The sequence below is a fragment of the Juglans microcarpa x Juglans regia genome, chromosome 5S (genome assembly GCF_004785595.1).
Source record: "Juglans microcarpa x Juglans regia isolate MS1-56 chromosome 5S, Jm3101_v1.0, whole genome shotgun sequence".
Lineage (NCBI taxonomy): Eukaryota > Viridiplantae > Streptophyta > Magnoliopsida > Fagales > Juglandaceae > Juglans > Juglans microcarpa x Juglans regia.
The window spans coordinates 2,395,956-2,463,636 of NC_054603.1; the positions used below are offsets into that span (position 1 = coordinate 2,395,956).

Below are 67,681 nucleotides of genomic sequence, written 5' to 3' on the forward strand. Positions count from 1 at the left end.
TTTTTTATACTTGTTTTGGGTTTTTTTTTGAATATTTGTAACCCCTAGTATTGTCTTGTTTTTGCTTGGTTTAGTTTTTTTGAGTCTGGATTTTGATCTTTCTTAGATATTTGTAACTCCTAGGTTCCTAGTTGTAACCACCGTTATCATCCGCCATAAGTAAAGATTATCAATAAAATTGAAGTATCATCCTATTCTTAAAAAGAAACTTAATTGTGCATTCCTGTAGGAAAACGTGCTTAAGAAGTAATTAGATTCGTCGCAAATTTCTTAGTTGTATGGGCAGTGATATCTTTGGAACAAGGATCCTATTACGTGCACTGGAAATCAGACCGAGATTTTATAGTATACTGAAAAGTTTATTTTTATTTCTATTTTTTTAAAATATTTTTTAAACTCTCTTAAACATTTAAAAAAATCATAACTTCATTAAAAACATAACTATTGTTTATTAAGTAAAAAAAAAAAAAAAAAACAATCGGTACATTAATAATCCTCGATAGATTTGTACATAGGTGGAAATAAATTAATATCATTTCCCTTTGCACAATGCATGATACCTAACTCAATATTAATTGCCTTTGCCCTCAATTAATGTAAGTACATTGATATAATTTTTAAGATATATTTATGTATAGATAGCCAGTTAAAAGAAGAGAAAACCTTCCTGCAGGTCCCAACCGATATTCCCCTATTAACAACAGCGAATGGTAGGTTGCTATGTAGACCTCACATGAATCCAATGGTAGATCGCACTGTATAGGAAATAAATATTTTTTCTCAAATTTCACTCCGTCCTTCCCTCTCTTTCTCTCTCTCTCCTAGGCAAGCAAACCTTCGAGAGCAGAACCACCGTCGTAGCTCTGTAAGTCACTCTCTCTCTGAGCCAGGCTTTTAGATCTCTTCTGTAAGTCACCCTCCCTCCTCCATGAAACCCACTAGACGGTAACCCTCCCTCCCTTGACTCATGAGCAGAAGCTCAACATATTTGACAGTGAAATTTTTGTTGGCATAATAAATGTGATCCAAAACCCTTGATGTTTCTCTCAATATTTATAGAGATTATGAAGGTTGATCAGAGAAGGTACTAAATGCAGACCCTCTGCTCATAGGTACATTTAAATCGTCATTTTTGTGTGCTTCCAAAAAAAATAATTACGAATTATCCAAAAATATCATGAGTTGGTCAAGAGAGCAATTTCGCGCACACAAACACGTGCAAAATTGTACTAATAGAATCTCAAAGAGATGAAGTCAACATGCTTCAAGGAGTTCAAAAAATCCAAAGACAGGAAAAAAAAAAAAAAACAAAATTAAAACACTGGCTAGTGTTGGTTTTCCTTCCTTCATTTTGGCAGAGACAATTATTTCAAGGAAATCAGCTTTAGGATTTTAAGTTTTATCCACTAACTAGTCTATTTTTCTTGAATATACTTGGGCTATATATGCCTACCGGTCTGATTTGGAGCTACTTCACTGGATCGGAGTCGTACGCCTGCAGCGGCATACGTTTGAATCATGTGGACGATCTGGTTTGATGGTTGTAAGGAGAAAAGAATACAACGATGGTGTCAAGGTCCTTGCTTTTTTATTTGCTATGGTGCAAAGCAGTCCAAAATGAGAATGTGTGCTTAGGTAACGTCTCAGCTCCCTATTGGCTTCCAGTAAACTCATATTATCGGATATACCGTTCCAAAGAGAACCGTAAAAAGAAACAATAATGCTTGCTTAATTAGTTGACCAATGCGTGCTCAATTTAATTAAAAGTCAACAAGAATGAATGGAATATATATTGCAGTAATAGATAGTGCAAAATAATTAATACAAAATTGTTTGTTCAGGAAGCAGTGGTCAATTCATTGAATCTGATCATGATCATCTAATTAGTATATATTCAATCATCACCATTTAGGTTGTCATGTACTGTTGCTTAATTAAGATGTATGTGAGGAATAATTATAAGAATCCTAATTAACTATGGAGAAAGAACATACATAACAAGAAGACCATGAAATGAAGAATATTGAGAAAAAAAAAATGAAAGAAGAAAGGCACCTTGTCTTCTTTTATGATATATGGCATATTCAAATTAACTCATACACTATCTATCTATATATATATATATATATAATATACGTACATTTTCTAACTTGTATATATAAGCCATGCAATATGCTACTTCCATTTTAATTGATAAATGCTCATATATATATCTATTATATATATATACATATAAATGGTATTATAAAACACTCCATAAACCTAATATTCGAGTGCACAAATTAACATATTATAGTCTCAATGTCAACTTATTATCATATTACATATATGAAAAATAGAGGGCCGCGTATAAATTAGGACAAAACATGCTTGGAATTAGAGTCAATGGCATATATATATATATATATATATATATATATATATATATATATATATATATACGTGCATGTCAAATTATGTTTTACATATAAGCTGATCAATTGCACATGAAAAATTATAAGGTTCAAACACTGAGCAAATCACGGACATCTTTAATAATAGGAATTATTGTACATTGGGGATTAAATAATCATGTCGTTTTCGGGTTGGAAATGTCGACTCGGCAAGTTGGAGTTGGTGGAAACCCTAGCTACTTGAATGCGTTAAGCAGACCAATAATAATCTCATTATAAAATTAGTTTACTTTGAGACGCGATCTCATATATATACCTAATCCATTTTTATAATTTACACACACACACACACACACATATATATATATATATATATAATATATATATATATATATATATCATGAATTAATTGCCTCTCTCCCTCTCTCTCTCTCTCCCTCTCTCTCTTTTTTAAACGTCATGAATTGCAGCCTCTGATCTGAAGCTAGCGAAAAGTACGGTAAATATAAAGGAATACAAGCATGTACGTTATACGTAGGAATATTATTAATTATTTCCATAGTACTCTTCTTTAATTTTCAGTATTCAGCCAAATTAATAATATTTTTTTTTTAAATTACACTGACATGTGGAGGATCACACATTGCGGTAGGACGAAATCATGATCTCTAGCTCTCTTAATTAATAAAACCCTAATGATCCTACTTCTGCCATGATCAAGAAAATTGAGCGTGTTTCTTCTTCTAATCGATCTTCTTCTTCTTGATCTCCCTCCCACCGGCCGTCCCCGCCGTCCCCCCTCTCTCTCCACGAAATGCTATTAATCGGCCAGTGTGCATGTGGCTATCATGTATATAAGACTTTTTTATCCCTAACTAGATATTTTTAAATGCATCTATGTTTGATGTATGTTGCTAGCTAGCTAAGTATAAGGCATGAGGTTATACGCAATATTGTGTATGTGTGTCATGTGTATATATAAATATATATATATATATATATATTATGCTTGATATATAACATAATGCTTTGGTCAATGGAAAGCTAGCTATATGTTTATATTTAATTAAAGGGCATGCAGTGAGTTAATTTTATGGAGGTTTTTCTACCAAAAACTTATAGTCAACGAATTTTTGTTGAACTTCTGATCTATTAATGGATAATATATATATATATATATATATATATATATATAAAATAACAGGCCCGTGTGGTGGTTATGAAACATATTATTTATATATATATAAGTTTATAATTTAAGATAAATTTGCTACTAGATTGCAAGTGTGCACCTTCTTTTATTTCATGTACTGCTCAATATTAATTCATCAATTACAGTGCACCTTTGGGAGATGACAGGTTATAAACAGTTCAATCAAACAAATTACTTTTTAATTTCTAGATCATTAATCAGGCTTCTTCATTTAAGCAATATTTCATGGAATTAATACGTACGTACAGATCATCATCTAGAGCCATGCATTTTGGAGATAATTTATGATATATGTTGCATCTGATCATGATCCGATCCATCGGAGGGATGGAATTGCATGGTGATGATGAGCAGTTATTTAAAGAAAGAGCAATTGACTTTTTGAGTCTCGAGTCCAAGTGCCAGCTACGCTTGCTTCGTCTCCTTCATTGATCTTTCCTTCAACCTGATCAGGCCCCGTCAGCCATGCACGCACCCCACAATGCAGCTAAAAGAACAGGGACCGTAATGACTTGAGTTGGTGGGTGATCAGACGGCTAGAACTGGTTGTAGTGATCATGATGGCCAGGTGCGGCCAGGTGCTTGGTTATAATTTGAGGTTCAAAGTATATTTATCCCTATTATATAATATATGAGTAATGCTAGTACATGAGTTATGAGTTGAATAAACGTCACATATTAATTTTGAAAAACGAGTAAATTTATTGTTAAAAAATTAATTTTTTATATGAATTTCAAATTTATTTTATTTTCTTCACGCGACACTCGAAGACTTGACACTCAAGGCAGCATGAAGCTGGGCGATGGATTCGAGTACTTCCCCTATATTCCAACTCCAACATATAGGACCAAAGGTATTATAAATCGGGCGAATTAGGAGTGCCGGAAGAAATTAATTACTCCCAACAATTACATGTATATATTACCTATAAAAGAGTGGAATTGCTCATTGATAACTTTATGATGCATATCTTTATTTATAAATTATTATTTCCGATGTGATGTGGTGGTAGAAGTTTCTTGCGTGTTAACTGGATCCGTTAACGGTGAAATATTATAATTAATAGAAATTAAGGCCAAAAGAGTGACTTTGTCACACTTCCGAAGTACAAATATTATTATTATATATATAAAATTGAATTGTTAGGCATAAAGATAAATTTTGCACATTTAATGAAGAAGTATGGGTTTAGGCCTAATCCAGCTAGCATTGGTTTCAAGCTGTTAAGTTTCTCAAATTGGAAAAACCCTCCAAAGAACGAAACTATTTGTAATGTACTCAAATTAGTGCTATTTTCATCTTTTAGAGACGTTGATCATGTTCATGTACGTGTTGCTGGAACTTGAATATCCTGGTTTCAATCACGGCCAATGACTTGCTGATTTATTTACATAATTATATAAGTTAATTAATTAATACCGTGTCTCATCATGTTGTGTGATCTCTATATATTGCGTGTCATTTACAATAACCTCCTTATGGTTCTTATTTCGGTCTTTTTCCCGTAATATCTTTGGTATTGTATTTTTTTTTTTTTTGAAAAAAAATGTTTATTGCATAAAGACATCTCAAAAAATTAAAGTTACAATCAATATTTAATTTAAGAGTTATTATATTTTCAAATGGATGTGTTAAATACACTATCCACATCACTTAAATAGTAAGATTTGATTTGTAAGATTTCAAATTAATGATATGTGGTATAGATGCCTTAGAATAACAATAGTCTTAATATAATTAGTTTTTTTTTAAGGTAAACTGTCATCATTCATTCACAAGAGAAACTAATTACATCCATGACCGGATACATTATGAGATGTTCTTATATCAAACATGACATCATAAATCAAAATAATACATTTGGAGCTTTACTAGTACACTATTTCCTTTTGTGACCGGCCTAGTCTTTATTATTACTGATACTCTCTACAGACAAACGTCCAAAAGACAACACTCTCTGCCTAAACAGGGACTCAAACCTCACCCTTCATAAAAAGAGATGACTCAACCTCTAGAAATAAATGTCCAAGAGACGAACTCTTTTTTTATTTTAATTAACAATAAGGAAACCAAAAGGGAAAGTAGTAAGATAGTGTGAAAAAAGATGGATTACAGTTTGGATCAACTCCAGTAGACTTCAAAACTTGTGACAGTCCGTGAAGGCAACACAATTGTCTCTTTTTAGCCACAAATGTCAAATTTGAAAGGTTTGGTTGTGGCGAGTCCACTGATCTGGCTCATGTATCGAGAAGAACTGCAGGAAGGGGTGGTGCATGAGGACCACACGCAGATGTGGGTAGCATGTGAGAACCAAGCACGGTGATTTTGGCAAAACCACCACTTTTTTCCGAACGATTTTAGACTTATAAATCTGCTTATACCACGTATGTCTTTCGGGAGTCGTTAAAAAGTTGTAGATCTGTCTTTTTCGATCTTGAAAAAAGTAAAATAAAATTAAACAAAAAAATATTGATATACAAGGTGGGTAAATAGAGAAATGAATGAAGGAGAGGGAGGTGGGCGATTAATCTCAATCATTACTTCTTCAATCAATATTTAGCATATAATTATTCAAAAAAAGTATTTAGTATATAAAACTTATTTTCTTTATTATGTCATTTCCATAAAATTGTTGATATATAGAATATTTGTGTAACAAATAAATCATACCAACTATATTAACTGATTTAATGGTCAGACATTAGGAAGTGCCACGTATACTTTTATGTATAGTCTTTTCTATAAAAGAAAAAATAACTTTTATATGTAATTTAAACATCATGTATCATTTTCTTTGCAGTTAGCAAGACGGTCCTTATTATTTTTAGGGGTAGTTAGAAACCCGGGAGTAAAAAAATGGCGGAAAAGGTGGGGCCGGTCTCGGTGGGTCCCTTCCTGGACCAGACTTTGAGGTCGACCTCTCAGCCGTTCGATCCTTTTTCACATTTTGCTCGATCGGTGGGTCCCACTCCTCAACCTCCCAATACCAAAACGGAACTCTAAAATGACACGTGTTCCATAGTCAACGGTCCTACATGCGTCACCTGGTAAACAGCTGCCTCTAATAATTATTATTACGAAATGTGAAGGAGAAAAATGAAAGAAAAAAAAAGGGTAATTAATGATAATACTGCCCTCGAAGAATATGAAACGCTGTTGAAACCAGCAAGGCTTGCCCTTCCTTAGGGAGCGCTGAATTTTTTTAGACCATAATACCATGATATTCTTCTGTTTCTTAATTCCAATGTGGTACCTCTTTTTGGTTTTTATTTTTTTATTTTTGTGTGGATAGTTAATAATTATACTATTTTAATATTCTTACTAATTATGTTCAAATATTTTTCTTCCATCTGATTTTTGTTGGACAATGTAGTTGAATTCAAAACATGTTGCACCCAAATTGTAGTGGAACAGCTCCTAATAATCTCACAAATCTGACGTGATTTTATTTGATTTGTTAGATCTATTTTATAATAAAAGTAATTTTATAATTTGACGAATCACATCAACCCACATCAGTTTGTAAGATTATTTTTATATAATTTTTTTGTGACTGAAATATTTTCCTATATATATCTATTCTCTGGGATAGAAGGTGACCCAAACTTTTATATGCAACACATATGGGAAATTAAGAAGTAAGTTGTCAATAGTAAAAATGCAACCTAGTTTACCCAAATTTAAGGATATTTGTTGTAATATTCATTGTTGAATATGAATTCTCTTGATTGGGCCATCAACTTATTCTCCTAGCGGATATCGATCGAGATATGGGCAAGTATAAGCAGGAAAATTGTTTTCCGCTTATATGTATATAAAAAAAAAAAAAAAAAAACACCTCCAACCCGATATGATTTGACATTTTAATTGGGATATATGAAGGTACCATATATGGTAGAAATATGAATGGCATCTTACCTAAGTTGTTTTGGGAGAGGTTTTTGTATGCTATTTTGTCTCAATTTTTTACATATTACATACAGTTTTAATGTCTGTAAGTCATACATATATATATATATATATTTTAAATAATTTATTTTATTATTTAAAAATTATTTTTTTTTATATAAATCTCATAATTATCTAATTTTTTAAAGAGAATATACGTGAGTTACACCCTGAGTAGTGTAACTATCATTCTCAATTAAGAGCTGGAAAAAGAAAACATTAAATAAAAATATAAAAGAAAGAAAAGAAAATAGAGAGAAGCGGCTAAGCGATTATGTTCTTGTATCGATCTAGACAGGGGAGCCGCCTGAGCCACCTACGTGTAAGTTTGCATGAAAACGTCAATGGTAAAAACTGAAACCAAGAAAGGGTTTTTTGTCATTTCAAATTCTTAGAATATAACTAAGAGGCCTGGACAAGATAGCCTTTGGCCGTTTCCAACATACCACCCGAGATGGTTTTTCCTTAATTGAAAAGGGTTGTTCCTCCCAGGTCTTCTGTGGTTTCTCTTAAGATAGAGAGACAGATAAGAGAGTTCAATGCTATATCTTATTCTTATGAACCGCTTTATCTGAAGATTTTTGGTTTTCAGAAAGTCGTCTGCTTCTTATGAGAGATATAGAATAGAGAGAGACAGAGAGAGCTGAAATTAAAAAGCTTTCATCTTTTGTTTGTTTGCATTCAATTCATTTTCCTCTTTTCTTCTTCTTTCTTTTTTTTCTCTCTCTCTTCCTGCATCTTCTTACCGAGCTCCCTCCACTAACCATAACCGACTACTCTCTCCTCCTCTCTTTCGATTTAATTGCTCTTTTCGCTACTCCTTAATTCGGGTTGCTATAGGAGAGAAAATAATGGTAGCAGGAGGAAAAAGTAGGTGGCGGTTTGACCTTTAATGGGATTTTCAGGAACGCTTAAAGTTGGAGAAGAAGATAAAAAAAACCAAGCTTTAAAGGGCTCCTTTCATGGCTTCCAATATTAAGGCCACCAGCCAGTCAACCCAAGTACAACAACAGCAGCTGCAGCAGCAACAATATCAACAGCAGCACCAGCATCAAATACAAGATCATCACCATCATCAGATTCCTTATGGAATGATGCAATCATCTTCATCATCTTCCGTCCCTGGCAACTTCATGTAATTTAATTTACTCTAAGAACGAAAGAAAAGACTAGAATTTATCCCTTTTTATCTTCATTCTCTTTCATTGATCACAGCCTATATAGACCGAGTTGTACACGTTTTAGCTCTTCCTATTATAATTTTCCTTCATTTTTTCCCATTAAATTTTGGTGTCAGCAGAAGCAAAGATACTGGAGCTTATGATTTGGGAGAATTAGATCAAGCCCTTTTTCTCTACCTTGATGGACAAGACCCTAATACTCTCCATGACCAAAGACGTGAGCTCTCTCTCTCTCTCTCTCTCTCTCTCTCTCTCTCTCTCTCTCTCTCTCTCTCTCTCCTTTTTTCTCCGTCTCTGTTTGTCCTTTCAAATTATGAGGTTTTTTCCCTCTTGTTTTTGTTTTCTGTTGGGAGATTCTTTTGTGGAATTATGGCTGTTTGGCTCACAGGAAAAGCATGTCCAACAGTAGTACTGTTGAAATCCCTTCCCCAGTACTTTCTTTGACCGAATCCTCTCAGAAAGCAGTAATAATAATAATTTCAGTTTTGAAAATATCTCTCTCTCTCTCTCTCTCTCTGATTTTCTTTGTTTCTTGCTGTATGGAGCTTGGACCATGACCTGCAACAACCCGCTGATCATGCATTCGTTAATTTCTAATCCCGCATGTACTGAATAAGGGTATCAAAAGTTGGGTTCGGTTTTCTGCCCCTTTTTCAATTTCTTTCCTCCTTTTCTTATTTGGATGGCAATGAGCCACAAATGCATGACGATCCCAAAGACTAATTAATTTCATAGCTCTATCATTCAGTGCCTCGTCGTCTCCCTTTCCCCTCACTTGGGTCCTCCAAATTTAATCATTTTTCCTCTTAGAAATTTGTTCTCTTCTCTCTGACGATAATAAATGGTTGACAGGTTATTTTTCTGCAGAGAGCCAAGGAATGAGGCCTCCGACTCTGAACATTTTCCCATCTCAGCCTATGCACGTAGAGCCATCATCAACAAAAGTATCTTTAGTCTAACTCTTATTACACTATTAGTTTATTGACGTTCATAATTAACCATATTTTTCAAATCATTTGACATGTTAGATTAGTACGGGATTGGTTTCTCCCTCAACAAGTGGTTCTAAGAGACCATCAGAGCCATCGATGGAGTTGGCCAACGGACGCAATGATGCTTCCTCGGGGCCTGAACCTGCCAAATCGATCAAGGTAGTGCAGTTGTTTAATGTAATTAAGAAGGAAGTATAACAACAACTAAACCAGAAATAATATATGTGCAGTAGCCTACTGACAACTGAGATTCTGGAGTATACTTTTGTACTTTATTGCTTTGATTTTGTTATCTTTTTAATATTGTTGTGGCAGCGTGAAGGTAGCCGCAAAGGTCCCACGTCGAGTTCAGAGCAGGAAGGACCCAAAACGCCAGACCCTAAGGTACTTATTTGGTTCCGGTCTTCGCTTGAATTAACTAATTCGAACTCTCGTTTGATTGTCGGACAATGTTCAACGTGAGGTTTATGATTATTTCTAAGCAGACACTGAGAAGACTTGCTCAAAATAGAGAGGCAGCTCGGAAAAGCAGGCTTAGAAAAAAGGTAAACTCGCATAAAATTATCATTTTTTTGGTTGTATTATTTGAGACAGAATCTTAATTTTATTCGTTCTAAAGCATTTTTTGTTGCACTACAGGCATATGTTCAACAGTTAGAATCAAGTAGGATCAAGCTTACGCAGCTGGAACAAGAGCTGCAAAGAGCTAGATCTCAAGTAAGGACTCTTTCTTCTTTGAGCCATTGTTGCTGCTAGATTATATATGTACGAAGTACTTACTAATCAAGATCACCGGCTTTCGCCCAGGGCATATTTCTAGGGGAGGATCTCTTTTAGGAGGAGAACAAGGACTTCCAGTTGCTGTGAGCAACATTAGCTCAGGTATATCTATATATATATATATATTTCCAACCCATCCATTAAAAAAAAAAAAAAAAAAACTCATGCATGTTTATTAATGCTTTTGGTTGTTACTTTTGTTTTCTCGACTACCTCAAGTTAAGTTTTGTCATTTTCGTTTCATGCTCGAACCATTTTATTTTGTTTTTCAGATGCTGCTGTCTTCGACATGGAGTATGCGAGGTGGCTGGAGGAACATCATCGGATCACGTGTGAGCTCCGAGCAGCAGTACAGGAGCATTTGCCAGAGAACGAGCTTCGGCTTTTTGTTGAAAATTGTTTAGTACACTATGACGAGGCGATGAACCTTAAAAGCATGGTGGCCAAAACCGACGTGTTCCATCTTGTTTCAGGCATGTGGAAGACTCCAGCCGAGCGATGCTTTATGTGGATGGGTGGATTCAAGCCTTCTGAACTCATCAAGGTACTCCGGACCATTGCTGTTTTCAGAATAACATAGATAATGATAACTTCTTCGTCTAATCTCTTTCAAGTTTCAAAAACTTAGCAAAAATACGTGGGAAAGGAAATCAAACGCTGATCAAGATCAATATGATAAAATGCATGAAAAAAGCAATTTCCATAAAAATCCTTATGCATGAATTAGGTGATCAATAGCTAACACAAGTAGAATTATTAGATAAAATCCCTTTATATATATATATATAGTGTTAGTGTAATTGGAAAATGATGATGATGATCAGACATGCAGTAGTACCACTACTTCGGCACGAGGGTATATAAACGACGATAAATGCAGTGTCGAACTTGTCGGTGCCACTTGTAAGGAAGATATCGTATAATGAATAAAAATCAATGAATGACGAAAGGAATCGTGAGGGTTTCTCATATTGGGTGGATGTAGATGTCATTCCTATAAAGCGATGAATGCGTACTACAATTTCTGGTTTGAGACAGAACTAGCTAGATCGAAGAGAGCTGCCCACCCGGGTCTCTTTATTCATTAATGAAAACAAATATCTCAACACCATGTCCATCCCTCCTTTTTGTTTATAGTAAATAAATCACCACCACGTAAACTAAATTCTGGCGATCGAAGAAAAGAATATTCTGCATCTGTGATGAAAAAGAATTGCATATGATCTGGTAATACTAGAGATATCTAAAGTCTTGTGTTTTGTTGTATGTGTGTTTTGTGCTAGATTATATTGAATCAAATTGAGCCATTAACGGAGCAACAGATATTGGGTATATGTGGGTTACAACAATCTACACAGGAGGCTGAAGAGGCTCTTTCTCAAGGTCTTGATGCTCTAAACCAGTCACTGGTAGATACCATAACCGCAGATTCATTGAGCTGCCCTCCCAACATGGCCAGCTATATGGGGCAGATGGCCATGGCCATGAACAAGCTCTCCACCCTTGAAGGCTTTGTTAGACAGGTACGCCAATAACTACAACGCCAAGCTGTTATATATATATATATATATATAACACTCTCTCTCACTCTCTTTCGATGGGATATTTCATCACTGTCTAAATCATGATAATACTGTTCAGCCACAAGGGTGTTTTTGATTACTACATGCATGCATGTGGGCCATGGGGCCGGAACCGAACCATATCATGTTCTTGTTTGGGTTAGGAAACCTACCCCAGGACATAACTTCTCCATGTCTCACTCTGGTGAGGTGGATGGCGTTTGCTGCATGCAATCTACTACACCAGTAGATGTACTTATAGATATGTCTGCCTCACGTAAAATGTTTGCAAGTAGGTAATTATTTGCTTGAAAGGCGCTACTTTAGGCATTATTTTAATTACCCTACTCCTATTGTATGCGTTAATGCATTGTGTGTTTTAGAAGTAACGCATATAGTAATTTAGAAGTACTAAATTAATAAATACAATCACATCTATGGTCAGGTCTAGACTAATTTCTATTTGGCTGAAAACATATATAAGACAAAAAAAAAATAAAATGAACCTAATGTTTCCATAAAATTGATAAGAAATGTTCAGAATATGCTGTTTAAAACAATATAAAAATTACCAAAACCTAATCGTAAATCAAAGTCAAGCCATCTCTAAAACGATTTTAATTCGTGACTCGAACAATAATTCTCTGCTAAAAGTTAAGGTCGCTACGTACGTACAAAATCACTAGCTAGGATGAGTGTCCCCACGTGGATGATGGCTTCCAAGCATCAAGTACACGTGTACCCACTGCTTAAAAGGTTGTTTCTTTTATACAGAAATAGGTACCCATACCCGGCAGATCTGGTAATTAGTAACCCCATGTCTGCGTGATGTCATGGTCGTAACCGTTTGACTAACACCACCATATAAGTAGGCCCATATATATATAACACTATAAAAATGATAGGGTTATTATTTTTCTGTTATTTATTTATAATTTATTTTTTTAATTTTTGATTTTACTTAATAATTAAGTAAGTGATTATTAATAAAATTATATATTTTTTTAATAATTAAGGATGCTAAAAAAGTACTTGAAAGAAAATAATAAAAATAAATATTTTAAATATAATATAAATAGTATAAGAGTAGTGAACCGGATGCATGGTATCGTCACCCATAAAACTACTCTTTTTTAAATAACAACTTCATAAATATTAATATTGATAATAATATTATAAATATCTCCCTCGCTAGATCGGTTCAAAACGTACGTTTACACATGAATTGTTGAATATCATATATGTTAGATTATCGAGGAGTGGGTGGGCCTGAGGGTAGAAAGAATGCAGGATTAAACCCTTGAAAATTGTCACCCTGAATTTGAAAGCACGACACGAGCTTGGATCAATTTGATCCTTAGCTACCCAGAAACATGAATATATGACTATATACGTTGGGATTGTGGTCAAGGTCTTGACCAATCAAACTGTGGAAAGTGAAGATAAATTCGTCCCCCCCCCCCCCCCCCCCCCCCCCCCCCCCCCCCCAATCATGATTATTAGCAATATTTAGTTGATCAATCTTCTAAACAAGACCTTATATATATATATATATATATATATATAAATATATAAATATATTTAGTCTTGTGTTTGACCATTTAATATTGGCCACAAGTTGACTTGTAGAACTACAATTCCATGTTTTAGTCCAAAAGCTATCATTGATCTCAATGTCTCATCTTTACTGTTCCCATTTGAAATGTGAGACATGAATTAGCAGATCATGAGAGATCAGTCAATAATCCTGCCTTTAAACTTTGGAAAATTAAGAATCCTTCATATAAAACCAAAAACAAAAGCATTCTGATTAATTAATAGTAGATCTTGAGTTATTTTCACAAAATAGTCCATGTGTAATATTTCTTCTAGTCAAATCTCTAGAAAAATGCATCGATACTTATGACACCTATACTTAACCAAGACTAAAATACCAATTCCACATGATTTTCCGTTCTCAAAAGTCACAGTGAAGCCTATAATTTCTTTAGCCGTCCTGACAAGCAATCAAACCAAATATATATAGATAAATTAATACTTTAGTCGTAACAAAATTATACAAAAGTAAATCTAGATATGACACAGGTAGTCCTCGTTGTTTTGTTAAAGTCATGTTAAGAAACTTCTTCATTTTCTTTTTTTGACATTTTCTATGAAATATTTATGGAAAATAAATATGATACTTACAGGCAGATAATCTGAGGCACCAGACCATTCATCGGCTGCACCAAATTCTGACGATCCGCCAAGCTGCAAGGTGTTTTCTGGCAATTGCAGAGTACTTCCATCGTCTCCGAGCTCTTAGTTCTCTCTGGCTAGCACGACCTCGACAGGAATGATAAAAAAAAAAAAAAAAAAAACCTAAGACTCACATGATATATTTTCTATGATCTTTTCCTTAATACATATAACAATTGATGATCGATCATGTCTTCAATTCCTTGATCTCCATTTTCTCATAATTTCCATAGGATTGTATAGAACCATAGATAGACAATTTGGAAATCTGAACCAGTACTAGAAATATCTCTTCTTCTTTTTTCTTTATGGGATAAGGAATTTTTAGAGTAGAGTAAATGATTTCGGCAGCCATTTTTTACTGAGAAATAGATAGGTGAGAAAGAAGGAGGAGGAGAAGAAAAATGAGGAGAAGGTTTGATTTGGTGTTTGCTAATAATTAAAGTATGTCAAAGTAAAAGAAGACGGAATTCTTTGGCTTTAGAAGGAAAACCAAAGCCGGGTGTCGAAAGTTGAAACCGAAACGTCCATTAGGCCTTTCAAATTGCTGCATGCATCTTCATAGCCGTCTTTTTAAACTGACAAATATTCATCTACAAATATGCATGGGCCTCTTTCAGTTCTCCCAAAACTGGGCTCAGACAGTTTGCAGTCCAGAAAATAACCAAAAAATAAAAAATAAGGGAGGTATTCCCCAATTTTCAACTTGAAATGACCGTATTATATTTATATATATATATATATATATATATTTATATATAAATGTACAGTTCTCAAATAGAGATTGTAATGAAAGTTTAGACTATTTTAACTTTAAAATTTTTTAAAATTACAAAACTATCCCTCATAAAATGATATTTTATCTCATTTAATAATATGCCTGCACGTACAGTTTTCAAGTGAGAACTGCAAATAGAATTTCTCATATATATATATAGAGAGAGAGAGCAGTACTATAGTCACCGAAATTATGTCCCGAATAGAATCATCGAATAGTACATTTCATTTTTTCATTTTTCTTTTCTTTTTTTTCATGTATTTTTTAAATCATCATAAACATTTTAAAAAAAATAAAAAATTCACAGCATCATTAAAAAATATTTTCTTAATCATTATGTACAAAAAAAAAACTCATTTGGGACACTATTTGGGTCCCGAATTGCATTTATGATATATATATATGATTGAGAAATAATATTTATATTTTTAGCAGTGTAAATTATGCGCATTCTTTTTTAAATAGAAGATAAAATTGATACACATTAAAAAAATTAATTTTTGAACGATGAAATTTTTTTTTTTTAGAATGGAGTGCGTGAGATTTGCACATTCTATAACTATATATAGCATTATTTTTTTTAACAAGACAGTCACATTTTAGAAACAAGGCTAGCTGCTCAAATGAAGGAGATAATTGAAGGAACATGCAAGGCCGTAGAAGTGGACCAAGATTGACCATTACATGTTAATCGATCTCTAGCATTTTCCTTAGCATAAATCTACTCGCGAAAGGAGTCTATATTCCTTAGATGTCAAGTTGAGATTGTTTTGCACAAATAATAATATGGCAGAAATAATTCTGCGTGTCACAATCTAAACCTGGGAGTGAGAATGAAGATAATTTCGTGTATACGGAGATTTGTCACATTTTTATTGATTTCTCGGTAAAATATTTTCAAATTCTTAAGTATGTTTGAATTTAATGCTATAAGCTCGCCATAATCAAATTAGACACCTACAATATTATTAAAAATAAATCACCTCTAGATTTGTAATTAATAGTTGCGAATTGTGTCGGGGCAAATTAGTATTGAAAAATGCTAAAGCTACCGATGGAATCCACCGATCGATTTCACCGATGTGTTTTTTTAAAAAAAAATTATTTCTTATTTTTACTTAATATTTAAGAAAGTATTTTTTTAATAATATTATAATTTTTTTTAAATATTAAAAGGTATAAAATAAAATATAAAATAAAAAGAAAAGAGTGGGGCTACTATGCCGCTTCACTCTTACCGCTGGACGTAGCGCCAGCATTTTTTTTCTTTTTTTTTTTCACTTTTTTTTAATATATTTAAATATATATATTTTTTTAAAAAATACATCAATACACTTAAAATCATTTTATTAATCACTAAATAAAAAAAAAAATTATTTTACCAAGCGATGAAATAGAGCAGTAAAAATGAGGCAGCATAGTAGTGTTTCTCAAAAGAAAAAGACTATTCCACCTTATCGGTAGCACCCATCTGTAGAATTCACCTGTGGGTATGTAACATTACTTATTAGTATTTTCCTTTTAAAATAGAGTGGGATTATTATGCCGTCCCATTCTTACCGTTGGGCTTACCACCCAGCGTTATTTTTTTCTTTTTTTTTCACATTTTTTTAATATATTTAAATACTTTTAAAAAATAAAAAAATACACCAATATACTTAAAATTACTTTCTTAATCACTAATTAAAAAAAAAGTGCAAGCAATCAACTTGGGCGATAAGAGTGGGGCGGCAGACTATTATTTCTCTTAAAAATATGATATGAAATATTAAATTATAATTGATTTATAGATTTATTTTTATAAAGAGTAATATTATATTTTCTTTTAAAAGAACGAAGTTTGTTAATAAAAAATTATTATTTTTATATATATTCCATATTTATTCAATTATTTTTTTAAAAAGAATATACTCAAATATCATTTCTTTTTACAAGATGTTCCGGTAGCTTTATTATTTATAATGATTTACTCAAATTAAAAGACTGGCTAATCATTTTAAAGCGCAGAATCAGATGTAGTTCTCACGAAAGTTTTCGTTGCGCCGCTTGCGCAGTCCAGTGGTGACGAGGGTGAGAGGGTTGGAAGAAGTCTGAACCCAGGTCCGGTTCGCGGCGCGGGCAAGTACTCGAGATCAAAGACGCACAACAAGCACGGCCTCAGGGCCATCATGGCCAATAACGGCGGCGTCTTCCCCCTCCACCATCCCAAGCTGGCGGCTTCCGTTTTTCATTTTGTTGAGTACGTCTCCTTCGCTATTAAAAGCTTTTCCTCTGACTAACAAACTGGAGAAAATGGAAGACAACTGGAGCTGAGTGTGGGATAGTCTCTAAGAATGTATGTACTCGCACTAGTTTTTATCGTTTTCTAGGAATGTTCAGTATTGCTGAATTTATGACATGATAGGGCCATTCAAGATCAGTGGCATTCCCTCAAGACATGTGAACCAATCTTATATGATTGCAACTTCCACCAAGGTCGACATTTCTGGGGTCAATTTATAAATGTTTGATGACAATTACTTGGCAAAAGGTGTAGAAAGGAGAAAAATAAAGGAAAAGGAGTGAACTTTGAGGCAGAGAAGAAGGTTTGTTTACCAGTTTTTTTATTTTGTACATTTATCTTCTTCAGAATTAAAAATTGCAGTTGTTTTCGATTATTCACTTCGCATGTTTATAATACAGCATGATCCAGCAAGCATGTACATGTGATTAGCATTGCCGGAATACTTGATATGCACTTGCACTTGCGCATTTTACGGCAATTAATCTATATTTTTTACTGAAGTTTTAGTACTTTTCTTCCATTTCTTCTGTTTTTCCGCTTCAAGATTTTCTTTTTCCACATTGAAAACAGCCATTCCCGTATGACCTCATCCATATGCTCTATTTATGTCTATTTTTGCTTCATGCATATGATCTTTAATAATGGGAAAAATGATTTTAAGAATTCGGAGTATTGTCATCTCCCATACAATGTCTACTTCTTTGAACAATCATAGTTACTAATTAGGTTTTTCTTGACAAATTGTATGAAAAGAAGGCACTCCCGTTAGAGAAGAAAAATGATCAAAAGCTGGTTGATGCCGCATTGATAAAGTTAATTTAAGTTTGTCCCAGACTTGAGCTATCTGGCTACGAGGTTTCTATTCAAGTTAGGAATGAATCCTCTTGAGATAGTGTCTTAGAGAAAATACTTCAGTTGTTCTCATGATAATTTTCTACTGGAGGTTGTTTGACTAGATCATAGGTGTTCGTTGAAATTTTACTAGCAGAACCGAACTTTTGTGTTGGACAGTTTTTGCCTTAAGATAAAATTTCTTTTTGGGTATTTTGTTATCTAGTAATGCAACTTATCAAACGTGTGTGTGGCAGTGCGTGTGTCCTAATTCAACAGATCCACCCTTCTTCTCCTTCTGGTGCTACATAAGGATATTAGTGCTGCCTGTTATGTATCTTGATTAGCGCTCATTTTATTTTCACTCTCGGGTATTACAGGTCAAAAGGGTTATTAAAAATATAGGAAAAGTTAACCTTCTATCTTCTCTGCTGGAGTTACACTTCAACTTGGATATATGTACATTCATGCACGAATTTCATTGTGAACATAGGAAATCGAAGATCATCTTTTGTCAAGTCGCAAGCTTACATGGTTCCAATTAGCTAAAACACATGTTGAATACTGATAAGCTCATGACCTGATTTGGGGTTTTGGATGTTTTTATTTTTATTTTTTGAGCACCTGAGCTTTTGGATGTTAAGATAGAGAGAAGATACTCAGCAGAACTTTGTGGAAAAATTTTGGAATAACATATTTTTCCTAGAGATAACCAAGTTCCAAACACCAGAGAAACTTAGAATTAAAAAAATACAAGCATGCTGACTTCAATAATACAAACAATCAAAAAGAAATGCAATATGATTTGACAGTAAAACGATAAGTTGCTTGTGTAATCTCCTTTTGGCTCAAAGCATGCTATCAGCACGAGATGGCAGTCTCCTGAAGAAATTGCTGGGTACTGAGGGTAGCTTGCTTCGGAATCTGGGGTGTCGTAGCCAAATTATGCCTGCAACAAAAGCAACTATCCTGAAGGGTGTCACGTAAAGAACAACAGCTGCAATAAGGCAGAAAATAATGAAGAGGCTGGTTGCTCTTGGGTCTCTCCAGCTAAGTAGAGCGTGAAACCTCTCCCCCTGTGTTGCAATGTCCCCCATCACCGTCTGAATTCTTCCGGCTACGCTCCTGAGCCTATCATACCTCATACGTGCTACATCTTGAGCCTTAGACGTAGGAAAAGTGTCGAACTCTTCATCCAGTTCATCCGGGTGAACTGCTTCTGCCCATGAAAGTTTAGTATCCATATGAGGAGGATGCCTAGGCCTGAACCGGTAATTCCATATCCCGATAAGAAACATGTACAGGAAGATGGTTGGAAGGATCAATTCTGGGTAGCAGATCAGTATGATAAACAGGACATGAACCAGAACTGAAGTAACTGGGTTCTTCCAATGACAAACCTCTCCAAGCCACCTGCTCATAGAGATTACTCCTGAAAACAGTGATACGATTCTAAAGAAGTTAGCTTTGCTCCGTCTCATGCTCCACATGTGGGAATCGACATCCAGCATATACTCAACAACCTCTTTTCTTAGTGGTGGCTCCGCTCGGCCTAGCCTCACTGCTACAATGTTCATGGCCTGATATCTCAAACTATCCAACTGGTTCACGGTGAAGGGATGTAGATAATGCATTTTTGGTAGTAATGGGTGGCCGTAGAGGTAGATTAAATTTGCTAGAGAGAGACAAGTGAATCGAACTGCTAACTGGAGTTCACCCATCTTTTTCAATCCAGATGGGTGTAAAACCAGGAGTGGGTAAGAATTTGTATAAATTCGATCCATTTCTAGGGTTGAGAGCCGGATTCTTACCTTCCCAATTCTTGAGTCAAGTCGAGCTCCACTGCCAGCAGCTGGTTTCTCGTTTCCACCCAAATGGCAGTTGTCAAAAACTCCCAACGTGATCACGGTGCTAGGGTCATAGACCTCCCATGTATATTGCTCATTCCATTTGGGGCTGAAGCTTTCCATGATTGTCCTGGTTCGCACCCACTTCTGCCCATATCTGGCTACACAGTAAGCATCTGTAGCTCCCCTGCCATCCTTGGTCTTCATTGGGAGAAGACCCTGGGCACTCAAAATACCCAATTCAAGGATGCCAATTGGCTGCTTCCACAGCTGCCTAGCAGTGGGTCGGACGTCACTTATGTACATTGTAGATTCATCCAGTACATGGTAAGCACCCTCAAGGCAGACTCTGAGATGAACCCTGCCTGCAAACTTCAGCTCGTGCCTCTTGTCTCCCTCCAAAGTACCAAATCCATATTTTTCGAAGTTGAACCAGCGAGAATGGACTGGCCTGTGATCCAAGCGCCTCTGAAACATGGTTAGCGGCAAGCTTATCGTGCCCAAAATTTCATCTTTTGCAGGGGTTACTTTGTTTTCAACTGTAAGCACCAGCTGCTCTTCAAAAGGTTCAGCTGCTACGAAGATTAAATCTTCATTCCAGAGCGGGTTGGTGGTTCGCGTTGGGCATATCTTTGTTTTGAGTACCTGATTTCCGACTCGAGCCTTCGCAAAAGCTTGTGGTGGTTGGCTTCTGTCTTGTGGCTCAACATCCTGAGCTTCAATTACATTAAGTCTGAGGTACCACAGTTTTGGTGAAACATAAACCTTGGACCGGATATTAAAAACTCCGTCTCCACGAACTGAGGCAGCATCCGAGTGCCAGGCCTCTGGGAAAGCTTCATCTGCTTGTGTTCCCATCCAAACAGCAAGCATAACCTCTCCTTTCACCTTGGTATCTTCCTGCCGTTTCTCTAATCTGTACCATTGAGGTGCCAAAGGGCTGTCAGGTGGAACCCTTGTTGGCACTTCATTCATGTCGAAGACCACCTTGCCTAGAAAATCATCTCTTCCCACAATCTCTCTGTCTCTGACATAAACTTCGAGAATTGAAGACTGAATCTTGTCTTTTGAGAATGCAAAGACCTGGTTCCATTCTGGGTTTATTTTCTTCTCAAAGTGCTGAGTTGTTCCCTTATAATTCCCAAGCTTCACTTCCACGTAGGGATCACAGCTTCCAGTTATAGGATTGGTGGGAAGATCTTTAGCTTTCACAACCCGGGCATATAAATAAAACATCTGTTCGACTAGATCATAAGTGCTCGTAGCCCTCTCACTACTAATCCACCCGCCTCCCCCACGGAGTCCTCCATGTGGCCACCGTTCTCCAAGCCGTGGTTTCATGTCTTTCAGTTTGTAATCCTCTTGCTGGTTAGGAGCAGCTTTCGAACTCATTGCTGCAAGCTTGAGTGCTTCTCTTCTGGTAGTCTTCTATCTTTGTAGATGCAAGTGGTGGTATGATCTGCACTTCTACCAAGGTCTTTGATCTTCTCTTCTCTTAAGACCAAGTATCACAGCTGGTTAGCTACTGTAGGAGCACTTGAAAATCCAGATACAAGAACTGTGGTAGTTGAGATATCTTTCACTGCTCTTGTATCCGTGATGCCTGAAGTAGGAAAATGAACACAAGTATTATTCATTGAAACATACATTGCCTAATATAGAGAAGAGAATAGATAGTTGTTCAGACTCTCCTTTGAGAGATTTTAAAGTCCCCTTTACCTTTGACATATTACAAAAACTTCTTTACCAGCTGGAATGCCGATAATCTTCACCTGCTTTTAATGACTTGTATTCGAGCCATGAGTTCTGTTAGTGCCTTTTGGAAAGATAAAGATGGTGAGATAACTTTTCTCAAGAGATTCACGATCTCAATGGTAATTTCGAGGCATTTGGAATCCTAGAGGTTAGAATCCAAAGGGGGTGGCGATGGAAATAGGGTTCCTGTTCTGCAGTTTTCAGAGCCAACTTCAATAGCCAGGTTAGACGACTGTTCTCATTTCTTTGTATTATGTAGCTTCTGCAATTCCACTACCAGCTTCATGTTGCCTATTGTGATGGTTTAAAACGATAAAAAGAATACTTATTTTTTATGAAAAGGATTAGAGAACATAATGATCAAGGTATTGATTGGAAGTCATTGGACTATGCACTACAGGTGTGCTGGAAGGGAGAATGATAGCAAAACCTTTGGCGTTGTTTAAACGCAAATAAATTAAGACCGAGACAAATAATTAAAAAAGCAAGTCGGAAAGTTGTCAAAATTCCATGCTTCTAAAGGATTGTTGATGCTCCACTTGGGAGGACAAATATAGTCTTTTTAGATTTTATATCTGAGTGGTGCGGTACAAAGAACACTTTATTTGATTCTTTGCACTTTTGTAACTTTGTTAAATTGTCAAACTGCATAAACCATCCCCTCACCTTGCCCTCTCCCTATCTTCCTAGCTTTAATTTTTGAAGATTCCTGCATCCAAGACCATTATGTTTTCTAACTGCACCATTGCTTGGGCTATGTGACAACTTTGTTCTTTTTGCAGCGAAGATAATGTAAAGCAAGAGAAACAGAGTTAAAAGAAAGAAATTCATAAGTTACTACTAAAGTAGTGTGCCAGCTTAAAGAAAAGCAAAAGCAAAGCAGAAGGCAAGGCTTAAGGGTCACTGACCTTGCTCATAAAGATGCTTTTGAACATTATTCTCCTTCTTTATTCTCCCTCTTTAGTTTAATTTGCTATTCTCAACGTTACTTTCTTCCCTTTGACAGATATTTTGGAAAAACTATTTTCGGAGAAGCAGATTTGCTTAATGGGTGTAATTTGAGTCCTGCTATAGATATTTATATCTGTGAAATTACTATTTATCAAAAAAACTTTAAGTAGTTGATGGAAGAGCTAGATTTAATGATCTTTTCTCTGATATCATACGAAATCATCACTTGTTCTAAAGGTTTAAACTAATAGGAAATGACTCATTTAATTATTTATATTTATCTTTACAAGCCAGCTCTTTTTATTTCTCCAATTCCATTTTATTTATAGGTAATATTAATCTTGATTTTAAATTTTGTCATTTTCAATCACGTTTATTAATGTGATATATTCTAAATGATTTTATATATCAACCATTTAAACTAAAGTTATAGATGTACTGATATTCACAACAAATTTACATATTTACTTGGCTTTCTACAATTTTTTTTCTTATATCTTATTTGTTTTAATGAAAATAATATACAATGAGAAAATCACGTAAATATGTAAAATTTTTATAAATATAATTAGTATTATATGTTAGAAAAATTCTTTTCATTAATCACTGTTCATCATCCTACACTCAATGAAAAATACCTATATATACTATGAAAAACAATCGGGGTCAGTACCCTATAAAAAGTTATAGATACAGAGTGTGTGACGTGAATAGTTATTGATTTGTAATAAAACTCTATATATTATTTATTTTTTCTGTAATTGGCAAAGAAGGTAATACAAGCATTTTAAAAAACATATCGCATCGTTTTCCTCAAAAAGGAGTTATAATTTATTTCTAAAGCTTAATCGGGGCTTGGAATTATTTATTACAGAAAGAATTGAGTAATCAATGCACTATCATGTCCAATGATAGGATCCCAACAATGATGACATCGAACTTTAACGCAGTGCAACTCGGGCAAAATTGGCCAAAGAAAGTATGGGCTTAGCCCAAAACCGAACATTATTTCCCACTTTTATTTTCTTGAAAAAAATAATAATTTTACTGCTTAAATGTAAATGCGTTTACACGTCACTTATTACAAGATATATTATATGTATATAAAAAAAATTAAAAAAATAATTATTTTTAATCATTATAGGTTTCATTTTTTTTTTCCCAAATAAATCCTTACAAAAGAAGGGGTGAGGGGTGACTAGGAAGCAAGCAAGCAACTACCTAATTGTTTATCTGTGAGAATACTTGAGACCGTTTGGATTTGGACAAAGGTTTTCTGCGTCAGAGGAAAAGACACCGTTTGGATTAAATATTTTCATTATAGTTTATTAGATTTTTATTATAATATTAACGATGCTAGTCAATTCATAATTAATTTTAAAAAATATTTCAATTACAAAGAGATTATATAAAAGTAATCTCACAAACTGAAATAGTTTGATATGATTCGTCAGATTATAAAATTATTTTTATTATAAAGTAGATCAAATAGATCACATAAAATCACGTCAATTTGTGAAATTATTTTTATATAATTTTTTTATGGATGTAGCAGTTCACTAATTCTTATTTTAACATTTAAATATCCTTTTTGTCTTTCAATATAATACTATACGGAGGAGTATCATACATTCTATTCCACCACCACCTATTCAAAGTTCAAAATTCAAAGTCTTGGGCTTTTTATATATTTCTTTTTTATTATTATAATCATCCATGAGTGATCCACAAATATCTAATTAATGCAATTAGTAATGAAATAAAATAACATTTTTTTTTTTTAACTAGAAAAGAGAAAATGGTGTAAGATAAATTATTTTAATTACTCCCCACGACAGTGAAGTATCGTAAACAGGTACATCAATTACATGATATAAGTGAAGAGTGACTCAACATCTAGGATATGATAGAAGTTGATTTGCAAGAAAATTTTAATATTTTTAATGTTATCGTCTTCGGCAATGGCTTTCCTGACCCATAACAGAAGCTATTATTGTATGTTGGAAACAACATTAATGAACTTGTATAAACAATAATTGTGGAGTGTTGATCAAGATGCAATTTTCCTGTATACATTGAGGCCTGTTGGCGATATGCCACATGCTGAATTGACCCGCAATTCAAGTGTTTTACGTAACAAAAACGCATATATTCAAAGCATATGCCATATAATGCCAGCAAAACGGGAAAACAGCCACCAGATTGAAGTGATATTTGGTACAAAGCGGCTTGTTCAGAATTGTTTCTGAGATTGGTTTAAAATTGGTTAAATAGACATCGTTCCAACTGATAAAAAGATATTTGAAGCTTGAACTCAACCAAAGTACCAAGATCTCACTGTAATTTTAGGGGATTGATAATAAAGAAGAACCAAGTTACTATGGTAAATTTATGTCCACAAGGCAGCTCAAGGGTTCTCCATCCCTTCATTGGCAGAAGAAACGTGTAATCATGTTGCTTTCCTGGCACACCTCAACATGATCTGCTGGAACGCACGAACTTGGTGAAGGTCTATGTGGCGGAGGATTATATATATATCTGGCAGATGAGATTGAATCTGGCAAATCTTATTTATAGAATGCATTTCTTCAAATGTTTTCTGTAGATTAGGACAAAGAAGCCCCAACTTTTGACTTCCCTAAATTCTAAGTATTGAGTCTGTATTTGTGGCTTCTTTAATCCCCCAATCATCCCAATATTAATTACTTGGCGTCTATGACTCCATATTTGTCGTAGTTATGTTTTGATCTAAAACAAATGGCTGTGTGGGGAAATGGTATTTCAGTAGCCATCCATCCAACAACATTGCGTGAGATTTGACCTATATTGGATTAGTTAAAAGTTAAATTTATTGAATATTTAACTATTAGAGAGCAAAATATGCTCACAATGAATTAGCTAAATTCTAAATATTTAAAAGTTAGCTACAAATTTGAAAGTTACTGTACATACATCAAATACATATTTTATTAATTATTTCTCTCTCACTTTCTTTCTATTACATATTTTATCACAATTGGTATATTAATTTGAGTTATGATATATTAATTTAATAAGAATATGATTATTAATTAATATATAATAGGTAGAATAGTAAAATAGTAAAATATGATAAAATAAAATAAATTAATAATTAAAAAATTAAATATTTTTGAAATTATTAGTTATTCATTACTATATAATGAATAAATGTATAATCTAATGTAGAGATTTGATATGAATAACTAAAACCAAATTCATCTTATATTATTTTATTGTTATATAATAAAAAAATAGTTATTCTAATGTGGAGATTTATGTGAATAAAATAGTCAAAAGTCAAATTTCTTTGATATTTATAAAAATGTCATTTAATTTTGACTAATCCAATGAGAATGCTCTTAGTGAATTTGACAAGCCTACTATATCTGTTCAGAATTAAGACTCAACAATGTTTGACTTTTCTTAATGGATTGCCTAAAATTGCCATTGCGCTTCCACTCGACTTCTGGACTATTAGGCAATCCTATTTGGCAACTGGAATAAGATGACAATTTTATGAATAGTAATAAGATAATTTATAAATAGTAATGAGATAGTTTGACTTGAGTAATTTTTTAGTTTTGAAAAAAAAAGAGAAAAAAAATTGAATAAAAAATATTATAAGATAACTGTTACAGAGACAAACATATTACATAAAAGTAAAATTGTCATTACGCTTCCACTCGACTTCTGGACCATTAGGTAGAGCTGTTTATAGAGGTAAATGAAATGAGAATTCTGTGAATAATAATAAGATAATTTGTGAATAGTAGTGAGATATTTTGACTTGAATATTTTTTAAGATTTGAGAAATGAGAGAAAAACTTGAATAAAAATATTATAGAATTAGGATATTGTAATATAATTTTATAATATAATTTTGTTTGGAGATTTGAAAAAATTAGGATTGTTTTTTATTTTTTATTTGAAAGTTTAAAAAATTGTAATGATTAATTTAAAAATTTTGTATTTAAATTATGTTTAAAAATAAAATAAGATAAAATGAAAAGAATCCCAATAAATATCCTAGACAAATAAAGAAAGGAAGAGCCTATAAATATCACTCTAATCTACATCAGAATCTCGCATCAACAATCTCTTCCCAATATGGCAACCCCTCTCCTCTCCTTCCTCTTCTTCACCACCCTCCTCTTCTCCGCCCACTCCGAGCTCTGCAACCCTAAAGACAAGAAAGTCTTGCTCAAAATCAAGGCCGCCTTCAATAACCCCTATGTCCTTACCTCTTGGGATCCAGACACAGACTGCTGCGTCGACTGGTATATCGTCACATGCGACCCCACCTCCAACCGTATCAACTCCCTCTCCGTCGTCACCGGTTCACTCTCCGGCCAAATCCCTGCCGCGGTGGGTGACCTCCCTTTCCTCGAAACTCTCGATCTCCACAAACAACCCAACCTCACCGGCCCCATCCCACCCGCCATTGCCAAGCTCCAACGCCTCACCTTTCTCAGGCTCAACTGGAACAACCTCTCCGGCCCAGTTCCTGACTTCCTCAGCAAGCTCAAGAACCTCACCTTCCTCGACCTCTCCTTCAACAACCTCTCCGGTCCTATCCCACCCTCACTTTCCCTGCTACCAAACCTCAATGCGCTTCACTTGGACCGTAACAAGCTCACCGGAAGGATCCCCTACTCTTTCGGTACGTTTAGCAAGGTACCAGACTTGTACCTCTCTCACAACAAACTATCTGGTCCAGTCCCAACCTCGTTCGCTAACATGGACTTCAACGTCATAGACCTGTCGCGTAACATGCTCGAAGGAGACGCGTCCGTGGTTTTCGGCTCGAACAAGACCACACAGATCGTGGACCTGTCGAGGAATTTGTTCAAGTTCAATCTGTCCAAGGTGAAGTTCCCCAAGAGCTTGACTTCGTTGGATCTTAACCACAACAACATCAACGGGGGCATTCCGGTGGAGATGACGGCACTGAATCTGCAGTTCTTGAATGTGAGTTATAACAGGCTGTGTGGTCAGATTCCAGTGGGTGGTAAGTTGCAGAGCTTCGACTACTCCTCGTATTTTCACAACAGGTGTTTGTGCGGGGCGCCGCTTCCCAGCTGCAAGTGATCGATCATGAAGGTGGCCGAAGGACTCCCCAGGAAACTGAAGCGGATTCCAGTACAAATATGGATTCATTGGATTAGTACTCCTAAACCGTTCCCGGGCGTTTGATCCTGTTAAGATATAAAATAAAACCTCTTCCCATCTGCTTAATTTTGAGAAAGTATTGATTTCACAATCCCGTTCCTTTTCCTATTATTTTCTTAATTTCTTTGAAGTTTCTGATAATAATCAAGTTTGTTCTATCCGGATAGATAACACTTCCTGGACAGAAAATTTATGTACCAGAAGATCATAATACATCACTTACCCACATTATATTATTAAAATGGATCTCCAACAAGAAATTGCAAAAAAAAAAAAAAAAAAAAAAAAATCCACACAGCCCAGGGGATGCACAAGTGGATGTTTTAGGGCGACGTTCCTTTGTTACAAGCAGGCTAATGACACGGCATTCTTGACAGTAGAAGAAAATGACTGTGTGGCCAGCGTGAAATCAGCCGCCATGCGATGCGATTGTAGGCTCCCTCTGTAGCAACATAACATAGCCTTGTTATTATTTCTATCCCGAATTGCACTAATAAATACAATTTCTCAATGAAGATGCAATAATGACTCCAAATGACAATTGAATTTGCTTGTCTCTGCAACAACCTTAGCTAGCATCCTCACAAGTAGGCTGTACGAATTCTCTCCCTTTTTTCTCTCTCTTTTTAAATCGTGTCTCTATGGTTTGTTAGAAAATTTCACTAATTGTAAGACATCTGAATCTGCCGAAGGGGTCGTCGTCTTTTGAAGTATAGCTAGGTGAAGACGATTACCAAGAATTTCTGGATTATAACTAGCAGCCCCTTTTTTCCTGGATCCACCTCATATCAATAACTCATAAATGCACTATGCATTCACAACTTGCCAGGAAACATTAAACTGGATAGACAGATTAGCTTACCACGAAACATCAGATGGCATACTCTCTGATAAGGGTCAGTATTTATATGTAGAGGCCCAACCCAATAAGGATCAAAGAAAGAAATCCACGACCCAATTGGGTAATTTGGAATATGAGTTTCTAGAAAAGTAGTAAGCATACACCCGGGGTCTTCCTCCGTAATTCAAAGGGCCTTTTTGATCGGCCATCAAACGTTCGATAGAAAACCCCACACGGAGAAATGCCTATTTGGAAGTTGCAATATCCCAAACCCAGATAAATGACATAGTTTAGCTTGAGACAGAAGTGCCAAAGGGTTGAATTTTAAAGCTTGGATTCAATTGTTTGACAAATGTTTGTCATGACTGTCAACTCGACCAAGACAACATAGTAACTATGAAGTTAGCCAACTCTGTCATCCGTTTGATTGAATGAATCCATAATAATATTTACAAGAGTTCCTTCCGCTACTTATAACTTACAAGTATGCAAATAGTCTTTTTGTTATCAACCACAGCATTACTTCAGTGTATAGAGGTCATGTGCATATTTAAAGGTTGTATTTCTACTTTCATTGATTTTTAAAATTCTATGTGGTAGCAATACAATTTATGGTTTGATTATTCAGCCCAAATCCATTTTATTCAGTTTTGCTTCAGTTTGTGAAGCGGAAAACCAAGAAGACAAGACCAGGCTACTGTACATCGTGACACTCCAAATAAAAATAAAACCCAGAATAAAGAAGAAAAAAAATGACCATTTGTAGAAACCAACTTACTGATGGCAACCAGGAATATTCACGTACAATCTCCATAACTTTTGAGACTCGAAAGAATAAACAAAGAAGTGTGTCATAAATATCAATAAATGAGGCACACAGACATGTGCCCTCGCCACCAAAGAGAGTTGAGCATGGTAGGATTTAGAAGCTGCCCACAAGTAAGAGTCAAATTAATGGAAATGGACTGAGCCTAGCCACAGGGACACTAACGAGAGGATGAGCCCGTGGAAGGGAAATCCCCGGCCCCTCTTCCATGTCCACACTACCATATCCTCCATCGCCAACCTTCCATTCAAAGCACTGAATCAAGACAGCTAAGGTTGTTTGGACAACCTGCAATGCTAATGTTGCTCCGGGGCAGCTTCTTCTTCCAGTCCCAAATGGCAGCAGATGGAAGTGTTGCCCTCTCACATCCAATTGGCTCTTTCCCATCTCCTCTTTGTTAAGAAATCTCTCCGGCCAGAACTCAAGCGGATTCTCCCAGTGGTTTGGGTCTCTTCCGATAGCCCACACATTAACAAAGAGCCGGGTTTTTGCCGGAATTTCATAACCAGCTATAATACAGTCTTCAGTGCACTCCCTCACAATCAATGGACCGGGTGGGTGAAGCCTCAGAGTTTCCTTCACTATAGCTTGGATGTAGGGAAGGTTAGCTATATCAGACTCCTCAACTAATTTGCTCTTTCCGATTACCATATCGATCTCGTGCCTTGCTTTAGCCATCACATCTGGGTGATTAATTAGCTCCGACATTGCCCATTCAGTTGTCACGGCCGACGTGTCTGTCCCGGCTCCAAACATATTCTGCATGATACAAAATTCAATGTCAAAAATCGAGTTTGGGGAAAGAAGAGAGAACTGCCGAGAGAAGAGAAGATGGAGTGAAAATGAAAGATATTATTTCGATTCCTACACATGAGAGGTATTTATATACAGCACTTGAGTTTAAATCCTCTGTTAACAAACTAACCACTTCTAACTAATTTGTAACTAATAGCTAACAGTAGTTACAATTCTGATAGTCAAGGGAAACGTTTACCATAATGAAGCCTTTGATATTTTCTCTGGTCATTCTAATCTCGGAGCTTTCGTCCTCGTATACATCAAGCAAAATGTCCAGAACATCTTTTATGCCATCACCTCCATCAACTGCCATCTCCTTCTTCTTCCTAGCCTCTTCGTGTTCCTTCAGTATCCTCTCCATCATAGCGTCATACCTGTCGCGCACATCCTTGAGCCTTTTACCAAATCCTTGCAAATCTAAATTCTTACAAAACCAAATCATCTCTGACACATTAGCTTTACCAGCGAGCTCACACATCTCTTCCACCAACTTCCTCACCTCGTTAGCTTCGTCTTCATTCTCTGAACATCTTTTTCTCAGTGCCATCCTCGATATTATGTTGTTTGTCAACCTTATGAGTTCTGCTCCAACATCAACTGCCTCATTGGCCTTAGCCTTTTTAAGCAATAGCTGTAAGAACTGCTTTATTTCTTGGTCCCTGATAGGAAGGTGCCGCTCAAGTGTTCGGCCGCTAAGAAGTTTGGTCATGCAAAGCTTTTTCATGAACTTCCAGTAGGGTCCGTAGGGTGCCATGGTGAAGTCAGCGGAGCCATACGTGAGATAGTTTATGTTAGCCATTTTGGGGCGGTTCAGGAAACAAAATTCGTTTGTTTTGAGGCACTCTCTGGCCATTTCCGGAGAGGAAACAATGAGACAAGGTTTGGAGCCAAAGCGTAAGTACATCAAAGGCCCATGTCGGTTTGAGAGTTTGTGAAGAGCTTGGTGAGGGATTCTGCCGAGGAGGTGGAGGTGTCCGCTGATCGGTAGGGCTCGTGGGCTTGGAGGAAGGCGTGGTTTAGTTCGAGGTCTGATAAAAAAGGACACAATCAACCAAATGGAGGCTAAATAGATGAGAAGCATTTCATAGTTTTGGAAATCAGGCATCATTGAATTCATGTTTGTAACAAAGCAATTGCCAGAAGGTTGTTTCAAGAAAGGATCGGATTCAACATATTTGTATACGCACATTTTGCTAGATGTCAGCAGGCGTTGCCTGTGCATGGATGTAATATCTTACCATCTTAATTAATTAAGGCGGAACACGAGAGTTCTCAATTCAAATAATTGATACCTAAAGAACGTATTTTGTTTCGTCGCATTTACATCACATTGTCGTCGACAAACGCAGGAAATTACGGAAAGGATGGCTGACTGGGAATACTGTAAGGTTGGACAACTCGTACGTAATTGTTGTTGTTTTATTAATGAATAAGACTACAGTCATGTATAAGTATCGTATATTTATTTTAAAAAATTTATTTTAAAAAAGAGTAGAGTTCTTGTACTATTAAAAAATAAAAAATAATATTTATAATCGTAAAGCGCACAAACGTCACGTATTCTCTCTAAAAAAAATAAGTAAATACGAGATGTAAATAAAAAAAAGTTAATTTTTTAATAATGTATTCTACTTTTTTTCAAAGCGATTGCACGACGGTTGCACACTCTACGAGTATTGTATGTAATATTACTCTTAAAAATTAGTTTTTTCATGTGAGTCTCATATTTACTCACTTTTTTAAAAATGAATGCACGGCACTTGTACATTCTATGACTACAAATATCATTTTTCTATATTAATATCTCTCTCTTCATATTGAAAAATAAAATAAGTTTCGTATAATAGAAAAATTCAGCATGTTTCTCGAGTGTATAATTTCTATTCATGATATAATATTTTTTATATACGCAGCAATGATCGATCGAACGACAACATTGACGACGATTTACCATTGTTATTATTGTTGTGTGGCCCACCATTGATATGGTAACGATCGGTAAGAGAGGACGCCAATAGCTAGCCGTCCTTACAAGGTGCCTCATGAGGTTGAAAGAAAGTCGATGATATATAGCAAATCGAATCTCAATCCTCTTCTTTGTTTCAATCCCTTTCTATATGCTAGTTGACTCTTCAATCTCACGTTTGATTTTAGCACTATTTGTTTGTTTATCTGCAACATTAAGAAAGAACAAGCCGGCATCTAAATGGGTGGCAATATGCATGTGACATGATCTGCGAATCTAATATAAATACGATATAAAATTAGCAGATTTGATTTTGATATTAATGGATTTGGATTAAAACGGATTGACCCATTAAAACACGATTAATAAACAGGTCAACCTGTTTAACATATTTATATTTTATTTCAAAAGTACAATCTTATTATTATTAGGTTGTAATATTGAAATTTTTCAATATATTTATATTTTTATTATTAGAATTGTAATTTTGGACCTATGCTCAAATTTGTTATTGTTAGATTTATAATATTGGTTTTATTGATATTTGAAAAATATTGATATTTTTTTTAGTAGAAAGTCTTATTGTATTTTTTTTATATTGTGAATACTAATAAATAAAGATTTTTACTTTTTTGTGAAATTATGTTAATCAAGTTAAATGAGTTATGCATATTAGTTCAACCCATTCACATTAAATAGGTTGAAAAGAGTCGTGTTGTATTGACCAATTTCTAATTAATTATTAAACAGGTCAAAATGGATTAAAAACACGATCCGTTATTTAAGAGTTTTACTACACATAAGTTAGTGCGTTAACACACAACTTATATAAGATCTATTATAATTTTAAGAAAATCAAAACACCAGTCATTTTTAGCATAGCTAATGTGTAAAAACTTAAGTTGATGGAAGAGTTAGATTTAAGGATCTTTACTCCAATATCATGTTAAACCACTACTAGTTTCAAAATCTTAAGTTAATGGGAAGAGACTCATTTAATTATTTATATTTATCTTAACTGACCACCTCTTTTTATTTTTCGGATTTCATTTTATTTATAGGTAATTTTTATATTCATTTTAAAATTTGTCATTTTCAATCATGTTTATTAATATGATATATTCTAAATGATTTTATATTTCAACTATTTAAATTAAATTTATAAATGTAAATTATATACGGAGGAGTATCACAGATTCTATTCCACCACCACCCCCCCCCCTCCCAAAAACGCAAAATTCAAAGTCTTGGGCATTTTATATATGTATATATTTCCTAGACAGAAATTAAATTATGTACCAGACGATCATAATACATCACTTAACCATATTTTATTTTATATAAATGGATCTCCAACGGCGTAGATAATCAGTGTGCCAAATAGAAATAAAAAACCCACGTGACAAATCGGATAATTTGGAATCTGAGTTTCTATAAAAAGCCGTCCAGTAAGCACATATCCGGGCTTCTTGCTCCTTAATTCACAGGGCCTTTTTGATCGACCATCAACTGTTCGATAAAAATACCCCACTCTGAGAAATGCCTATTTTGGAAGTTGTAAAATTTATAATCATGATAAATAAATCATTCGTACTACCTGGACTTGTGTTTGTGTATAAAAATATGGGGAAGGAACCATTTTTTTTTTTTGCCCAATTACACAGAATAATAGGTAGATTCTTGTTTTCTTGGAGTTCTTTCTAGGCTTTGAGGCATCTCCTTTTGAAAAAGGCCACTGTAGAGACCATCCGAATAGGTTGAGCATGGAGAATTCCAAAACCAGATAAATGACCCGAGGTCCCGAAGGACCAAAGGGTTGAATTTTAAGGCATGGATTCAATTGTTTGACTAATGTTTGTCATGACTCTCTCAACCCGACCAAGACAACACGGTAACTATGAAGTTAGCCAACTCTGTCAACTCCTTCGTCTTCCCAACAACTCTGCCATCCGTCGATTAAAAGAATCCCTGGACCATGATAATATTTACAAGAGTTCCGGTGCTTATGACTTACAAGTTGTTTAAACACACCGCTTGGGTGTATTTTGTGTAAGCAAGTTTGCAAATAGAGTCTTTTTGTTATCAACTGTAGCATTACTACAGTGTATAGAGGTCGTGGATATTTAAAGATTGTATTTCCACTTTCATTGATTTATACAATTCTATGTGGTAGCAATTGAATTTATGGTTTGATTATCCTGCCCAAATCCATTTTATTCAGTTTTGCTTCAGTTTGTACAGTGGAAATCCGAGAAGACAAGACCATGCTACTATACATCGTCAACACATCAAAATAAAAATAAAACCCAGAAATAACGAAGAAAAAAGGACCATTTGTAGATACGGAATTACTGATGGCACCCAGGAATATTCACAATCTCCATAACTTTTGGGACTCGAAAGAGGAAACAAAGGTGTTTCATATATATATATATATGAATAGATGCAGGCACACAGACATGAGCCCTCGCCACCAAAGAGAGTTGAGCATAGTAGGATTTAGAAGCTGCCCACAAGTACGAGTCAAATTAATGGAAATGGACTCAGCCTAGCCACAGGGACACAGACGAGAGGATGAGCCCGTGGAAGGGAAACCCCCGGCCCCTCTTCCATGTCCACGCTACCATGTCCTCCATCGCCAACCTTCCATTCAAAGCACTGAATCATAACAGCTAAGGTTGTTTGGACAACCTGCAATGCTAACGTTGCTCCGGGGCAGCTTCTTCTTCCAGTCCCAAATGGCAGCAGATGGAAGTGTTGCCCCCTCACATCCAATTGGCTCTTTCCCATCTCCTCTTTGTTAAGAAATCTCTCCGGCCAGAACTCAAGCGGATTCTCCCAGTGGTTTGGGTCCCTTCCAATAGCCCACACATTAACAAAGAGCCGGGTTTTTGCCGGAATTTCATAACCAGCTATAATACAGTCTTCAGTGCACTCCCTCACAATCAATGGACCGGGTGGGTGAAGCCTCAGAGTTTCCTTCACTATAGCTTGGATGTAGGGAAGGTTAGCTATATCAGACTCCTCAACTAATTTGCTCTTTCCGATTACCATATCGATCTCGTGCCTTGCTTTAGCCATCACATCTGGGTGATTAATTAGCTCCGACATTGCCCATTCAGTTGTCACGGCCGACGTGTCTGTCCCGGCTCCAAACATATTCTGCATGATACAAAATTCAATGTCAAAAATCGAGTTTGGGGAAAGAAGAGAGAACTGCCGAGAGAAGAGAAGATGGAGTGAAAATGAAAGATATTATTTCGATTCCTACACATGAGAGGTATTTATATACAACACTTGATTTAAATCCTCTATTAACAAACTAACCACTTCTAACTAATTTGTAACTAATAGCTAACAGTAGTTACAATTCTGATAGTCAAGGGAAACGTTTACCATAATGAAGCCTTTGATATTTTCTCTGGTCATTCTAATCTCGGAGCTTTCGTCCTCGTATACATCAAGCAAAATGTCCAGAACATCTTTTATGCCATCACCTCCATCAACTGCCATCTCCTTCTTCTTCCTAGCCTCTTCGTGTTCCTTCAGTATCCTCTCCATCATAGCGTCATACCTGTCGCGCACATCCTTGAGCCTTTTACCAAATCCTTGCAAATCTAAATTCTTACAAAACCAAATCATCTCTGACACATTAGCTTTACCAGCGAGCTCACACATCTCTTCCACCAACTTCCTCACCTCGTTAGCTTCGTCTTCATTCTCTGAACATCTTTTTCTCAGTGCCATCCTCGATATTATGTTGTTTGTCAACCTTATGAGTTCTGCTCCAACATCAACTGCCTCATTGGCCTTAGCCTTTTCAAGCAATAGCTGTAAGAACTGCTTTATTTCTTGGTCCCTGATAGGAAGGTGCCGCTCAAGTGTTCGGCCGCTAAGAAGTTCGGTCATGCAAAGCTTTTTCATGAACTTCCAGTAGGGTCCGTAGGGTGCCATGGTGAAGTCAGCGGAGCCATACGTGAGATAGTCTATGTTAGCCATTTTGGGGCGGTTCAGGAAACAAAATTCGTTTGTTTTGAGGCACTCTGTGGCCATTTCCGGAGAGGAAACAATGACACTAGGTTTGGATCCAAAGAGTAAGTATATCAAAGGTCCATGTTGGTTTGAGAGTTTGTGAAGAGCTTGGTGAGGGATTCTGCTGAGGAGGTGGAGGTGTCCGATGATCGGTAGGGCTCGTGGGCTCGGAGGAAGGCGTGGTTTGGTTCGAGGTCTCATAAAAAAGAATCCTATCAACCAAACGGAGGCTAGACAGATGAGAAGTATTGCACAGTTCTGGAAATCAGGCATCGTTGAATTCATATTTGCAACACAGCAATTGCCAGAAGGCGGTTTCAAGAAATTAAGGTACTGTTGATGAAAGAAAGGTATAGGAGACTTTCTATTTAACCCCTGTGCATTTTTCTCTTATGGATCAACATCTTTGTACGGACATTTTGCAAGATGTCAGCAGTTGCCTATGCATGGATGTGATATCTTACCATCTTTAATCACCATTGGTTGAGAATATCAAAATTATATTAGAAACGTACACTTTCTCTGCTTAAACAATCTTTTTTTCTTCTTCCTATTAAATTATTAATGCATGCATGATGCTGATGATGATTTTTTAATGCTATTTTGTCATAGCTCAACTAGCAGCCATCTGCAGTGTGGTCCATATATAGAATTGAAAGAACCTGATCAATGAGATAATAACCGGAGCATCATCTTTATCTCAATCTTTCATATCAAAGCGAACGATCTTGCCCAATCTTTCTTGCAATCTCCTCGGAATAAGGTTCGCGGAGGGTCATTTACTATTGGGATGGTTGACTGTGATGGCCCTCTATACATTATATCAATCACAGCCATAATAAGCGTTGTAACTTGTAATATAAATCAGATAATTATTTAAATTTCATGGACTAATTCTGTCGATTTAACGTGATATGGTAACCAAAAGTGGGATCGTCGGTTTAAGCTGAAGAAAGGGGATAAAAAGACCTGCCACCAAATCATTTGTGTAGTTAATTAATTTTACTATCGATGAGATGAGAATCATATAACATAACTCAATTTTTAATATCTGAAGAAGGGATTTTGTTTCGTCGCATTTGGGGGAGTGGGTGGATATTCAAATCACGTTTGACGTCGACAAACGCAGGGAAACGAGAGGATGACAGGGACTATAACAAGGTTGGACATTTACAAAATTTATTCTCTCTCTATCTTATAATTAACTATTACTACTTATGTTTTGGTTTTATTAATCTCTCTCTATTCTGATTCAAAAATAAAATAAATTTCGTACAATAGAAAAATATAATTTATATATATACCAATTGCCGTCCTAAGTGGTCCATAAGGTTGAAAGAAGCTCAATGATAAGAAAAACTTTACTCATCATCTCCACATCACACACTACACATAATTTTTTTTTTTTTTATCTTTTTCCTTACCAAATATGTAGCATATGATTGATAAGTAGAATAATTCAATTAGTTTGGGAGGAATGATACCAAAAAAATTAAATAAAAATAAAAATAAATGTGGTGGGTAGTATGTGTAATGTGAGATAATGAATAGTAAAGCTACACACCAGTTCTTCTACGTATAGTCAGAAGATGCAAACGCCTGGGAGTCGCTGCCACGTCAATCTGCCACTTTAAAAAAAAAAAAGGATGGAAAACAGACGAAAATAGAAGTAAAAAGCTAGGAAGGAAAAAAGTTCAGACGAAAACAAGTGCATGAGCTCTTCGTCTTCGAATGGAAGGGGTCTCTCGATGTGGGTAGATGAACTTCAATAGAACATTTTGGTGATCTTCGTGTGTTCTGGTCTTCGTGGGTCTCATTTTTATCTCTGTGGGTTCTGCTCTTGGTGGGTCTCGTCTTCATCTTCGTGGGTTCTACTCTTCGTCTAAGTAGCCATTCACCAGTAGTACACTTTTTCGTTGTTCTATGATTTTCTTTTTCTTGGAAGAAAACAACAAAAGCACCTTCAGGCTTCAGATATAAATCCAATTGAATAATCACATGCGAATCTGTGATATTGTTGCTCGTTGTCAGGGTGGAGCCAATGCAGGACATGCTATCTACAATGCGAAGGGAAAGAAATTTACCCTTCACCTGGTTCCTTCCGGTATCCTTGATGAGGATACTCTGTTATTGGAAATGGAGTTGTGGTGCATCTACAGGGACTATTTCAAGAAATCGATGGCCTAGAGTCCAATGGGGTTTCCAGCAAAGGAAGGATACTGGTTTTTAACCGTGCTCATTTGTTATTTGACTTCCATCAAATGGTGGATGGGCTTAAGAGAGTCTGAACTTGCCAAATCTTTTATTGGCACAACTGAGGCATTGGGCCATGTTACTCAAGAGCAAGGTTATTCGGAATGACATTAGAGTAAATGACCTATGCCGGCACATGGATACTTTTCCTAAAAAGTTGGATCTTTTATTGTCATATGTTGCTTCAAGATTCCAAGGTTTTAACTATGGACCAGAAATGCTTAGGGAAGAAGTTGGAAGATACAAGAGGAAGATAAATCTAGGCTACTCAAAACGAGACGCCATGTTTTGTTTATTAAACGGTTCATTTCATTTTTGTCTACGTGGGCAGCACCAACTACGCAACGATTTTCCCACCCGACTACAATATAAGTTTCCCTTTTCATAAAGTGTGGGATAGTGAATCTTAACTGATGAGAATAATTTTTCTATTAAGAAACAACAAGGCATCTAATTGCGATCTCTCTCAATTCGGTGAATGATTTGCAATATTTAACTTAGAAATAATTCATTCTTATTTATAATATAAACATTTGTTTATAAGTCTGTTTATTTATAGTTATAATAGATTCGTAAGGCTGTTGATTATATAGCAATAGCACTGTATCTAATTACTCATAATTTTTACGGTTTTTCTAATAATTCTTGGGAGAGCCTTGTATGAACGCCCAGCAGAGCATGATACGCTTCTTTTGTCATACTCGGCAAGTAAGGGTGCAAAATATAGCCGTTTTTTAGTAAAAAAATGTAGCTGAAATTGAGAGATATAGCCATTATATACATCAGCTCAAAACAATTGTTACAACCACTCATAACCATCAAAGAATGATGGTGAAAAGAAACAAACATGCCAATCTGGTTCTACACCAACCAATTAGGAAAACTATGAGATATATCTACTTCATGAGTACCTGATATCATCAGATGATGATCAATCTTTCAATTCTAGGTGCTTCCGCTGACTCGTTTCTCCTCTAATTGCTGTAAAGTTGAAAAGAATCAACGCATAGACATCAAAGTACGAACTCTTTTCTCTCTCTCCGCCTTCTTAGCACTTGGTGTCCTCTTCAGTTTCTGCAGTTCCTCCATTACCACTTTCTCAACTTTGTCAATTGAGTTTAATAGCTTCTTCTGGGGTGTCACGAACTCTGATTCTCCGGCATTCTCATTAGCGATTCCAAGCAGAATCTTTGGCACTTTACCGACAGCAGGTGTGCGAGGTTTGACACCAATATCTGGATTTGGAGAGGTCAAAGAGAGATCGTGCTCGAGCTGAGCACCTGTCACTGGTAAAGAAGGATCAACAACGCTCTGCCCCTCAGTAGCAGGATTCTCAATTTGTTGGCCTTCGACATCTCTCAAGCGAGCTCTTCTTCTTTCTATTGCCTAGGATAAGTTTTCCAGGTTAAGTCACGTGGAATACTCTTGAGTTAAAAACTTAACACCAATCTGATGGTTTAAAAACCTTCAAAAATTAGTGCATTTCCCTTGGTATTTGAACTACAGGCAGTAGCAAAGCCTTCATAGACGCCAATGGATTTTGGTGCTCGAGTGAAGCAACCAAAAGATTTATTCAACACCCAAATCAAATTATCAAATAACTGCAGCTTCAACTCATAGATAATGGATGATATAAATAATAAATAGCTTTGCCAATTTTGTTAAAGCACTGGCAAAGGATTTAAGAACAGGGCGGGGTATTGAGTTCGATAAACAAAGGATGTAAGAACACTACCAATCAAGAGAAAACGCATTTAAACTAGATTTGTCGAAAGTAGATCAATATCAAATGGAACCAAGAGAAACATACCAGAATAAGAAACATACAAACACCCGATTACCCATAACTGAAAACTCTTTCTGTACCGAATAGGGAAACTAACATAACTGCTAATTCAAGAACCAAATCCAACTGAACTTGATCCAACTCCTAGTTCTTCCTTTATCCAGTCAGCTACGGAGTCACTAGAAAGGCCTACTAGGAAAAGAAAGTTGGGAACCGTGCTAAGAATATTGTTAAGTTAAATAGGTGAAAGCAATTAAACTGAACTCCTATTCAAGCACATTAAATGCTCTTCATGCCCTAAACAAGATTCATCATAACGAACCCCACTAATATCCCTACTTAATCTAGCAAAAGCAAGAAGATTCATAACTTGAAAGGAAATCCATTAACCAGTGATTCTGTGAAAATTAATGAAAGCCTCTAATTTAACTAAATAATTCGATCAAGATTGAATCAACTAAAAACAAACAAGAAGAAACCGGGAGAATGAAACGGGTGAACAAGAGTAGCATCATTACCCTCACAACCGAAGTAATATCACGAAGAGGGGTTCTCGGGTAGTACGACGGTAAAACACTGCTCCCGCGTCTACCCCGAACCGAACCTCGGCGAGTACTCTGAGAGTTTTCCCTACCCGATGCCGGAGTCCCGTACATAATCCGGCCGCGGACACTTCTTGGAGTTCCAAATCCACCTCTTCTGAGCCCACCACCTCTTGTCGCACCTAAAGCTGTTCGCCCACGCGTTGCTGGCGTTGTAGCAATTGTTACTCTTTCGATTGGGGATCCGAACAAGTTTGAACCCGTTTCCTGCTCTTCGAGAGGAACTCCAACACTGGCAGATCTCCTGCGAGCAAATAGCGACGCGTGGTCTACGGGCCTCGACATTCTGTCTCTTGATTCCGGCATTGTCACGCTTCAACTGAAACATACTAAAAATTAGATCAAGAAATGCGGTGATATTTTCCAGGAAAACAAGAGGATTAATCCGGACCCATATTTCATTTCCACAAAGAAAGTGAAGATGAGATTAAAAAGGCGACCAAAAATCAGAAGACAGATATGAGATCTGTGAAGAGACATTATACCTTGAGTGCAGTAGGGATTAAAAGGGTTTGGGTTTTTGTTCTTGATCGCATGAGAGGGAGGCGGCTCTCTGCTTGCGCCTAAACAGGCTGAGGAAGAAGAGCAAGAAGTTCTTCGTTTGAGATAGCCGGAATGGGCAAAAATTTTCGAAATGGTAAATGGGCGGTATTATAGATCATACACCAGTGAAGGAAAATTTTGACACGTGTTAGATAACTGTTGGATGTTTCGAATTTCCGAAATGTCCTAGAGCGGCGGGAGTGCAATTTAGAATCCGTTTAACTCGAAATTGCAATATCACCCACTTAAAGTAATGGGCTGAATAAAGTAAACCCCCCATTTTGAGATTGAGGTCCATTCATATTTGGGCCTGGGGGAAACCCCAATTGACGTACTAGATTTTTAAGTTTATGCTGACTCGTTGAATCAGACCACTAAAAACACATTGCCTGCGATCATTCAACATGATTGCAATTGATCTTATTGAGAATAAATACTTGCTTAATCAATCCTATGAAGTAACATAGTGGATCTGGAGCGATCGTATAAATCGAATATCTCTTCATATCATTAGACTAGGATAATTTACCTTTAAATGATTCAAGTGTATCTACGATAAACTCTTTCTCGATATATATCTATTTCAATATTACTTCGAGACTTTGTTATGAAATACCTAGTAAAAAATCTAATGAAACAACCAATGGCATTCGAACACAGTGTTGTACATGATTTTTTTAGTTAAACTAGTGGATAATGCTACTATGTCTCCTAGTTTATACTGTTTAGACTTCGTTTGGTTATACAGTTCAGATAAAGTGAGATGAGATGAGATATTTTAAGTAATAGTGAGATTTTTGAGTTAAGATGAAATGAGATAATTTGTAAAAAAGTATATGTTTAAATACCGAGATGAAATGATATGATTTTTACTTTTTGGGATTTAATAAAGGTGTGGATATCACCAATGATTGAAAATCATTTTATAATTATTGAGTCATAGTTATGAATATATTAATAAAAATTAATATTTATAATTAATTAAAAAAATATACTATAAATATATTTATATTTCAAAATATATTTTTTTAATCAAAATTACTTTATATTATCACCAAAAATTAAAATGTTGGGTTTCAGCAAAGGAGAAGAGGCGTGAACAAGGAGGAAGAATGATCTCAAAATGGGATGGGAAAAAAAATGCACTGTTTACATAACTTTTACTGTTTCGATAAAATCTGAAAAACAATATCGATCGTGCGAAATTGCTCATCTTTATTTTCTTGATCTCACGGAGATTTTTGTTTTCCTTGAAAAGTTTTTAAAACTGTTAAGAGATTATTTTTGTTTGGGTTTTGGGCTTTTGGACCGCTTGCATGTGTTGGACCTATCTCAAAAGAGGGGCCATACAGCCAATTACTTGCAGTACTTAATGTTAAAAAATATATATATATATATTTATAATTGTGAATTGTGTAACTGTAACGTAATCGTTTTAAAAAAAATGAATAAATATATAGAACTCACATAAAAAAATTAATTTTTTAATAGTGATCTCTAATTTTTTTCAAAGTAATTACGTGTCAGTTGCATATTTTATGATTGTATATAAAATTATTCATGTAAAAATTAATCGAAGCACCAAAATTCAAGGGTGCCCTAGATTTGTGGCGGCGGAGGAATTAATATTGTTGATTACAACTTAATTGTCATGTATATCAATTAAACAAAAGGAAGAAAACAATAACTAGTTTAAACCAAAGGCGCTAGTGCCTCAAGCTAGCTAGCTTGGTATTGATCCAGACTTGTCTGAGTGATCAAAATGCCCAATATTAATTAATAATGTACGTCCTAATTAGGAATTAATTAGCTCGCCCAAATTTATAAATTTGCTAGCCCATGCATGCATGATCTTCGATATCGATCAATTCTGTTTCTTTCTTGGTAGTACACATGATGCTCGATTTCACATGAATTCAAGCTGCATAAAAAGACCCTGAATATTAATAGTTCAGTCACTCAAAATTAGTATTTCGATACTAAGATGAAATAAAAACATCCCACTTACTATTTCGATACTAAGATGAGACTTGTCGTACAGTTCAGACGAGATAGTTTGAATATCTAAACCGGGCTTATTTTATCTTCTCGATGTGACACCACATTTTGGTTTATTAAAAAGAGTTCTAAAAATATATTTTTAAAACAAAATGATTCCCAAAAATATAAAAAGATAAAAACTAAAATCTTAAAAAAGTCAAAAAACTTTACTTTTTTTAAAAGAAATAGACGATGTGTATCTATTATATGACTGTAAATATTATTTATTTACTAAAGATACATCTAATGGTCACTGCGACCGTTGGGCGAGATACTAGCACTATCTAATTTTTTATAAAAAAAATTTTATTTATCATCTTTTATACTATGTATAAATATTTATATTTAAATAGAAATATAAAAATAATAAATTATATATTAACGTGGGATATTGAGATAAGAACGGACATTTGTATTTGTATTTAAATAGAAATAGAAATAGAATAAATCATATATTAACGTGGGGCATAGAGATAAGACCGGACATTTCTATTTTTTATACGAACATTACTACTACGTACCTGCGTAAGACCCATCACTCTGTCGGTCAGATCCACTTGTGTCGTAGTAGGCCGAAGTACAATTTTAGTAATGGCTGGGCTCACGACCTGTCCCCACGCGTCCGTCCTCCCAAGTCCCAACCTAGCTAATTTTGGTGACTGAAAAAGATAATTCCTTCGTCTTAAAAAAGCATTGGAAAAAATCATCACCCATTTTCCCTTCCTTTACCAAAAAAAGGGCAGGAAACGCGTGGGGCCGAATCATTTTCTACCAAAAAAGGACCAGGAAACGCGTGGGGCCGAAGCATTAAATCTGTTGCCTTAAATCATTTAAGTGTCATATTCTGCAAAAATGGATAGAAAGAGACAGAACATAAAGGCCATCCGAGCAGCAGCAGTTCAGGCCATAGATATTTTTCTTACTGGGAGTAGTTGACATGGACTCAATAATTGGCTCCTCAATAAATGGCTCGATATGGTCTATACCAACATGCATGCATAATTCATTGACATGAAAAGGTAGAACTCTTCTAATTACTTTGATTGAACTGAGGGTAACACACATAATTAAATGATCATATGAGATCTATATTATCTTAAAATGTTAAAAGTACCCGTACGTGTTGCTTGCACTGTATACAATTCCCCTCTATTTCATATGTCGTGTGATCAATTGGAAGTGTTGTTAGCTTTACAGACCTTAACCTGTTATTAATAAAACACAAAAAAAAAACACTACCGGCTTCCTATGTCACGGCAACTGAAAGGGAAATATCTAAAGCTAGCTAGTTCCAGTTCTTTATATTACTGATCAGCAAATAAATGAAAAAAGATCTGGTTTCTATAGAATTATTCTCCATTACTCTCTTATTTTCTGTACAGCAGAATCATGAAGTACTCAAGCAATTTGATTTGAAACTGGATTCTGCATGCTTAAACACTTGCAGTTGGCTCGATTCTCACTAAGAATCTGCGAAGTACATAAATTCGTGAGCAGAAAACGAATACAATATGGCAAGATGTACTGAGTAGAAGTTTAAACTTTCCTTTGATACCTTGAACTGGTCCTGGAGGTCTTTAATGTAGTCGACAGCCAAATCCAACATGTCTGCCGTGTTCGTTTGCTGCCGAGAAGTAACATAAATATCTTGAATTTTCAAAGAAAAAAGGAGACGATAACTACAGGCTAAGTTATATACGGAAAAATCAATATACCTTCTCCATGTTAGGGACAAGCTCTTGTAGTTTCCTCATTCGTTCACTAATCCGGGTTCTTCTTACCTGAAAGTGACTTACCCTTATAACATATCATGCTCACTACAGTAGAAGTATGCATTCCGCCAATTAAAACAGAAATTTATATTGCTTAGAGAGAATGAGAGCAACAATTAAAAAGAGACTTAAATTTATAGGTCAACAGAGATAAATTTTACCCGTTCTGCAATGCTTCGAGGATGGGTGGCACAACCACGCTTGGCTCTAATTTTACAAGGAACGGAATCTTGGAACAGGAACTTTTCCATGGCGACAATCTCAGAAGAAGTCTTTGGTAAATTCAAGTGGTGGGATAATGTTTGAGCCTGAGTTCCGATTCCTCCAGTCTAATTGTTGGAAAAAGAAAATCACATTATATTAAACTAGCAACAAGACATGCAGAAAACCAAACCCAAAAGCAAATTTGATACCTGAGTACCAGAAAATAGTTTTCCATCATCATCTTGTTCTCTTTTCATGGCAGTAAACTTCTCTGCAAGATGCGATGGATCATTCCAATAACCATACGGTAACCCAAGGTCATAAAACCGCGAATCATCATTTCCATTTCCGAGCTTTCCATCAAGGGGACTCTTTGCCCCAACACTTTCAGTTCCTATTTCAGAGATCTGTGATAACATACCTAGGGAAGAAGCTGGAAGTCTTGATGGGAAACTGATCTGGCTCTTCAATCTGTTAGCAGATGGACTTACATCTCCACCAGCATCATTTACCCCATCAAAGTTTCCAACACCTTTCCTGGAGGTATAGCCTGCAATTTGCTGATAAATCATTTAATAACTCGATCTAGTGTTTGATCATGAAAAAATCTACTTTGTCACAGCTCAATTTTTCGAATGGATTCTTCCCCAACATGATGAGTATCTTAGAATAAGACGATGAATTTGTTAGATGGCATGGAATGTACGGAAAATAAATATGACAATGAATTTTCCATACTATTTTACTCCTTAGATTAATCCCATGGAAATAAAATCTCAACTAAAACTGTGCCAAAACCACCGTTATGCTCGGTAGTCTGATTCACAGATCGTAGGAAAACTATTTTTTTCCCACGCTTCATTGACAACTCAGAGACCGGTGACGTAAGAAAGAGACCGGTGACGTAAGAAAGAGAGCTCCCTAGGCTTCACCTACTTCATGGGTAATGAAACTTCCGCGGTGACTTTAGTCACCACGATATTTTCCACGCATCACATTGCAGGTAACTAGCACCTTGCCGTCGATAAATCTTTAGTATTGCAACCCAGCTACTAATCATGATAGAAGTATTTCAGAGATGATTTTTTTTTTTTTTTTTTTTTTTGGTTACCCTAGCGCTAATCGCTTAACGCAATTGCTTGGCTATGTACCAATTAGGGTGTAAATCGGTCCGGTCCAGTCTGGTGATTTTCAGTCCATCATCCCAGATTGGATCGGACTGAACATCCATAGAGACCAAACCGGACCAATAGCTATCAGTCCATTCGATCCGGCCTAATTATTTTATTAATGTTTTCATCTTTTTTTTTCAAATAAATTAATAAAAAAATTATTTAAATTACTAAATTAAAATTATGTGAAATATTATTAATGTGGATTATGCAATTAACTCACTAAAAAAATATTTTACTATAATTATATTTATAATGTTGGTAGTTACTATTTACTAACTTAGATTTTACTCTTCAGTATGCATAATTATTAATTGTTGGGATGGAAACTGATTTTGGAGCTAAAAAATCAAGAAATAGTGAGTTCGCTCAACTGTCGTTCGAGCAAAACTCAACTCGTGAGTTCACTCGAGATACGCTCGACATTAGGCTCGAGCAAAGCTCAACCCGTGAGTTCGCTCGAGTCTCACGCGACAGTAGACTCGAGCGAGACACAAACCCTAATGTTCGCTCAAGCCACATTTGACACCGCACTCGAACCAATGTTAATGAATATTAAATAATTTAATTGTACATAAATTATTTCAGACTTGCTTGCAACTTAGGTATTTAAAAAAATTACCTAATTATTTTAATTAAGTATAAATAGTAGAGTATGTATGATTCTATAAATGTATGATGTATTAACTATTTACATATAATGACATAAATTAATATATTATTTATGATTTATTATTAATTAATAGTATATATTATTTTATATTTTATATGGTCGATGGAAATAAATTAGATGAAAACTACATCATTAATTTATATAATTACTATATAAAAATAATATATTAAATTATTAAAAATATTTTATATATATATATATATATATATATTGAAGTTCGGTCCAGTGACTCCAGTCCGGTCCAAAATTTGTAGACCTGAAGACTGGACCAAATTTCATCGGTCGATTTTGCCGGTCCGAACCGAATTCCTTACGGCCCTAGCTATGGTCAATTCTATATACAAAATCCAACAGGAATAAACGGGGAAAATGTTCAAAGCATTCTAATTGTTAACGAGAACAAGAACAATACCATTTGGGATAGATGTCAGGGAGAACAGACCAGCAGGCGAACTGCTTTGCCGAACAAGGTTGGAATTATCTGCTTTCGTTTGCACGTCGCGATCCACTGCTATCGAACCCACCAACCCATATGCGCCATCCATCGCAGAAGAAGTCGTGGCAGTCGTATATCTCGGATAATGGGGCGGGAGACCACTAGAATAGCTCTGCTGGGAGCTCGCACCGTTCGTAGCCGCCTCAGTCGCGCCCATCACTGGTGGCTTATCCTCAAACTGTTGGAAACTCAGCGAAGCTGAATTTCCATTGCCACCGTAGTTCATGAATCCTGATATTAATCTCTCTGAGTCAGAGCTCTTTGTGAAATCGCCCCTGTTGGCACCGGGTTCAACACAGCCCTCGGTGAAATTGGACAGAAGCGAGCTCGGCGCAGAACGAAACCGCAATAACCCAGACGTGGTATGGGGATTCGGGAGCTGTTGGTGCTGATAATAGAGCTGGAAATTTGATTCCATGGAATACTCCTCTGTTTTCCTCTCTCTCTGTGTTTCAAAGCCCTAGGAGAGTGGACTAAAACTCAAGGTTCATGGCACTGTTTGATGCTGGGGAGCTTTTGCTTTTTATATAAATCATTCACTGCTTTCCCCAGAAAATACTGGGAAATATTTATTTTCTTGGAAAATTCTCAGCTTGATTTATAAGCAGACTCGGATAAGATCTTCGGGAGGAAGCAACCAAGGGGAAAAGCGGAACCAAAGCATAAGCTACTGGGACTGGTAAACCAAAAATAGAAAATAAAAAATTAACCCTAACTCGAAGAAAACGATAGCCCGTAATTAAACGGGAACATTGAGGTCTATGTTGAACGGAGACAATAGAGATCCAGGTGCAAAGACGAACTGAGAGGGAGAGAAAGGGGGGCATATATAAGAGCAAAGGAAGAGGGGGGAGATGAACTGCAGGCTTTAGGTTTGCTTTTCAAAGCACCGAAAGCAAGGAAGATCTTGAGCTACAGAGAGAGATGTAGAGAGAACGTAGGCGGAGTTGACGGCAGAGAGAGATAAAAAGAGGCAGTATTTTTATCTTCTTTCTTTCTTCTCCTATGTTCGTGTAATTTCAGCGACCGAGAGCAGGAAGTACAGAGAGAGGCCAAATAAAGAAGCTAGAAATACCAATATGGTAATCTACAGTTCAAACGCCTAAACTTGTCGCTAAGAAAACGAAAAATAAAATAATAATAATTACACATTAAAGAGGATTTATATAATCATAATAAGAAATTTTATATAAAATGATATTATTTTTATTAATTATTTTATAAAAATATTTATTATTTAAAATATAATTATATATCTATCATTTAAAAAAAAAATAGTTTCATGCAATAAAGTCATAAATGGACTGCAGCTCGTTTGAAAAATGATATGAGATGAAAAATTTATAAATATCAGTGAGATAATTTGTGAGTAATATTAAAATAGTTTGAGTTAACATGTTTTATTATATTTTTAGAAATGAGAGAGAGAAAGTTAAATAAAAGTATTATAGAGTTAAAATATTATTCGAATATGATTTTTGTTTTAAAATTTGATAATGTTGAATTATGTTTTATGTTTTGTTTATAAATTTAGAAAAGTTGTAATGATTAGATGAAAAATTTAAAAATTTAAAACTGAAAAATGTTTGTATTTAAGTGATGTTTGAGAATGAAATGATATAAGATGTGTTGAGATAAGTTTCCCAACGAGGCCTAATTTGTTGTCGTAGTACCTAAGATCTCATAACCAGCCATGGTTCAAACGTATTCAAACTTCAACAACTTAGAGCGCTGGTATTGGTTTCTCTATATACATATTTAAAATCACATCTTTTGAAAATTAATTTTACATATTAAGAAAAACTGTCATATTAGATTATGCATATTTGAACCAAATAATAATAAATTATTATTATTTTTTATTTTTTATTTTTTTCTTAAATTATTGTTTTTATATATTTTACAATTAGCACCATGTGCTCAAAAATATCAATTCCATATATCTAAATATTACCAATATCATATATCAAAATGACCAATTTTATCAATAAATATTAATATGTATTAAAAAATATTTTATATTATCAAATTAATACAAATTTCATATATCAAAATCATCTTAATACAAATTTCACAAAGTTGATTTTAATAGGTGGGAGAGAAAAAAATAGTAAAATAATATTTGAAGAGTGAATAGTATTTCTTCAAATTTGAAGAAATATTATTCATAAATATGCAAAATTTTGAAGATTCATAATCCAATATATGCCAATTTAGAGTGATATTATGTAAATATAAAGATGAATATGAAGATGCATAAGCCATTACTAATGCTCTAACGACAATAATAAAATATTATTATTTTAGTATTATTTATTTTTTTCCTAAAATTATTTTTTTTCTTTCGAATTTATTTTTGTTAGTGGAGAGAGAGAAAGGATAAATGAATGTTTTGAAAGAGAATTTGTTCTTGTTGGTGTCGAGAGAGAGGAGAGGAAAGAGAAAAAAAAAAAAAAGTAGTAAACTAAGTTTGTAGGGTGAACAATATATTTTTAAATTTGTAGAAATATTGTCTATAACTAGGCATTAGATATGCATAATTCAATATAATCTAATTTAAAGCCATATTAACAGCTATTATGAAAAAAATGGGCTTAAATAAAACAAATCCACAAAACTTTATTTTTTTCTTCACGGAAATCTAGATATTGTTTTTACAAGAAGACGATTTACAAAAGATGGGGATTAGATTCTCGATGCAATAGTAATTAAAATATATAATAATTGTCTTATAAATAAATTTTTTAATATGGATTCAACGTCAAATTAAGTGAACCATGGACCACCTACAGCTACAATCTAGAGTATCGATGCATTTTGACCATTAAAGGCTTGTTTGTTTTTAGAGATGAGATGAGATGAGATGAAATTAAAGTTAAAAAATTAAATAAAATATTATTAGAATATATTTTTTAATATTATTTTTATTTTGAAATTTAAAAAAGTTAAATTATTTATTTTATTTTGTGTAGAGATTTGAAAAAGTTATAATGATAAAATGAGATAAGATGAGATGAAATGAGATGTTTTTTAAAAACAAACGAAGCCTAATTTGCAAGAGAGATTTTCGAAAAGAGAAATGATTAAGTAAATAGGATTAGTGCATAAAATATTTCTTTAAAAATAATATTTTATTAATAAGTTACAGTCTTACAGATGGGTTATTATTGTATCAGTACTCTTTCGAAAATTAGGATCTACGCTCACCAATAATGAAGTAAAAATTTATTGAGACGAGAAATTCTTGAAATTTGAAATGGGCTTGAAAGTTTCAATTATAATATTAAATAGTCTTTTTTTTTTATATAAGTCCAAACTCAAAACATAACTCATAATTTTTGTTTTAAATAGTCACAACAACGGTGATTAAATTTATGAGATTTCTATGTGCTCCTTGCTCCATTAGTTGGTTGGGAATATGATGTTTACATGCATTAGAAAATGCAAAGATAGACTACTACCAATCAAAATTCTTGTTATGTGCTAAAAGGCAATATTCGCTTCGTTTGGTAAGTAAATTCATCTCAACTCATCTCAATTCATCATTACAATTTTTTTAAATTCCAACACAAAATATAATAAATAATTCAAATTTTTCATATCCTAAAATAATATTCATATTAAAAAATAATATTCTAACAATATTTTATCATCTCAGCTCAACTCAGTTCAACATCCAAACTCAACCGATCTAATGAAGACAAATATCATCCATATATACATATATATATATATATTAAATTTTGCTAATATTTAACTCTGGCTGTCACAAAATTATGAATGATTTAAGGAGAAATTTCATTTTGCTCCCTCAAACTTTCATACTATTCTTAATGTGCCCCCCAAATAATAATTTCGTCATAGTTGACTCTCTAACTTTCAAAACTTATCAATCTCCGCTTACATCTACCATCAAGTTAAATGGAACGAAAAGTCGAGCACGTGTTGCTTACATGCAACTTCTTCACCTGCAAAGATAAAAGCACCCCTAAGGAAAAATTTCACTTTGCCTTCTCTATCTTTCACACAATTCTCGATTTGCCTCCTAATGGGAATGTCACCATACATATCAAAAGGCTCCACCGGATATAAGAATGTCACCATACAAATATGTTTATACCAAAATTAAAGGCTTGCAGTAAATAAAGGCATCATATGTTGTTCCCTGATGGAATAAGAAGTCTATTACATGCTGAACAACCAAAAGTAGTCTACTACCAAAAGTTTTCTAATACCAATAAAACCATAACTACACCATTACAACAAAAGTAGTATAATTTGCTTTCTTAATACCAACTAACAGTAGTCTATTTCCATTTCTAATAACAGCAGTAGTCAATATTTCCAGTTTAGTCTCTTCCCTTTTTCCTTTTGATTTTGGTTCATCATCTCTAGTGCTTGCCTAATTGTGGGCACCACCATACATGAAAATGACTCTACACCATTTTCTTTTTGCATTGATGCATTAGCCTTGACATGAGGCATTTGAGGGTTGGGTGGCACTTGACCAACTATGAATTACACCATTCATCTTCCAAGATTGCCCCAAGAACACAGTCTTACTTGTGCTGGAGTGCTTGTATTGACATCTAAGTCCACCAACACAGGTGGCCGTGTACTAGTTTGTGAGCAGTGGCCCTCAAGTCTTGCAGATTGCGTCCTTCTAGTCCTCTATGCTAGACCATGCTATTGTAGATTCCTCATGGTATCACTGGTGACTTGTTTGGCTCCAGATGTGGTAGTTGACTTGGGTGCTTGTCTGGGGATCAACTTGGGCACACAACCCTTCCCCTGTAGTTGACTAGTGATGAATGAATTTTGCACAACACATCACAATTATCAATTAAAATGGCTTCTGAAATATTACTAACATTCCAAGACTACAAAGAGAGTATTTGCAAAGTGAACGGACCACAGTTTGGTTGTTCAGCATACTTATTCCATTAGGGAACAACATATGCTGCCTTTATTTACTGGCAACATTTAATTTTGATATAAACAGATATGTATGGTGACATTCTTATATCCGGTGGAGGCTTTTGATATGTATGTCGACATTTCCATTCGGGGGCAAATTAACAATCACGCAAAAGTTCGAGGGGACAAAGTGAAATTTTTCCTTGAGGGGTACTTTTGTCTTTGCAGGTCAAGAAGCTGAAGATGAGCAGCGCGTACTCAACTTTTTGTTTCATTTAACGCTGATGGTAGACGAAAGGGAATGATTGATAAATTTTGAAAGTTAAGACGGTCCACTATGACAAAATTATTAGTTGGGAGCACATTTAGAATTGTATGAAAGTTCGATGGGGGCAATGTGAACATTTTCCATAATTTAAAGATGCAAAATTGGTTTTCTTTTTTTGTATCGAAATGAATCTTGTTAATTATTTCTGTTCTAGGCCATGTGAAATGATCAGTTTAGTATCATCAGACATGGCCTCGTTTGTTTTCGCAGATAAAATGAGATGAGTTGAGATAAAAGTTAAAAATTGAATAAAATATTGTTAGAATATACTTTTTTAATATTATTTTTGTTTTGAAATTTAAAAAAGTTGAATTGTTTATTTTATTTTGTGTGAAAATTTGAAAGAGTTGTAATAATAAAATGAGATAAAAAGTTTTATAAAAATAAACGAGAGCTAAAAAAAACCATTCACGTGAATAAAATGAACTTTAGTGTCAAAAAAATAAAAAATATATATATATATATAAAATGATTATATATTCACTATGTTTATAGCAATTATTACATTCGTTCGCTATATTTTGAAATTATAGCAATTACTTTTTCTTGTCAAAATTTCAATAATTTAAAGTGGTTTGAATTCGAATATGAATTGTGAATAATAGTGAGATGGATTATGAATAGTAGTGAGATTTATGAGTTAAAATTAATGAATAATAGTGAATAATAGTGAGATGAGTTGAGATGGATTGTAAATTCAAATCAGAAATCAAACTAAGGAAAATATTTTAGTCACAAAATGATTACATAAAAATAATATTACAAAGTGACGTGATTTGATGTGATTTGTCATATTATAAAATTATTTTTATTACAAAATAAATATAACAGATCAAATAAAATCACGTTAATTTATAAAATTATTTTTATGTCATTAATTTGTAGAAATAATAATAATCTACTATTTATGTCAACAATCCCTAGAAAATTGTGGTCAACTCATAGGAAAAGGCATATATAAATGCCCGGAAATCATAGGGAGTGGGCGGTGATATGCTTTTCGAGTAGCCGAGAGTCGCGTGAGCACCGGATTCACGCCGAATCCGATTCTTCTCGTCGTTTTCGGCTTTTCACGAGCGCCGTCTTTTAAAGACGGGGGAACTCATCGACGTAGCAAACTATTATACACTACATCTTCGATCGATTCACATGTAAAAGATTCATATTACGTCAGCTTAATAGAATACGAGTGTGCTGTTAATGTATATAGAGTATTTGGTTACAATAATTAAAAAAAAAAAAAACGATAAAGACAAGAGTGGTAAATCAGTCAATTTGTATAAAATAAAGTTGTAAGAATATTATTATTTAAAAAATGAATATAAAATAATAATCAAGACTGGTCACAAGGATCAGGTTCGAATATAGCCGAAAATATGTTGCTCAAAAGAGAATCTTTTTATTCCTTGGTGAGAAGAGATCAACAAAAAAACACACTGATAATTTGATTATTCTTTGAAAAAGATGGAAGTCAATTATATCCCCCAAAAAGAGACAAAATGCTGTACAATCTCATCGCTGAATTTCCAAAATTGATTTATGTATAAGGGGTAATTTTGAGAAAGATAAGTGATGACACTTGAAAATATCAATGTTAATCCAAGCAATATTTGGTTAAAGTCATGTCAAAATTAAAGGCATTCATGGACTTTGTAAGGTATTGTTGTGGTCCCTTCGTTTGTGATAAGAAAGTAAACCAAAGGGATTGACAAAATAAAAATGGAGGGTGAAAGATACAAGACGATGCTTACACAATCAAAGCCCTTCATTTATTACAAAAAAAAAAATTAAAAAAAATTATATTCATCGTTTTCATATTACATATTATATATAATTTTTTTTATTAAATATGTGATATATAAATGATGAGTAAATAAAATCAATTAATTTATAAAAAATAAATAAATTAAAAATTAAAAATAAATAAAAATAAATGTATTTTGTAAGAATGATGAATAAATTTTTTGTTTTCTTTAAAAAGGTTGCTGTTTGTTGTTTGGGTGGAAGAGAACATGGCCACGTGAGCTCGCATTTACTTCCATGAATTTGTCTTGTTTCTCTTTCAATCCTTGTGTCAGAGTTTATTTATTAGGACTTGTAATCTGTCTTGTTTCAATGGTTTATTTACGTAAAATTAAATCATCTTATTTTATATAATTATTATAATTTTTTAAATTTTTTATATAAAATATAATAAATAATTTAATTTTTTTAAATTTTAAAATAAAATAATTTTAAAAAATTATATTATAATAATAAATATTTTATTTCATTTCATTTCATCTAAACTGTATAATCAACTATTCAAGGAGGGGAATAAAATTAAAGAAAAAATCTAATTGTAAGCGATTCTCCGTACTAATACGTGCACCCATTAAATATGATTAGTCAGAAAATAGATTTTATTAAAAACAGTGCTAATTTAAATTTAAAATATGAAGACAACAATATTAATATGTAGATTAGTATGCAAACTTACTTGTACATAACAAAACTCAAAATTAAATAATGACAATAATAATATAAAGAACTGGTTTGTGCACGTGTGTTTTGAATTTTATACATGTTGCTGATACCTAGTTTGAACTTATTATTTGGACTGAAGATATTTTCAATTATCGTTTCAAACATAGATACTGAAAAAAAGAATTGTAGAAGATGTTGTTCCTCTTTCATGACATCTTTAATTAACAAACAAATAATTAAAATTTATTTTAAACTACGAGTAAATAAAAATCTAAATAAATGGAGGATCTAATTAAAAAAAGGACTTCTTTATTGAAGCAATGATGCTAGAAAGATCTCTTCTTCTTTTTTTCTATATAGAGCATCGGTCGTCTTTGAGCTTTATATCTTAAAAGAACAAAAAAGGGCTTCTTTATTGAGAAGCAATGGTGCCTGAAAAAATGTCTTTTGTGGTTAGAGAGAGAGAGTAGGAGGCAGGCATGAAATATGAACGTTTAAAAAACATGCCCTAGCTTTTTGAATCCAACGTTCTTCCATTTCCAAGGATCTTTCGTACAAATTCCATATCAATTTGGTGGGTTTTCAGGAGATTAGAGGAAGATGCTATTCTTTTTCCATGTTGCATGGATTTTTCACATCTCTACAGTTTTTTTTTTTTTTTTTTAAAGAGCTAAAAATAAAATCGAATTTCCTGAGCAGTTAATTTTGACCTAAATTCGGATTTATTCGCTCTTTTTCTCCGGATCAAAAGCTCATCTGATCTGCACCGATCTCGTTTTCGGTTTTTGGTATGGGCCTATGATCGGCCCAAGCATTTTCTTTTTCGAGTCTGATTGAGACTTGAGAACCTCTTTTGTTAGGTTCGAGATGAACACGTTACTTCGACAACTCAGAGATCAAGTGTCACATGTCCTTGAACATCAATTACACCGGTTGGAATGATATCCTTTCATTGCTAGGAATCCACAGGGCTTACAATTCACAGACTTTCACACCCTCCACCAGACAAAATTCAACACAATGTCACGGCTAACAATAACATATCTAAGAAAACATACATACATAAGGATAGGCAGATAGCCCTCCAACCAAGGATTTTTAACCATCCAGCAGCAAGAACCGGAACTCTTAAGGGGGTTCTTTAATTGTTTTCATTGCGGTTTGATGCGATCCAGACTCTCCGACACCATTCCCATCCTAGGTCGCACCTCTGGATCGAGTTCAGTGCAGTTGAGTGCAATATGAAATGCAGCAACAACTTGCTTCTTTGCATAAACCTCGGGCAGAAGTGCTGGATCTATAATCTCGGACAGGGGGCGTTCCTCACGAAATGCTTTCCTTACAAAACTCTCCAGGGTCTTACCATTGTTTTCTGGTCCTGCATCTGGCAGCCGACCAGTCAACATCTCCAAGAGCACAACACCGAATGAGTAAACATCACATTTCTGAGAGAACTTGCTCCCAGAAACTCGAACCTCGGGCGCCATGTATATGTTGGGAGGAGTTGAAATGTTTGAATCTATTGCAGGGGTAAATACGATTTGGTTCGCGTTCTGCTTTTTTGATGCCGAATTGGTAAACTTAGCAGTGTTCGAAACAAGGCGAGCAAGCCCAAAACCAGAAATGTAAGGCTGGAGGTCATCATCAAGAAGGATTTTCGTTGATTTTATGTTGCCATGAACATGTTTCCTCGGGCTGAACTCGTGTATGTATGTTAAACCCCTGGCCGTTCCTTGAGCAATTTTCAACCTTGCTGCCCACGACAGTGCTGGCAAAGAATTAGATGGACCCCCTGCAACAATTTAAAACGAGGATACCAACACTGGTTAGACGACAAAGTCAACAAAATGCTTAAAAAAACTATGGTCACTACTTAGAACAGCCATCGACCAAAGGAAAAGTGACAACAATTGTCAAATAATCACAAGTTGCCTTTCATATGTGCAATGCAAGTTTAAGTTCCTCGCATCATTTGACATCTGAGATGTAAATCCATAATAAAATACGTTTAATCAATCTACAGAGAACATATATCTTAAGACTAAACAGAAAAAGACAACTGTTGCTCGTGGTCCATATTTTTTCTGTACGATTGAAATGAATTTAAGACTTTGTATTTACAAGAGTGAGAAGTGTGGTGGATTGCAAGGACCACGCCACTCAGTACAAGTTGTGAAATAAATTGACATATGTACTCAGGAGACATAATGAAGGGCACGAGCACTAAGAACACCCTGAAAGATATGCGTTCATCTGGTGCACGAGCACTAAGAACAAAAAAGACCCAAAACGTGTGCCGCCTAAGTTTTTCATCCCCAGAATAGAAAAGGAGAAAGGAAACTACCAACTAGTAAGCTAAAAATGAAAGAAGAAGCGAAATTGTCTACTTCAGACACCTCGGTATAGTTATAAAGTTAGAATGTACATTTGTCACGAACGGAACATACAGTCATATTAAACATGAACATAGCTCCAGATATGGTGGCAGTAAGTTCAGATTTTTATGGACTGCCTTTTCCATTTCTTTTACCAACTGTAGCCTGAAAGATCACCAAGCAGCTAATCATACCTTATAAGTTATGATATATATATATATATATATATATATATATATAGATATGGAAAATGCTAGTGGAGTCTCTTGAACTTACCGCTCAATCTTATCGCCCATGCATTTTAATTTTTTTTTACTTAATTGTTAAAGAAATGACTATTAGTGAAATTATATATTTTTATTTTTATTTTTTTCTTAATGATTAAGAATATTAAAAAAATACTTCAAAGAAAATCAGAAGAAAAATTTTAGAGCAATGCAATGGGGACTGCATTGCAGGTCTATTCAATTTTATCTTTAAAATTTTTTAAAATTACAATAATATCCTTCTCAAAATAATATCTTTTTTTCCATTTAACGAAGAGTTTACATATGCGGTCTCCATAATAGAATTTATCAAAATTTTATAACTAGCGGTACGTATAGCGGTAAATGCGGGCTAGCATGATCCATATAGAACATACAGTTTCCATTTGGACAAATATATAAGAGACATACGGAAGAAAAGTTAGAACTTTGAAACGTTCAAACTTAATTTTCTTGTTTCCTGGTATGGCCAGCTCGTGAAACGTTGGACAAATATATAAGAGTAAAGTCACTATCTAATGAGTATGTGAAAGACAGTTTGAAGCTGTTTGGACTTAACCAACACGGAGTTCCCATCTTCAAAAACATCCAAAAGAGTGAAAAGCTGTCAAAATCACCATCGTTATCAACAAATGGAGGAGGAGAGATACCATACCATGCAGTGCGGTGTACAAGCTTCCGTTGCGGATGTAATCGGTAACCAGCAGTTTCTCATCGTCTGCATAGTAATAAGCTCTCAACTGCACGATGTTGGGGTGGTGGACCCTCCCGATTGCCCCCACCTCGGATTCAAACTCCTTGAATCGCCACGTGGCATCGCCTTCGCTCAGCCGCCTTACGGCCACAACCGTGGGTGCCGCCGCACCTGGTCCCCCTCTTCCAGCCACCACCTTGTACACTATCCCACTCCTGCTCTTTCCAACCACGTACGCCGATGCCCTCAACAAATCCTCCAATTCCAGGTTAAACCCCTTGCCCCCCTCGTCCACCACCACGTATTTACCCTTTTGCCCTTCTTCCTCCACGACCTCACCCTCCTCCTCTTTCTGTTTCCCCGTTTTGCCCTCGCCAGACCTCCCCCACTTCCTCCGAGACAGCCACACCGAGACCGACACGGCCCCCACCACCACTGAAACGCCGGAGATAATCCGTATGGCTGATGAGCCTGCTTTTCCGTTCCCCCTCTCTCCACCGCCATCTGGGAAACTAGGGCTGTGGTTGGTGTTCTCTGGGTTCTGAGGATCCACGGCGCTCCTGAAAACATTTGGGTTTTGAGCTTCGGGGCATGGAGTCTGCAACGGAAACCCACATAAGCTAGGATTCCCAGCGAAAGCCGTGGGCCCCTGGTTCAACAGCGATCCCACCTGAGGAATCTTCCCGGTGAGATTGTTGTGTTGGAGATCCAAGCTCACTATCACCGGGAACTGTCCGTAAGACTCGGGGACTCCGCTCGAAAATCTATTATAGGACAAGTTTAGGGTTCCGGAGAGATTCTCGAGCTCGCTGAGACTTTCAGGGAGAGACCCATTGAGTAAATTCGATGACAAGTCCAAGTGACGCAGAGTTTTAAGGGCACGAATTTGGGCCGGGATAGGGCCCGAGAGAGAGTTGTGAGAGAGGTCGAGAAAGAGAAGTCCGGTGGCATTGAAGAGATGGGAAGGAATGGGCATGGAGAAGTTGTTGTGGGCGAGACAGAGTCGCTTGAGCGAGTCGAGTAAACCGAGCTCTGAGGGGATGTAGCCGGAGAATCCCTTGTTGGGGAGGGAGAGCCCCGTGACGCGGTTACGGGTGCAGACAATGCCGTGCCAATGGCAGGGAGTTGGGTCGGATTCGGACCAGGAGTCGAGGGCACGCTTCGGATCGGAGTCGATGGCGGCTTTGAGAGCGAGGAGGGAAAGGCCATCGGGAGTGAGAGAAGAAGATAGTGGAGAACCGGAAAGGAAAAGGAAGGTGAGAAATGAGGCTATTTGAAGGGGAAGAAGAGACATTTTATTTCATAAAATGGCACTCTCCTAATCTTTCGTTTCATCAGGTTGTGTCATGTGTGTGTTTAGCAACGAGGAGTTGCAGAGAGCGAGCGAGTTTGTGTGAAGAGGGAGAGGAAGAAGAAGAAGGAGAAGAAGAGAGAGGGTTTCTTTTCAAAGTTTGAACTTCAGTGTAGGAGTGTTCTCGAGGTAGTTAGCTACGTGGCTATACGATTTGAATTTTTACGACCATCTACCTGTTTATTTGAACCCAGCCAACAGAGATATAAATACTCCTTAAAAAATGTTTATACTTCAAGAATAGAACAAATGGGTAATCTAAGGTTGGTCTGGGTAAAGTAATTATCTCACTTTATTTTATTATTATAATTTTTTTAAAATTTTATATAAAATATAATAATTTTAAAAAAAATTTAAAATAATAATATTATTAAAAAAATTTAAAATTATCTGATTAAACCTTATTTAGCTAAATCAAATTTTTATACTGTACGAAAGTTTGAAATTGATCGTCAGCTTTTAGTTTGACTTTGATTGGTCATCCAATTAGTTTGGCAAGTGAGTTGATATGCACAATCCTCGTCTCATTTTTTATAATTATAATTTTTTAAAATTTTTATATAAAATATAATAAATAATTTAACTTTTTTAAATCTCAATTTAATTTTTTTAAATTTTTAAATAATAATAATATTAAAAAAATATATTTTAAACTTTTATTTAAAATTAAAAATTATCATCTCACTATCTAAACCTATTTAAGAAATCAGCAAAATCCAGTCCTTTGTCTAAATTAAAGGAAAACCATACTTTTATTTGAACGATAATATTTTTTCAATTAAAAGTATAAATATACAAAACTAAACTAAACTAAACTAAAGGAAAATATCTGTTGTAATTTTCCAACAAAAGAAATAATAATAATTATGTTTTATTATTTTTGTGGTCGGAACTCGGAATGGAGGAGAAACATAAAAAGTTGTCCGCAAAGTGCTACGATTGATCAGTTGTTTGCATATATATTTTGTCAGAAAATCAGTGAACAAGGACAGTCATGTTGGAGTGACTTTTCAGTTTCCACTAACTTCTAACGAGGCTAGTTTAGTAAATCTGAAGTAACTGAGATTTGTAGATTCAAAATCGAACGAGAAAAAGACAGCAAAGAAAAAGCGCATTTTTGTAGAATCCAAGCTACTCTATGCACGGGCTGCTTGTTTACACGGAAAAAGCGCACTTTAACTATCCAAACGTACCTAGCAGGCATAAGAGTATTGGTACTAAATTAGCTAAATATTTTTTTATATTTAAATTTAACAAATATCATTTATATTTATTTCACATTAAATTAATTAAATTATTTTCATCGAAACTATAAATTACAGTAAATTTATTATTCTTTTTAAATATAAAAAAAACTATAACAAGTCTAAAAGTATTTTTTAAGATTATTATATTATAAATATGAGATTTTTATTTATATAAAATTTTATTATATATATACATATGAGATTATTATATTATAAATTGTTAAATTGTAAAAAAGAAAATGAATATAATTGTTGGAGGTTATTGAAGATTATAAAAATAAACTATAAATTAATTAAAATGATATAAAAAATAAAAAATAATAATATTTTATTATTATAGAGAGTGTGATGACTAATCCAATGTAGACTTTAAGTTTTTAATGATGAGCTAAAAGTGAAAAAACTACATATTAGTCAAAATTTGAAGAATAAAATGACCAATCCAATGCTAATGCTCTAATATGGCGTTCCATGCTCAGCTCAGAACACTGGGGAGCCATTTTTTAGCCTAGACCACTCTGCATCACTTCTGAATAATGGCCCAGACTCCTCTGCAGCACATTCATCCTCAATACCGCAACATACACCTACATCACAACAGGAAAATGCTTATAGAACGTCACTGTAGAGTACAGTTAGCTGGTTGTTATCCTCTACTGTGTTTTTTGTTATTCTCTGTTGTATTGACAGCAACTTTTGATTCCTTTTTTATTCATTGTACAGTCTATATATACATAGACTCAGTCATTGATATTTTATCCTGAATACAATGAAGAATTTATTCTTTGAGTTCTTATATCAAACATGGTATCAAGAGCCACACGACTAGATAGTCTTTTCTGATCCATGGCCTCCTCCTCCATAACATCCTCCTTCTCCCATATAGTCACCATTAAACTAACATCTGAGAACTATCTCTTATGGAAGGTCCAAACAAGTGCCTACTTAAGAGGCCAGGACCTATATTCCTATGTTGATGGAACACTTCCTTCTCCTCCAGAATTCATCACAACCAGCTCAGATCCCGTCCCAAAACCCAACCCAGCCTTCTTAGCTTGGAGACACATGGATCAATTAGTTCTGAGTGTTCTCTTCTCATCTCTCTCAGAATCCATTCTTAGTCATGTTCTATCCTCCACCACAGCTCGCGCACTTTGGGATTCCATCTCCTCCATGTTCTCTTCTCACTCCCAGGCAAATGAGTTTCAGGTTCGATTCCAACTCACTAATCTGTCAAGAGGAGATCAGACCATTTCAGATTATTTCGGTAAAGTAAGAATGCTTGTTGATTCCCTAGCAGCTACTGGTAATATCCTTTCCGATAAAGAACTTGTTACATACCTTCTAAATGGGTTAGGTCCCGCATATGAGCCCTTTATCACCTCTATTACCAAAAGGACTGACCCCTATCCACCCATGAGCTATATCAATTACTTCTTATCCATGAAAATTGCCTTTCCCATAACACACGCAATATAACATCCTCTGTTGAAGTTTTTGCTCATTACAGCTCAGCTGCACCACGTGACCAATGAGGTCGTGGTTCCTCTCGTGGGGGTTGTCATGGTCGTGGAAGAGGCTGTTATCCTTACAATGGTCGTGGTGGTCGATTTGTTCCAAACTCTTCTGCAAATCAGTACAATGGATCAAGGCCTATATGTCAAGTATGCAACAAGCCTGGCCATGTTGCTTTACAATGCAGAAACAGATTCAATCACTCCTTTCAGTATGAAGCACCCTAGCCCTTCTCAGCAAACCACACTACTTCCAGCTCTTATTCGGACAATGCATGGTACCCAGACTCTACAACAATGCATCACATAACAAATGACATGAATAACTTGAGTCTCTCGTCTGAACAGTACCCTGGTGGAGAAACTATTCGAGTTGGTGATGGTACGGGTCTTCCCATCAAAAAATTTGGTGATTCTTCATTTTCCTCTTCCTCTTCTTCTTTTTCACTTCGCAATCTCTTACATGTTCCCTCCATTACCAAGAATCTTGTCTCTGTACTCAAGTTCTGTGTTGATAACCATTGTTATTTTGAATTTCACTCCTCTCACTTCTCTGTGAAGGATTCTCAGACCAAGAAAACCCTCCTCACCGGACAGACTCGTAATGGCCTCTATGTCTTTCCATCTGCTGTGCCTAGCCTCTCATCTCCATCTGCTCATATTGGCGAACGTACATCCATCGTACAATGGCATCGTAGGATGGGTCATCTGTCTCTTACTCTTGTTTCCCGCATTTTGCATAGCAAGTGCTTGCCAATATGTCCAAGTGATATTTCTTTTCAATGTCCAGAATGCCCACGGGCCAAATTACATCAATTTCCTTTTTCTTCAAGTCGGGCCTCTTACAGTGGACCCTTAGAATTAGTTTGTTCTGATTTATGGGGACCAGCCCCTTTTGTTTCCCGAAATGGATATACGTACTACATATCCTTTGTTGACCATTTCACTTGTTTTACATGGTTATTTCCACTTAAATTGAAATCTGATGCCATTCAAATTTTTTCTACTTTTTTACCCTTTGTTGAACGCATGTTTAAAACAAAATTAGTTACCTTACAAACTGATGGAGGAGGTGAATTTAAACCCATTTCCCTCCATGTGCCAAAAACTTGGAATCAATCATCGTATTTTATGCCCACATACTCATCAACAAAATGACATTGTTGAAAGGAAACACTGGCATATCGTTGAAACTGGGCTTGCCCTTTTGGCCCATTCCTCTATTCCTTTTACTTATTGGGCTGAGGCCTTTGAGACCACTGTCTATCTAATCAATCTTCTCCCATCACCAACGCTAAAAAACAAATCACCACATTTCATGGTTCATAAGTGTGATCCCGATTACACATATTTAAAAGTCTTTGGTTGTGAGTGTTGGCCTAATCTGCGACCCTATAATTCACATAAATTGAATTTCCGTTCTACTTCATGTTTATTTTTAGGGTACAGTACACAACATAAAGGTTACAAATATTTGAATCTCACAACTAATAGACTCTATATTTCTCGGGATGTCCTTTTTCATGAACATTCTTTCCCTTTTTCAAAATCACGGCCCAATACCACCCAATCTCCCACAACTTTAAACACTATATCCTTACCAATCTTCCACCCGTCGTCACTAAGCCCATCTCCTTCTCAGCCTGGTCCATTGAATCACATTCAATCCTCTCCCTCTGTACTTAGGCTTGGCCCAGGTGCATCCACTAACTCTCCCCACTTGTCTTTGTCTTCAACCTCCAAACACTCAAACTCCTCTTCTCCCGAATCCTCAAACCCATCTTCAAATTCCTCTCCTGACCCACCAATCCTTATTCATCCGCGTTCTCCAATAATCACTCGCGCCACCACAAACTCTTCCAGACCTCGGATTGCTACAGATGGGACCATTCATTATCCTACTCGGCAGTGTTTCTCCACCACGACTACTGTTCTTGATGAGCCCTCAAGCTATTCTACTGCATCTAAGTTTCCCGAATGGCGTCTTGCAATGTCTCAAGAACACTCTGCACTTCTTCAAAATGGCACGTAGAGCTTAGTTCCCCCGATTCCCTTTTCTAATGTAGTTGGATGCAGGTGGGTCTTCAAAACTAAAACCAACGCCGACGGTTCTTTTGAAAGAAGGAAGGCCCGGTTAGTTGCCAAGGACTTCCATCAGCAGCACAGGATCGACTACCATGAGACTTTCAGCCCCGTGGTCAAGCCCACAACCATACGTCTCATCGTATCCATAGCAGTAGCTCGAGGATGGTCTCTACGGCAATTGGACATACAAAATGCTTTTTTGCACGGTACTCTCACAGAGGACTTCTACATGCAACAGCCACAGGGATTTGTGAACTCTGAGCATCCCATCTATGTGTGTAAGCTCCACAAGGCCATCTATGGCCTCAAGCAGGCTCCGAGAGCCTGGTTTGCCCAACTGAGCTCATGGCTCCTTCAATATGGTTTTATTGCATCTAAAGTTGATCCTTCATTATTTGTGCTTAATCATGAAACACTTACAATGTTCTTACTAGTGTAAGTCGATGACATCGTCATAACTGCTTCACAGTCCTCTGTCATCTCTAGCTTAATCCATGACTTAGGCCAATCTTTTACAGTCAAAGATCTTGGGTCATTGTCTTTTTTTCTTGGTCTAGAAGTCGATTACACCAAACATGAGATTTTGCTGACACAAAGAAAATACATCAAGTCTCTTCTTACCCGAAGCAACATGTTGCATGCAAAATCCATGTCTTCCCCTTTGGCAGCCTCGACTAAACTTTCAAAATCTGATGTTTCAGATTTTGATAATGCTATCCTATATTGAAGCTTAGTTGGGGGTCTTCAATACTTGTCACTGACCAGGCCTGATATATCATTTGCTGTGAATAAGGTGTGCCAGTTTATGCACACGCCTAAAATGACCCATTGGAGTGCTGTCAAACGCATTCTTCGATACCTCAAGGCCACTGTTAATTATGGTCTATTTTTTGCATCTCACTCCAGTTTTAACTTGCAAGCATACTCAGATGCAGATTGGGGTGGATGCCCTGATGATAGAAAGTCAACAAGTGGCTTCTGTATTTATCTTGGCAAACATCTCATTTCATGGAGCTCGAGGAAACAGAAAACAGTGGCCAGATCATCAACAGAGGCTGAGTATAAGGCCATTGCCTCTTCCGCTGCTAAACTAATCTGGATTCAAACCCTCACCGTGAACTCAATCTCCACTTCATCAAGCACCAACTTTGTGGTGTGACAATCTTGGAGCAACCTATCTCTCAGCTAATCCAATTTATCACTCCAAGACCAAACATATGGACATAGACTATCACTTTGTTAGAGATAGGGATGCTGCCAATACTCTGAAAGTTGCATTCTGCAGCTCCAAAGACCAGATAGCAGACATCCTGACAAAGCCACTAGTTGCGGAAAAGTTCACTCACTTCAGATCAAGCCTCAATGTGGTTGACACCTCTTGGGCTCGAGGGGGCGTATTAGCCTAGACCACTCTGCATCACTTTTGAATGATGGCCCAGACTCCTCTGCAGCACATTCATCCTCAGTACCGCAACATACACCTACATCACAACAGGAAAATGCTTCTAGAACGTCATTGTAGAGTACAGTTAGCTGGTTGTTATCCTCTACTGTGTTTTTTGTTATTCTCTGTTGTATTGACAACAACTTTTGATTCCTTTTTGATTCATTGTACAGTCTATATATACATAGACTCAGTCATTGATATTTTATCCTGAATACAATGAAGAATTTATTCTTTGAGTTCTTATATCAAACACCATTATTAGGAAACAAGAAAGGAGAAATGAAGAAATAAGATAAATAAGAGTGCAAGCGAGGATAAGGACGTGTCATAAAACTTAACTTCTCGCCAACCACTGAAATAGCCTCAATAAAAGGAATATGATCTAATGAAAGAGGGAGGACTTCTGGGTGATTTCAAGCAAGATCTTCTTCAACCTCCCGATTTGACACCTGAGGAAAGTACAACCCAACTATGAGATACATCAGCAACAAGTGTTACTGGGATATAATTTGTCCGGTCCAGTTAGTTTTGAATAAAATTTAAGACTGAATCGGTATCTACCAGTTTTACATTTTCAAAAATCGATTACTCACAAGTTACTTTCTTAAACTGGTACATCCGGTTTTACCGGTTTGGTCCGATTTTACGGTTTTAATAAAATGCAAATTTATATTAAAAAATATATTTTTATAATTTTTTTTTTAAAAAAACACGTCTATATCATTATTTCATATGTAATTATTTAGTATAGTGATTTATATACTAATTTATATATAGACTTAAAAGTATATTATACTTATACTCATCTACCCTTCTTTCTCCAACACCACACACCAGTGGTGACATGGCTTTTGTTTTGTTTTTTTTTTCCTAAAAGTAAATCGCATATTTTACCCTCATCTATATCCCAGTACTCATTTCGAATTTTTTTCCCCTCCTTCGCGTTGTGCCTGCCTTCGTCCCTCAGAACACCATTTGTCGTGCGAATAAAGTTGACTAACCAAACAAACTCACACCCATGTTTTACACTCATCCTTTTCTTT

The 67,681-nt window shown here is 35.5% G+C and overlaps 7 protein-coding genes, 1 long non-coding RNA gene and 1 pseudogene across 10 annotated transcripts; 3 read left to right on the forward strand and 6 right to left on the reverse strand.

Annotated features, from left to right (window-relative positions):
• Positions 1 to 8,004: 8,004 nt before the first annotated feature.
• LOC121268351 lies at positions 8,005 to 14,612 on the forward strand (annotated as a pseudogene).
• Positions 14,613 to 17,091: 2,479 nt separating this feature from the next.
• Positions 17,092 to 23,038, forward strand: LOC121268353. Its single transcript, XR_005941150.1, has 4 exons — positions 17,092 to 17,421; positions 17,491 to 17,671; positions 22,586 to 22,702; positions 22,810 to 23,038. It is a non-coding gene; the product is annotated as an uncharacterized LOC121268353 (long non-coding RNA).
• Positions 18,883 to 22,233, reverse strand: LOC121268352 (FT-interacting protein 1). Its single transcript, XM_041172575.1, has 2 exons — positions 21,768 to 22,233; positions 18,883 to 21,651 (listed from the first exon to the last, which is right to left on the reverse strand). Exon 2 carries the CDS (start codon positions 21,438 to 21,440, stop codon positions 19,050 to 19,052), a length of 2,391 nt encoding a protein of 796 aa, XP_041028509.1. The 5' UTR covers positions 21,441 to 21,651; positions 21,768 to 22,233; the 3' UTR covers positions 18,883 to 19,049.
• A 3,806-nt stretch (positions 23,039 to 26,844) lies between the features above and the next one.
• Positions 26,845 to 28,029, forward strand: LOC121268354 (polygalacturonase inhibitor-like). The gene has a single exon (XM_041172576.1). It carries the CDS (start codon positions 26,883 to 26,885, stop codon positions 27,861 to 27,863), a length of 981 nt encoding a protein of 326 aa, XP_041028510.1. The 5' UTR covers positions 26,845 to 26,882; the 3' UTR covers positions 27,864 to 28,029.
• Positions 28,030 to 29,563: 1,534 nt separating this feature from the next.
• Positions 29,564 to 31,563, reverse strand: LOC121268355 (3,9-dihydroxypterocarpan 6A-monooxygenase-like). The gene is made up of 2 exons (XM_041172577.1): positions 30,606 to 31,563; positions 29,564 to 30,370 (listed from the first exon to the last, which is right to left on the reverse strand). Exons 1-2 carry the CDS (start codon positions 31,524 to 31,526, stop codon positions 29,732 to 29,734), a joined length of 1,560 nt encoding a protein of 519 aa, XP_041028511.1. The 5' UTR covers positions 31,527 to 31,563; the 3' UTR covers positions 29,564 to 29,731.
• Positions 31,564 to 34,493: 2,930 nt separating this feature from the next.
• Positions 34,494 to 36,800, reverse strand: LOC121268356 (3,9-dihydroxypterocarpan 6A-monooxygenase-like). The gene is made up of 2 exons (XM_041172578.1): positions 35,772 to 36,800; positions 34,494 to 35,537 (listed from the first exon to the last, which is right to left on the reverse strand). Exons 1-2 carry the CDS (start codon positions 36,690 to 36,692, stop codon positions 34,899 to 34,901), a joined length of 1,560 nt encoding a protein of 519 aa, XP_041028512.1. The 5' UTR covers positions 36,693 to 36,800; the 3' UTR covers positions 34,494 to 34,898.
• A 2,608-nt stretch (positions 36,801 to 39,408) lies between these two features.
• Positions 39,409 to 41,693, reverse strand: LOC121268357 (protein POLYCHOME-like). The gene is made up of 3 exons (XM_041172579.1): positions 41,534 to 41,693; positions 40,965 to 41,367; positions 39,409 to 40,046 (listed from the first exon to the last, which is right to left on the reverse strand). The coding sequence occupies exons 2-3, from the start codon at positions 41,352 to 41,354 to the stop codon at positions 39,660 to 39,662; spliced, it is 777 nt and encodes a 258-aa protein (XP_041028513.1). The 5' UTR covers positions 41,355 to 41,367; positions 41,534 to 41,693; the 3' UTR covers positions 39,409 to 39,659.
• Positions 41,694 to 44,783: 3,090 nt separating this feature from the next.
• LOC121268358 (transcription factor bHLH130-like) lies at positions 44,784 to 49,031 on the reverse strand. Of its 3 annotated transcripts, XM_041172581.1 has the most exons (7): positions 47,865 to 49,030; positions 46,029 to 46,157; positions 45,817 to 45,878; positions 45,565 to 45,732; positions 45,347 to 45,412; positions 45,187 to 45,255; positions 44,784 to 45,101 (listed from the first exon to the last, which is right to left on the reverse strand). In XM_041172581.1, the coding sequence occupies exons 1-7, from the start codon at positions 48,364 to 48,366 to the stop codon at positions 45,030 to 45,032; spliced, it is 1,068 nt and encodes a 355-aa protein (XP_041028515.1). In that variant the 5' UTR covers positions 48,367 to 49,030; the 3' UTR covers positions 44,784 to 45,029. The 3 variants fall into 3 exon arrangements, 2 of the variants coding, with proteins under 2 accessions (XP_041028515.1, XP_041028514.1); XM_041172580.1 differs by having other exon boundaries at positions 45,817 to 46,157; positions 47,865 to 49,029; XR_005941151.1 differs by lacking the exon at positions 44,784 to 45,101 and having other exon boundaries at positions 45,183 to 45,255; positions 45,347 to 45,448; positions 45,817 to 46,157; positions 47,865 to 49,031.
• A 7,552-nt stretch (positions 49,032 to 56,583) lies between these two features.
• Positions 56,584 to 60,508, reverse strand: LOC121268359 (receptor protein kinase-like protein ZAR1). Its single transcript, XM_041172583.1, has 2 exons — positions 58,956 to 60,508; positions 56,584 to 57,451 (listed from the first exon to the last, which is right to left on the reverse strand). Exons 1-2 carry the CDS (start codon positions 60,286 to 60,288, stop codon positions 56,811 to 56,813), a joined length of 1,974 nt encoding a protein of 657 aa, XP_041028517.1. The 5' UTR covers positions 60,289 to 60,508; the 3' UTR covers positions 56,584 to 56,810.
• Between the last annotated feature and the right edge of the window lie 7,173 nt (positions 60,509 to 67,681).

Bases quoted from the DNA above. Each gene is read 5' to 3' on its own strand.
- LOC121268352 (XM_041172575.1), bottom strand. From the start codon at position 21,440: ATGAGTTCGAAAGCTGCTCCTAACCAGCAAGAGGATTACAAACTGAAA.
- LOC121268354 (XM_041172576.1), top strand. From the start codon at position 26,883: ATGGCAACCCCTCTCCTCTCCTTCCTCTTCTTCACCACCCTCCTCTTC.
- LOC121268355 (XM_041172577.1), bottom strand. From the start codon at position 31,526: ATGAATTCAATGATGCCTGATTTCCAAAACTATGAAATGCTTCTCATC. The intron at 30,371-30,605 runs GTAAACGTTTCC...TGTATCATGCAG, and splicing joins ATATCAAAGGCTTCATTATG to AATATGTTTGGAGCCGGGAC.
- LOC121268356 (XM_041172578.1), bottom strand. From the start codon at position 36,692: ATGAATTCAACGATGCCTGATTTCCAGAACTGTGCAATACTTCTCATC. The intron at 35,538-35,771 runs GTAAACGTTTCC...TGTATCATGCAG, and splicing joins ATATCAAAGGCTTCATTATG to AATATGTTTGGAGCCGGGAC.
- LOC121268357 (XM_041172579.1), bottom strand. From the start codon at position 41,354: ATGCCGGAATCAAGAGACAGAATGTCGAGGCCCGTAGACCACGCGTCG. The intron at 40,047-40,964 runs GTAATGATGCTA...AACTTATCCTAG, and splicing joins ATATTACTTCGGTTGTGAGG to GCAATAGAAAGAAGAAGAGC.
- LOC121268358 (XM_041172580.1), bottom strand. From the start codon at position 48,366: ATGGAATCAAATTTCCAGCTCTATTATCAGCACCAACAGCTCCCGAAT. The intron at 45,413-45,564 runs GTAAAATTTATC...AGTCACTTTCAG, and splicing joins CTCGAAGCATTGCAGAACGG to GTAAGAAGAACCCGGATTAG. The intron at 45,256-45,346 runs GTATATTGATTT...ACTTCTCGGCAG, and splicing joins TTGTCCCTAACATGGAGAAG to CAAACGAACACGGCAGACAT.
- LOC121268359 (XM_041172583.1), bottom strand. From the start codon at position 60,288: ATGTCTCTTCTTCCCCTTCAAATAGCCTCATTTCTCACCTTCCTTTTC. The intron at 57,452-58,955 runs GTATGGTATCTC...AAATTGTTGCAG, and splicing joins CTTGTACACCGCACTGCATG to GGGGTCCATCTAATTCTTTG.